This window comes from Neoarius graeffei, chromosome 1, assembly GCF_027579695.1.
Source record: "Neoarius graeffei isolate fNeoGra1 chromosome 1, fNeoGra1.pri, whole genome shotgun sequence".
Taxonomy (NCBI): domain Eukaryota; kingdom Metazoa; phylum Chordata; class Actinopteri; order Siluriformes; family Ariidae; genus Neoarius; species Neoarius graeffei.
In genome coordinates this window covers 93,726,067-93,793,935 of record NC_083569.1, presented here as the reverse complement: position 1 = coordinate 93,793,935, position 67,869 = coordinate 93,726,067, and the positions used below count along the sequence as shown (strand labels likewise).

Below are 67,869 nucleotides of genomic sequence, written 5' to 3'. Positions count from 1 at the left end.
TACACGATTCGCGTGCACACAGCAACGCCAATACACGGATATGCTAATCACATGACTAATTAGACGGCACGTCACATGATCCCAGTGCATATCGGGCATGTGCAAGTCACTCACCACTTGCAAGTGGAAGGATGGCAAGCGAACACCTTCTCCAGCAGATAAACACACCTGGCTGTGATGTTCATGTTCTCACTGAGTTTAAGCGCCTGAAGGAGGTAAATAAGTTGAAATGTGTAAATAAACCTCAGTGCGGCTCAGCGCTTCCTCCTGCGCTCCAAATCACTCCGCCCTGAACAGCGAGTGCCCTCTGGAGGGTGCGCACTCCGGCCCTGCGCAGCTCGCAGAGCGCACGAGTGAAGTGCACGAGCAGTGATTCGGGACTGAGCCGCTGTGTGTGTGATCCCAACGCCAGCGAATCAGGAAGGTGGATGTCACAGTGATGTTGTCCAATGACGACGTCAGCTAGAGCTCAGCACTGCGTTTCCTCGTTCCTCAATGTTTACACAGCACCGGATCAGATACAAACTGGGCTGAATACGTGGGCCCTGGCGGATTCAAGTTGTTCCGCCTGTGGAGTTGTTTCCCGGCGTTTTAATGTGCACGGACAGTGCATCCGCGACGAAAACGAGACGGATACGGTCTAATGTAAACACCACCCAAGATAAATCCTGTATCGTTTATGCCGGGGTAAGGAAGAATTTCTGGGCTTTTTATAAATGTCTTTGTGGTGGTTGCTAGGACGCTACAAGTTTTAGTATCAAGTGTAAATAAACCACAGCTGCTCAATTCTCAATCGTCCCTGCTCTTCTCTTCCAGCAAACAATTTAAAAAAAATTAAAACAGAGAAAATTCAGTGAAAATGTACATTCCAACATCTATGTAGGTAACACTAGGCCATATAGCTACATTGTCACTCCAACTGTTTCGAGGAATTTTGTACAGATCATAACCACTAATAAACTCTAATTTCTGCGTGAGAGTAATTCCGTGCCAAATCACCAAATTTTAGAGAAAGTTCCCGACTGACCATCTCAGATTTTGTTCATATTTTTTTTTATTTTAATGTCCTTGTTACTAATAACTGCTGTGAAAAATTTTAGGCCAACATCTCCACTAGTTTCAGAGATATTAAGCCTTCAAAAAGGGGGCGTGGCCCCATATTTAGCATAAAAACAAGTGTTACAATCAAACATCCATAGTTTGATGGCTAATAACTTTTGAACTGTTCACACTAAATGGTTCAAATTTGCACACATGATTCTTTGATATAATAAGGCTCTGTACACAGAAGGAGAGCTTTGTATGTGACATATTTGCAGATTTATGGCGTGCCAAATATGGCTTCCTGGAATGCACATTTGTCCATGGTAGCACTTTTGGCTCTCTATATCTCCAGATTTAATGACACCAGATGTCTGATTCTTTTTAATATACGAGACATGTTATAGTATTATCAGGAAAACATGTTATATCTGTGACAAATTATATTTGTCTCATATATAGGCCCCTAAAAATGGAAAAAAGCTTGTCGCGTCTGTATTTTGAATGATTATAGCAAAAATCTGACAAGGTCTACCAGAAAACAAATTGGATCAGTCAAAAGAGCAAGGTCTAATTTATATATGTACCAAATATGAAGTTGGTGCTGTGAAGAAAACTATTTCATTCAAGCTGTCACAGATATAACATCTTTTCCTGATAGTACTATAACATGTCTCATATATTAAAAAGAATCAGACATCTGGTGTCATTAAATCTGGAGATATAGAGAGCCAAAAGTGCTACCATGGACAAATGCGCATTTCAGGAAGCCATATTTGGCACGCCATAAATCTGCAAATATGTCACATACAAAGCTCTCCTTCTGTGTACAGAGCCTTATTATATCAAAGAATCATGTGTACAAATTTGAACCATTGTGTGAACAGTTCAAAAGTTATTAGCCATCAAACTATGGATGTTTGTAACACTTTTTATGCTAAAATGGGGCCACGCCCCCTTTTTGAAGGCTTAATATCTCCAAAACTACTGGAGATACCTAAAATTTTGCACAGTAATTATTAGTTACAAGGGCATCAAAATAAAAATTCTGAAGCAAATCTGACTTGGTAAGTTGGGAGCCTTCTGGTGATTTGGCACAAAATTACCCGTATATCTATCCTTTGCTTCTTTCTGATTTAGATTATCCGAGTAATCTGGGAGTAAAGTTTTTGTAGCTGTAGTTTTCTTCAAACTACAGATGTCTGACATTTTCAATATCACTTATTTTCAGTACGTAAACAAAGTTCGCTTGTCCCCCAGGACAAGGGTAGCAACGGTTGCTAGCGTATGGTAAGTGTGATGTCAGTGCAAGGGGTCTACTGAGAGAGTTCAAAAACACAGCTGTTTGAATGTTGGCAGTAATTTGATTTGTATATATTACCACAGAAATTTGAACAATAACTAGCTCTTCTTTTTCGATTATCAGTTACAACACCATCAATATGAAGCTGCTGGATTACATTAACTTTCCCATGATGCCTTTCTAAATTGCAGAAGTATGCAGAGTGTTGCTCCCCTTCTTCACGCCATCTTTTCCTCGACCTTACAAAGGCTCCTTTTACTTTGTGTATATCTTTTAATTTGGATTGTTCTGAGATTAACTAACCTTTCCTCTTCTAAGTTTGCAGAGATTTTCTGTGACAAGACCATTATTTTAGAAATCACACTCTCTCTTCTTCTAATCTATGATTTTTTGTGAGGACACTGCCATAGTTCCTTAAGTATTGGCCCACTTTAAATTTGAACAGTTCCCAACTGGTGCTATTGAGGTTTTTCACCCACATGACCAAGTCATGTGATGCATCGTTAGCCTGCCATTTTGGACGTCACGGCTCGAATCAGTTTGAATGCGAGGAAGGCGACAAACGAAAAACATAAAAGAAGAAGGAGCGAGATGCAGAAAACACCTTCACTATCCAGCGACGTAGGGCATTTACAGGGTGAGCAGAGGGAGAGGTATTTGCAAAAATTGAGGTTAGCAGGCTTAGAGAACGACATTTACCTGCTTCCACCAGGATTGTTCACTGACGTACGGAAGTACACGAAGCCCTCGTACCTGACTTCGGCCCAAATGATCTGTATACCTATGCCATTAAAAACCCAATCGCCATACACAGGTATTGATCTGAAAGCGTACAAGAGTTTGGATGCCTACAAATATTTTGTGTTAGGATGGGTAACATGCCTACATCAGTGGGTCGTCCCTGGAGCCGGTGGTCGCCCTCTTATTACAGCTAAGGTTTGTTCACATTTTCATTTACTTTCGGTCCTCAGCATAAACAAAATGTTATTAAATGTCATTGAAATAACTTCTTAGTCTGTTGAGACATGGCCCGTTATAAATTTGCTGTTACCAGGCAATGACCAAGAACTGTATTATTAGGGTCGGTGTCTGTGTTGTAGCAGTGTACTAGCAGCTAGCTGTTAGCACTAGCTAATGTCAACAACATAGTAGCTAGCATGTTACTGTAGCAATGTTTACGTTCAGTCATTTGGATGACTTAAAACCTTTCAGTCTCAAGTTTTTCCTTTACTGTATTTACTAGTTCACTGTAATTATGATCCGGCAGCTATTTACACCGGATCCAGTGTAAATAGCTGCCGGAGCACGCTCCGGCTTGCTTCCCCTCAAATTAAGCAGCGCGCTCCGGCTTGCTCCCGGAGCAGTCCGGGAGCAAGCCGGAGGGCGCTCCGGAACCTCGGCCAGAGCACTCTGGGAGCAAGCCAGAGCGTGCTGCTTAATTTGAGGGGGAGCAAGCCGGAGCACGTTCCGGAACCTTGGCCGGAGCACTCCGGGAGCAAGCCGGAGCGCGCTGCTTAATTTGAGGGGGAGCAAGCCGGAGCACGCTCCGGCAGCTATTTACACTGGATCCGGTGTAAATAGCTGCCAGATCATAATTACAGTAAACTAAAATACAGTAAAGGAAAAACTTGAGACTGAAAGGTTTTAACAGTCATCCAAATGACTGAACGTAAACATTGCTACAGTAACATACTAGCTACTATGTTGTTGACATTAGCTAGCTTGGCCTTCAAAATGGCGGACACCGGGGCGTCACGTGACCCTGTGACATCAGGTGAAAAACCTCAATATGCATTCTCAGCTCTTGCTTTGTTCCAGAATCACTTTATTAGTGTTACAATGATTGTTTTTACTGTATTCTGGTGTAACAGTGAATAATTAAGCTTCCAGTAGGCACTCCTGGATACCTGAGGGTTGGTCGAATGGAGAGGGATTGAGATGGAGACTGCATTGTGATCTGTTAATGGTGTTGTAATGATAACAACTGCTGCCCTATTGTGGGTGCAATCAGTTAGTTATTGATATTAAGTGATCACTCATTAAATCAGTCTCATTAAATTTTGAAGGTCAATAATTAAAATTAATCAATCCCATTGAATCGTTTAATTTGACTCGTTTGAATTGAATCATACCATAGAATCACTCATTTGAAGTGAATCAGTGAATCGTTCAATGAATCGTTTAGTGAATCATACCATTAATCCTGGTGCTTAATAATAAATTACCAAACAGCTAAATTATGGTATATTTCCAAATTATTACAATCACTTACCATATTACATAACATATGCACCCTTTTTGAATTCTTTGAGAAGATTGGGGACTTCAGATATTGTTGTTCACACAAATAAACAGTTTGTTTAATAAATGAATTTATTATACAAAGATAAAAAGATAAAATAATAAATCAATATATACAAGCAGTGAGGTGTGTGTGAAGGACTTGACCATGTGTTTAGCCTCGTGTAGCTAACTACACGTGGTGGAGGCCTAGCTTGTTGGTAGCTAAACAAAAGAATGTTATCTAAACAGAACAAAGGATTAGCTCTGTGTTTAGCCTTGTGTTGCTAGTGTGAGTTTGCTAAAGGCCCTATGGCCTAGCTAAAGTGTGTTTGTTAGGCCTTATAAGGCCTACTGAGCATGTGTTGCTAAAGACAAAGGGAATCTATCTAAAGTGTATCAGGCCTGGTGAGCACGTATTCTCTCAGTAACAAAAAAAAAAAAAAAAGATTCCACACTCATAACATTACCAAACTCACTGGAACCTTGATAAGGTCAAAATGTATGATAAAGAAATTAGTGTTAGTCAGAATAAGAGAGAGAGAAGCATGCGCAGCCTATCTATTAAACACTTGAGAGAACATAGAACCAAAATAAAACACGCTGCGTGTCTAATAGTGTAATGAATAAACCTGGGTTTAAATTCACACCATTTCAAATAAAAGCAAATTCCTAAGACTATCTTAATTATGCCCAAATGCCAAAATCTTACTTAATCCTGCCTTTAGCAAGATATGAAGAACTATTCGCCGGTGTAGTTTCAGGCCTCGCCGTGGGAGCACGTGAGCCGCTCGTGATGGAGGCGCAGAGAACTTTCGGGTCCAGCGGAGCACTTGGGTGGTTCCCGTGGAAAGCAGAGGATTCTTGGTCCGAACCTCAGCGTTCGTGAGGAAAAGTCTCTGATCAGAATAAGATGCACAGTGCTTTTGAGTTAAAAAGGATTCAATCGCTTCTTAACTTTTAACTGCCTGGGCTGCAGTCGTGACGTCACTTCTAATGCAAGTAAACCAGTTGTAACTCAGGTTGAGTTTAAAGATCGCGCAACTCTAGAGTTTACCTTTGCCAAGGGTAAGTAAGAAAATCGCGATGAGTGATGGATCTTGCAAGAAAAATGTCTTTTTGATGGAGAGCGCCTCTTTATACGTCCAGACGTGAGAGACAAAGATGGTGGAGCTTCCGCTTGGATTTATGCGTGCATGGCAGACTGACGTAGGTGATCCCGCCCACGCGTGACGTAGGTCACACACGGAAGTTGCCTTGGAATTGTAGTTCTGACACAAGATGGCGGCATGATACCTACACTATCAATATTCATATTGTCTGATACAAGCCAAAAATCAAGTCGTGACGGTCTGGTGGCACTTCTATTACGCTAGATAAAGGCTTATATGTTAGGGTTGTTATTCCTCCATATGTCAATGGAGTTATATCTTTGCATAAAAACCTTTAAGTTTCCATTTACTGAGGTTGGATCTCATGGAGGCCAACAGTCCATATTATGATCCAGAATCATGTTAAAGTCTCCTCCGATTACGATACCAGTGTTTGGAAACTTATTCAGAGTATATTCAGTGTGAGTCTCTTGCACTTCAAGCAACTTATTATTCTCAGATTTTGAGTTTTAGCCAAAATATTCACAATTAAAGTAAACCTTTCAATGCGAATAACCTGGTAAAGAAAATGTCCTGCTGTGTCACAGATAGTCTGTAGAATACTACCAGAGAAAGTATATTTTAGTGTGTCAACCCCAGCAGAGTGTTCAGGTCCATGAGCCAGCCAGAGATCGTTACCCCACTGGGCCCTCCATAATCTTACATCACTGGAAACTGAGTGTGACTTGAATAAAACAAGTCAGTTTTATGCTGTTTCGAGACAAAAAAAAATTGCATTATGCTTTGCAATATTTCTTAACTCCCTGGCATTGAGAGTAATATCGGACAAAAACATATTAACAACAACAATAATAAAATGAGAACAGAATAAGTTCAGAAGAAAACAGAATATGGGAACCCACTGTCAAGGGCCGCACCATTCAAATTTTTATGAAGTGTCTTAGTTAAACATAAATTAACCACAGTTCCTTAAGTTTTCTATTGCAAATCCAACCTGCATCAGATATTAATCACTCAAAACAATTAACCAAAGTCAGTGACATTGAACTAAGGCTTTGTGTAAGAAGAAAATAAAAAAATAAAACCCCCAGCTCTATCAACATAAATTCACCTGAGCAGTTTGTGCTGATCAGATTTACCGGGTGGTGACCCATGCTATGAAAGAAACAAACTCAACAGTATATTAACTATTTCAAGCATCATGGTCAGTGCAACTTATACAGTCATGGTAGATGTTCATCAGGCCTCAGGTAGCTGGAATCAGTTCAGTCCCGTTGACAAAGGCCCAACCACCAATGAAGTATGCCGTTTCCCTTCTTGGTGTCTCTTGGCCACCAAGGGCCAGAGCTGCCATCGTCTCTCTCTCTCTCTCTCTCTGGCAGTCTGGGACAGGTCCTCAGCAAAACACAGTTTGTTGTTTTGGAGGAGAGTTGATTTTTTTCCCCTGTTTTCCAGACTGCATCCCGGTAGCTGTGTGAGGCGAACTGGAGGATAATCGCTCGAGGTTTGGAGTCGTCTTTCCATTGGCTGACCGAGCCGATGCACTGTGTCGATAACCTCAGGAAACTTGGCCTGGTACTCAGGTAAGACTGTCTGGCAGATCTGCATCACCTCTTGAAGTACATTTTGATCCATGTGTTTGGCTACTTCATAGAGTCACAGGCAGGGATGTGATTTTTCCACGAATTCGTGGAATTCCGCTTTTTTCACCTCAAAATTTGAAAAAAAAATTTCCGATTTTTCGCTCAAAAATCCGCATTCATATCCTATTCGTTCCGACTTTCAGTAATTCCGTCATTGAGATGAAACGAGGTACGTGATTGGCCCATCGCTCTGTAACAACCAATGAACGCGCTTGTTAGATAGCTGTACGTAAGCTCGCTTCAAACAAAGAGTTGAAAGATGGCAGCCTCCGTGATCGAGCGTAAAGATGCACCTGATCATCAGTTTGGTGTGTGTGTGTGTGTGTGTTTTTAAAGTAAATAAACATGGGGAAGAAGAAAAAAACAACCCAGCTCATTTCTTTCCCCATAATAAACCTGTGAGTGGTGATGGTGTCACCGCACGTGCGACAGTTGGGTATGTTTTCGCGGGGTGACGAAGGTTGCCGTGGCAACGGGGCCTCGCGCCATCTGTTGCTTCCTGGATGCGCATGCACGCGCTATGAAAGCTGTGGTGAAAAGGTTAGCATCGGAGGCTAAACCTTCTGAGGAGAAAAGAAGGGGCGGTTTTTATTTCAGTTTGTTTTAGTTACGTCTGAAGAAACAGCAGTTTAAAGTGCTGATGACACGTTTTTGACATCTTTGGCGATGTTTTATAACATAAAAAGTAATTCCCGATGATCCATATATTAATTCACGAAGGCGCCTATTTTACAAGTTATGATAAAAAACGCGGCTATTTGGGCAAATTTGACAGGGCTGCAGCACCCAGGAGACGAATGAGGAGGAGGAGTTATATGACGTCAGTGATATATATAAAATGTATAATAATAATACTAATAATGACAAACTGAACACCTGTCACATCAACAATAAACTGGTAACAGTTTATTGTTGATGTGACAGGTGTTCAGTTTGTCATTATTAGTATTATTATTATACATTATATATATATATATTATTATTATTATTATTATTATTATGCCTTCGCGTTGTGTTGCCGGCTTTTGCTCCAAAACCCACAAGGATGGGGTAAGTTTATTCAAGTTTCCCAGAGATCCCGAGCTGCATGCGAAGTGGGTGAAGCAAGTCAGGCGCACTCGTGACAAGTGGGAGCCCTCACCAACATCCGTCCTGTGCTCTGAACACTTCGATTTGGATTGTTTTGACACCCTTCCCAGCTTAAAAGAATCTCTTGGGTGTTCAGTTCAGCACAAACGTGTTTTACTACCATCAGCAGTGCCTACACAGTGTTGCCAGATTGGGATTTTTCCCGCCCAGTTGGGCGGTTTCAAGTGCAGTTTGGTGGGTTCTGAACATATTTTGGGCTGGAAAACGTCAGCAGTATCTGGCAACCCACCAAAATGCACTTGAAACCGCTCAACTAGGCGGGAAAAATCCCAATCTGGCAACACTGCCAGTATTCCGGAGGGGGTCTACTCGTAGCTATGCCGGATCCAAAGACAGTCATCTTGTCAGAACATGTGTTGTGAAACGACATAAGATAAAGGTACGTAGAGCTATAGATTCTACATGATAATCATAAATGTAATCATAAAGTCGGCGTGATATCAGTCATGTATTTGCTTGTGAAAGCTTGCGGCTTTCATGTAACTGCCGCCTAGCAACGAGAGGCAAAGGGTAAAGAGGGTAGGCCATCATAGACTCTATTCGGAAGAGATCAACACAATTCTAGACTCCCAGAAGAGGAAGAGCTAGCACTAGAGAGTTCACCGGCGTTTTCATGCGCCATTTCCATTGAGTAGAACCAGAGTAGAACCATAGGATGTCTATGAGTAGAACAGCCAGTTTTTTTTTTTTTGGATAGGACAGTGTAGAGAGACAGGAAATGAGCGGGAGAGAGAGACGGGGAGAGAGTAGAACAGCCAGTGAACCGCAGCGTGTTCTCCCGCTGACGTCACAACATGGCCGCGAGCCACGGACCCAGTTTTCTTGCGCTGTGCAATTAAAAGTTGGATATTTGCGTAACAACAGCTTCTTTTCACGTAATTATAACAGAAATCTAACATGTTTGCCATGTTGTATAGTTTATTTAAGAAATTGCATAGAGTCATGTTCGTGTCATCAGCACTTTAAGTCACGGCTCTAGTTTACAAATCAAAATGGTTACTCAGTGAAAACAAAACAAAAGCTAGAGAGAGGGGGAGTGGTGTAGAGAGCGGGGGAGCGGTGGGAGTTTAACCCGGGAAGGTGAGTCTGTGAGGCGGCAGTGATGCTTGACCCCTCCCGCCTCCTCTCACTTTACCTCAGAGTCTCTGCCAACTTCAGCACAGATTATTTCACCTCTTTCACTCGAAGTTAGTTTTAATTTTCGCTCAAAACTTTTCCCACAGCGTGGATGTAAGGTAATTATACACAATTTTGATTTGTTTATTCAATATTAAAATGTTAGTGCAAATAATGCATACTTGCCAACTTTTCAAAATTCTCATGAGGGAGAAAAGTGCATAAAAGACATTTTCAATTGGCCGAGGGTCTGATGCGCGGTTGAAATGATAAAAACAGTGGATCCCAATTAATTGCAAACACATTTTTTGTGAATGTTGTTTAGTGAAAAAGTGATTTTAATTCTTGCATATGAAAATCCTCAAGTGAGTGAACACTGTACAGTTCTGTATATGAGTCAATTTCACAGAAAACGTTTTTTTTTTTTTGTCCGGACGTGTTTTGTTTACATTTTGAGATTTCTAAAACCTTTTTATGGTCTCATATGATAAAACATTATCAGTTCTACCTTGCATTTCAAAATTTGACTACTTTGGTTCATAAATGTGTATTTTGTAGCAAATTTTAGGGTCGAAAATGAGCAAAAATGGCTGTCCCACTGAAAAGAGACTTTTTTTCAGACATGATTCTTAATGTTAGACAAAGGTGGAATTGAAACTTTTTCATGTTCAACGACAAGACTGTGGAAACCAGCTGGGTTCAAAAGATCGATCCACGATCCGATATTGATTCACGTTCAAAAAATATGAGATCGATTCAAAAATGTGTGGATCGATCTCTTCCAGGTGGCTATAGGCACTATTTTCTCGACCGCGCAAGGACCGCTATAAAAAGCGGGTGCCGGCAAACGAAACTTAAGAACGCGAGATGGCTGAAGCTGCACAGCTAAAATCAGGGCCGTTGACAGCTTTGGCTGGGCCTGGGACAAAATAATCTGAGTGCCCCCCCCCCCCCCCCCCCCCCCCCCCCAATAATCTGAGTGCCCCCCCCCCCCCACACACACACACACATGCGCGCGCATGCACATCGCCACACAGCAACCACCCACACCCAACCCCTCTTTTCACAGTCTCCATTCACTCCAACCCTTAAATAACAGGTATTCCAAGCCCATTATAACAGTCAACCATTTTATTTCAACATTTAAACATATTTACAGTTTGAACATTTTCCTTAGTCTGCAAATATTCAGGTGCGAAATGCAATGTGCCGGACTTTTGCTGTGGCAAAGTCGTCAATAAGGTCATTGAAGTCCAGCTTCTTTGCAAGTTCGCGCTCTATAGAGAGCATAGCCAGCCCATTGAGCCTCTCCTGTGACATGTTTGAGCGCAGGTAGTTGATAAACCAAAATGATTGTTTACGGGATGGAACTGGGCCTCAATGAGAACGGAGTTATGGCTTTCCCAAAATCTGAACATAGAAGCATCACCACTAGTGATGTGTACAGTGAGTTTTTCAGTGTATTTTTTTTTGTCTTGTTTTTCATAAACGTCCTTTCCGTACTCGATTTAGAATGTTACAAAAAAAAATTGACACCCTCCCAACCACGTAACATTAGCCTATCTGACCTGGGGGCTGACACGTTTATTACGGATAAACCAAAAGGATTACAACGTTCCCTGGATATAGAACTGGACCGAGAAGATTTCAAAATCTTAACGTGTAAGCAACAACAATAAAACAGAGGTTGTTTTATTCATTTAGGGCTTATTAGGCTACTTTCATTAATTGCGCTTTTCATACAGGCCTATCATTTTTCATTTGAGCAAGGGAATTGTTTGAAGAGTATCCAGTCTAAGTGAAAGTTTAATGTTTTGCAACAGACTAACCTCAAAACACCCCATTTATAGCCCATTCGTTACATTAAACTCTATCTAGCTGTCAATTTCACATGCCGTCGTATCTACACGGGATGATTTCTAACAAAATAAGGTTTAATTAACAAGAGGCAGCGTTCCACGGGCTTTCAGCTAACCGGAGTCCAGCTCAGCGCAGCTCAGCAAGCGTGCCTAAAACATTTGGATATGATTGCGGGCCAATGTGCTATTCTTTGCTTCATTGAGATATATGCAACACAGTGTTATTAAACCGATATGTTTATGAAATAATTCAATGCCCTGTGCATTTCAGTGTTCACTCAGTGTACCCTGCTATCCCCTACTTTATAATTATGAATGGCGTGTCGCGCGTGCTGGGGTTACATTATGGGGCTGGAAAAAAGTTATCTGTGTCTTACCTGGCTCAGCTGCCCCACTGCCTTCACCACCTGCTGCATCATCTGAATCTTTTCTAAAATATCTATGCAGTGAGCCCCTGAGGCTCTTGGCTTCTTCATCTCTTTTTCTCTTTTCTTTTCTTTGCTCCTGACTTGTGCATGTTGGCAAACGGGCTCGCATGCTTATTGTCGAAGCGTTATGATGGAATAGTGCCGTGTTATTTGGCGCCTTAATCAAAGACCAAACCATTTCTGCATTAGGGGTGGTAGGTGGGTTCTTGAATCTATTTTCGAAGACAATAAAGGCAAAAGAACCAGAAATCATTCATTGAATGCAAATATAGCACATTTTTCTCCCCCAAATCAACACATTTTGAAATGAAACAGAATGATTAATGGCATCTTCATGAGGGACCAGTTCTGGGCCCCCCCTCATGCCTGGGCCCGGGACAAAATACCCGGTTTTCCCCCCCGTCGACGGACCTGGCTAAAATCACCGCCTGGCCTGAAAGCTGATGTATGGCATTACTTTGGATTCAAACGTTACGAGGACAGAGACGAAGTCGACAGAACAAAAGCAGTGTGCAAACTGTGCCACATAGAGGTAAAATATAGTGGCAATACAACCAATCTCCGCAACCACTTATCCAGGCACCACGCCGACACAGTTTCAGCTAAACCTGCGGCGAATCAAACTGCACTGGAGAAGACATTTGGTGTTAAATTACATGCACAAACACATATGGGGCTGTTCCTGTCAATAGGGACAGTTTTTACTTTAAAGTGACAATCCAGCAATATCTAAGTAAATCGATATCGAATCGGATCGTGACCTTATGAATCGGAATCGAATCGATCCAGGAAATCGATCTGGATCAATTCCCAGCCCTAGACATATGATGTCACAAATTGAAAATGCCATTAAGAAAAGAGATTTTTTCGATGTTTTGTTAATTTTTGTACCTGTCCCAGAGGTTTGTGTCAGTTCTGTTACCGTGATTAATCACATAACAAAAATAAATGCTCCCAAAAGCTATTATTGAAATTATTTGTTGCCAAGGATCTACATATTCTTACCTTTTATATGGATGGCAGAATGAACTGAATCTGAGAATATTTACTTAGAAATTTCAGTTTTGGTAAGTAGTCTATGCATGACTAATTTTTTTGTGTCAATCCTGTTACCCTGTCTAAACGGGGTGTGCAGTAACTTAATCAAATATTAGAAGCTGCCATACATAAGAAGCAAACCGGGAGGCTACCAGGAGCAATAGAGTTTAATAAATAATGGTGGATGAATTCTTATGTTGCATCATGTTTGTTTGAAAAGGCACATTTAGGTATGTTCAACTTCTACAGTAATTGAAAGTATAAATTTTGTTTTTCCTTATACAATTTTCTATTTATTCTGATGCAGATGATTTAATTTAGAATTACATTTTTAGGTTTCATGTTTTGGCTTTTTGTCAGTTAAGAATCATTGAATTTACTATAGGGGCTCAGAGTTGCATGTTGACCATTAAATTGGCTTGAATTTGTTAATCATGACAAGTTTTTTCTTGTGTGTTTGCTTGCCATTTTAGTACAATTTTTAAGTCAGAAAACCCCAGAACCCAGGAGCTTCGGGGGGCTTTGCCCCCCTTGTCCCCCCACCAGGGCGCTGCCCTGGACCAGCTGGGGGCCTATGGCCCCCAGACCCCCAGCTAAAATTTTCAGATAATTTCACCAGCCCCAAATCACATCCCTGCACAGGTTCCCACGCTGTGAGTAACTCTCCAGCTCAGCTATCCATTGCTCCATCAGGTGTAGTTTCTTCTCTACTATGCGGGTTCATTCTTCAACACGTGTCACTTTCCCTTTCACATCACGGATCTCAGCACAAGCAAAGTCAACTGTTTTCTTTCGTCCTTCAATCTTCATTCTCTTGTCTTTTATCAGCTCCTCTGTTCTTCTCAAGTGTATCAATTCTACAATTAAACACCAGTGAGAGCTTCTGCACAATGTCTGTGCTGTCCATATCAAAGAGTGTTGTGACTGACTTTTCTTTGATACCAGAGTTTTGCTCAGTGTCACAGGTGAGGGAGGAAGCTCTGAACCCACAACCACCAGCACAAATTGGTCTACCAAACAGTAGTCATGTAAGTTGTTCATAAGCGGGTTCTTTCGTGCCTCTATGCTGCGTAGCTAACAGTGCTAATGCTATTAGCACAGCCAGTCCACTCAGGTAGATGCAGGTGTATAAAGGTAATGCTGCCACTGAAGTGAGGTTATTGCTTCAGAATGTTCAAAGCACTGTCTTACTAATTGTACGATGTTAAAGTAGTGTTTCACTTGTTCTCTAACGTCTCAGGTGCGCGGCTCCAGATAAAGCGTGCCCTCACATTGTTATCTTGGTCAAGTCAAGTTTATTTGTATGGCGCTTTTAACAATAAACATTGTCGCAAAGCAGCTTTACAGAATTTGAACGACTTAAAACATGAGCTAATTTTGTCCCTAATCTATCCCCAATGAGCAAGCCTGTGGCGACGGTGGCAAGGAAAAACTCCTTCAGACGACATGAGGAAGAGACCTTGAGAGGAACCAGACCCAAAAGGGAACCCATCCTCATTTGGGCAACAACAGACAGCATGACTATAACATTAACAGTTTTAACATGAAGTCAGTTTCATTGTTATAAACTCTTCATTGATGGAAACTTGAGTGCAAAACTGTTCATGACAACTGCAGTCTTAAAGTTAGCAAGTCAACTGTAGTCCTCAGCCATAAAAGCATTACTGTAAGATCAGTAATGCTTTTATGGTCAGCATCCACCACCAATTCACTCTCTTGTATTTTTATTTTTTTACACGGCATGAATGTGAATTGAGCCTATGATCTTCGGTTTGCAAAACCGACACCATCCCACTTGGCCACCATGCCTGAGTACAGATAGTGATGGACCGTCGGAAGCCGACACTTTAAAGCGCGTATTGAGTATAAGGGTTGATGAAGCCCCACTTTGAGGCATGTATCATTTAGGAAAAAAACAATGTGGCCGATGACAGGCGAGGCCTCGGTTTGTTTGGTTCGCATCGGCATTTCATCCTGAGTGTTCATTCCCAGATAAAAGCAAGCAAAACAGCTGACACTTTGTGGGTTGTTTGGTTGGAGAGAATCTCTCTCTCTCTCTCTCTCTCTCTCTCTCTCTCAACTTTTTTGATCAAAATTTATATATCATTCCAACATTTGGAATCTGTATTATTAAGTACTAGTGATTGTGTTGTCAAATAATATTCATCTCCTGATTGTAATAGTGGTAATATCCCCCCCACACACTTTTTCCCTCCTTTTCTTGTCTTTATTCAAAAAAATGGACCTTACACACAAGAGGAAATATTCACCCATGTGGAACATTTTTGAAATGGTTCCTCCCAATGAGGTTTGTCACTGTAAATTATTATTATTGTGATTATATCACCATCATGCACAATTATATTCAGATTGCATATTCATGGTTTAAGGTGAAGTGCTTGCTGTGCCAGAAGGAGCGAGTGTAGAACAAGAATATATCATCAGTGCTGAGGCATTATAGAGCTTTTCATGAGAATCAGCAGCCTGCCAACAGACCAGACACAAGCGACAGTAAGAATCTTTTTCTGTTTCAGTTGTGTCATCAAAATCAAACTATGTTTAACTTAAATATATCATCTTTGTGTCATAGATTCCAGAAAAACAAATGATGGATGAGGCCTTGGTTAATATGATAATTCCAGACACCCAGCCATTGTCAGTGGTGGAAGATGTGGGTTTGATGGAGCTCATGCACATACTGGAACCCACTGATCATCTCCCTACTAGGAAGATGTGTATTTGCTTAAGTAGTTAATTAATTAGTAAAAAAAAAAGTAATGAATATCAATATTTAACAATTCATTTTCACATCATTAGGCATTAAAGGCTATAAATGATGAGAAATGTAAAGAAGCCAAGGAAAAAGCCCGAGCAACACTGCAGAATGTAGTGACAGTCAGCCTCACCTCTGATATCTGGACATCCATGAATATGGAGACTTACCTTCCAGTAATCTGCCACTTCATTGATGACAATGACAGACTTGGAACAATTTTGTTTGGAGCAGAACATTTTCTAAGTCGTCACACAGCAGAAAATATGGCTCTGGCAAAAGCAAAATTGATGGAGTGGGACATAAAAGAAAAGGTGAAGTGTCTCATCACTGACGCTGCACCAAATATGATAAGCTTGTGCCAAGGCATTGCCTGTGAGACATGCTGTTTGCATCACACACACTTAATTTAATAGTGCAAAAGTCATTTGACCACGTCCCAGCCCTTGATGACATGCATCCCAAAGCCAGAAAAATCTTCTCTGTTTTTCTGGACAAGTGCTACAGCAAAAGAGAGACTGTGCCAGGTACAGAAGCAAATGGGGAGGCGGACTCTGAATAGAGGTAGATACACGCTGGAACAGCACTTTCCACATGCTGGAACTCCTTTATAATGAGACAGAACCAGTGGGAGCAGCCCTGGCATCTTTAAAGACCAACATCTCCCCAGTTAATGCTCATGAACATGAGGCTGTTGGAGATACTTTACATATTCTGGCTCCAATCCATCAGGCTACTGTAGAACTATCTGAGGAGAAAAGGGTATCTGCTTCAAATACCTGTCTACAATGGAGTCACTTAGTGTGATGACAACGACAACCATGCTCGACCCGAGGTTTAAAGCCACTGGGTTCCTATGCCAAAATAAGATGCACGAAGCAGTAAAGCAACTGAAAGTAGAGTGGGCCAATAGAATTACAATTGCTGAATCTGCTAGATCGAGTGAGCCCTTAATCCAGCAGCCAGCCTCCTCTGAAACAGCTGGGATGCAAACAGCTGTGGTAAGTATAAAATGGTTCTGTTCATTTGTGTTATTATTCTGCTAAAGATATTTTAAAATGTAATGTGAAGTATTTTAACCACTCAAGTGTTTATATCAGGGATCCCAGACGTCCGCTATTTAGCGGAATTCCGCTATTTTTCTAGCCAAAGTGGTGTTTTTTGTTTTTTTTTTAAATCTCTTGTATATCCGTTAAAAATATGTTTAAGTAAAATGACCAGCAGAATACGTTCTGATTTGGTTTGCTTGTTTAGTGATGTTTTTGTCAGCTTCGTTTGTTCTCGTTGACATTCGGGAACACTCGGAAGTTAAATTGATGTAAATACCGTGAGACTGTACGCGATAGAACGAGAAAACAATATGGCTGCGCCCGTTTGCTAGAAAATGTGTTTTAACTCCGTTCGTGCTTTTGTTTCTAATGCGTTGAACTTAATTCAATATGTCGTGGAAAAAAGATATCGTCCATAAAAGAGATAGCGGAACAGTGTCCAGGTTAGAAGTATATTCTTCAAAGCTACATTTTCATCTAATTTTTATAAATAATTTTTTTTTGCCACTTATGTCATTGATTACAAAATATGGCATCAAATAGATACACATTATTGTTAAATTCTGTTGCTTTTCTATGTTAAATCTATGTAAAAAAATGTGTTCTATAGCATCTTTAAAGATCTGATGACACGAACATGACTCTGTGCAATTTCTTAAATAAACTATACAACATGGCAAACATGTTAGATTTCTGTTATAATTACGTGAAAAGAAGCTGTTATGCAAATATCCAACTTTTAATTGCACAGCGCAAGAAAACTGGGTCCGTGGCTCGCGGCCATGCTGTGACGTCAGCGGAAGAACACGCTGCGGTTCACTGTCTGTTCTACTCTGGTTCTACTCAATGGAAATGGCGCATGAAAACGCCGGTGAACTCTCTAGTGCTAGCTCTTCCTCTTCTGGGAGTCTAGAATTGTGTTGATCTCTTCCGAATAGAATCTATGATGGCCTACCCTCTTTACCCTTTGCCTCTCGTTGCTAGGCGGCAGTTACATGAAAGCCGCAAGCTTTCACAAGCAAATACATGACTGATATCACGCCGACTTTATGATTACATTTATGATTATCATGTAGAATCTATAGCTCTACGTACCTTTATCTTATGTCGTTTCACAACACATGTTCTGACAGGAGGACTGTCTTTGGAGGAGTCGCCTTGTCCCAGGCGACTGCTGGATCCGGCATAGCTACTAGTAGACCCCCTCCGGAATACTGTGGGCAGTGTTGCCAGATACTGCTGACATTTTCCAGCCCAAAATATGTTCAAAACCCACCAAAATGCACTTGAAACCGCCCAACTGGGCGGGAAACCGCCCAATCTGGCAACACTGACTGTAGGCACTGCTGATGGTGGTAACACACGTTTGTGCTGAACTGAACACCCAAGAGATTCTTTTAAGCTGGGAAGGGTGTCAAAACAATCCAAATCAAAGTGTTCAGAGCACATGACGGATGTTGGTGAGGGCTCCCACTTGTCACGAGTGCGCCTGACTTGCTTCACCCACTTCGCATGCACCTCGGGATCTCTGGGAAACTTGAATAAACTTACCCCATCCTTGTGGGTTTTGGAGCAAAAGCCGGCAACACAACACGAAGGCATAATAACTATATTATTATTTTTATATATATATATATATATATATATATATATATATATATATATATATATATATAAAAGGGCGGGACGGTGGTGTAGTGGTTAGCGCTGTCGCCTCACAGCAAGAAGGTCCTGGGTTCGAGCCCCGGGGCCGGCGAGGGCCTTTCTGTGTGGAGTTTGCATGTTCTCCCCGTGTCCGTGTGGGTCCCCTCCGGGTGCTCCGGTTTCCCCCACAGTCCAAAGACATGCAGGTTAGGTTAACTGGTGACTCTAAATTGACCGTAGGTGTGAATGTGAGTGTGAATGGTTGTCTGTGTCTATTGCCGCTTTTCCACTACAAACGCGGCTGAGCCGTGCCGTGCCGAGTCGAGCTGAGTGGGGCTGTTGGAGTTGCATTTCGACTACAACCGCGCTGAACCGTGCTGGCTGGAAGTGGGTGGACACATTGGGTGGAGTTAGCGAAAGTGGGTGGATGTCATGTGATGTCGTTAAGCAGCGCAAACAGTGACATCAGTGACAGTGGCGGAACAAGTCAGAGCCGGGCCGGGGGCGGGGCAAATGACCGGGCCCTTTATTAAAGCTTATCATAACATCATTTTAGGCTACAAAATGTCCGCAACTGCGGTGTTTACCAATTTCAACACTACCGGGTGCAACTATATGTTATTTAGTACATCAAGTCCTTCAAACGAACATGTAACTCAGAAACAAAAAACATTAGGATACTGTACATGGCTCATAATAAAACATCAATAGCCTATACTGCGCACATTATTTGAAGGGCATACGAATGAGCGCTCAGAGGTTGCAACGGTGACAGGAAGAGTCAGAAATAAAAGGAGGGCGGTGCAAACCTCACTGAATGCACTGTGTTTACCAATTTCAACACTACGGGGTGCAACTATGTTATTTTGTACATTAAGTCCTTCAAACGAACATGTAACTCAGAAACAAAAAAACATTAGGTGACATACTGTACATGGGTCATAATCAGTGATGGGAATAACGGCGTTAGAATAAACGGCGTTACTAACGGCGTTACTTTTTTTAGTAACGAGTAATCTAACTAATTACTTTTTACATCGTTATAACGCCGTTCCCGTTACTTACAATAAAATACTATGCGTTACTTTATTAAAGCTGTTCTCATCTGGCACGCTGCTCGTTCAGCCTTTCTTTCCTCTGCTTTAGTGTGGGGCGGGGAGACACGAGACAACGGCACAGTAAGCCAATCAGAGTAGATTTGGACAACATATGTAGGTAGGCCACGCCTACTGCACTACTGCGCACGCTTTCAATCGGAAGACCCAGCGATGGCGAGCGGTCAGCCCAGCACTGCGCTTTCACACTGGAAATACAGCCATTACTTTTCATTACTTGAAATAAAAGGCAAGAGTGTTTACGTGCAATGCACATTATGTCGAGGAACAAAGCGTTTGTCCTCGTCAGTGGCCAGTAATTAGTAACGTAATTTTAATAACTGCAAAAATATATTACATTTGATAGATGTCTTATCTCACATTGTCCCACAAAAATATTAATATAGTGTAGATAATGTTACTAACTGGTTCTGTTAAGTGTCCATTTCAGTCATTAAACACATTTAACATTCACTTTTATTATGATTACACTAATTGAATTTGATTTTTTTTTTTTGGGGGGGGAACAAAATGTAACGGAATAATTACTTTCCCTGGCAATTAGTTACTTTTATGACAAAGTAACTCCGTTACTAACTCAGTTACTTTTTGGGAAAAGTAACTAGTAACTATAACTAATTACTTTTTGAAAGTAACGTGCCCAACACTGGTCATAATAAAACATCAATAGCCTACTGCGCGCATTATTTGAAGGGCATACGACGAGCCTTGCGCTCCGCGAACTCGTCCACGATGCTCTGTATGTCACTGATTCAGTGATCTTTTAAGCGGTAGTCTCACGACCCGAATAGTAAACAATGAAGATGGAGGACATGGAGTCGTTAGTGTTGCTGGTCTTGGTGCTGTGGCTTGTTGTCATCGACAACGCCAACAGATACTGGCAAGAGCGTATAGATGAGGCGAGGCGCATAAGGCTTCAGAAATTCTCGTAATTCGTAATTCTTCTCCTTCGGGTTTGCGGTGTTTACAGATCCCAGCGCGCTCGCGGGGCGTGTGTGGGTATGTGAGGACACTCCTCCTCACCAATCAGTGCACAGGGGAGTGTCCGCTCACGCCCCCAACCTCACTCGGCACGGCTTGGCTCGCTTCAGCCCCACTCCAAAACGGTGCGAGTTTTAGGGGCTAAGCAGGGCTGAAGCGAGCTGAGTCGTGCTGGTTTTTGGTAGTCGAAACGCGAGCCGTGTCGGGCTGAAGTGAGCTGAAGCGAGGTGAAGAGAGCTGAAAAAGGGTAGTGGAAAAGGGCCATATGTGTCAGCCCTGTGATGACCTGGCGACTTGTCCAGGGTGTACCCCGCCTTTCGCCCGTAGTCAGCTGGGATAGGCTCCAGCTTGCCTGCGACCCTGTAGAAGGATAAAGCGGCTAGAGATAATGAGATGAGATATATATATATATATATAATGTGTGTGTGTGTGTGTGTGTATGTATGTATATGTATATATGTATGCATAGGTGGAAAGTAACGAATTACATTACTCGCGTTACTGTACTTGAGTAGCTTTTTTGTGTATTTATACTTTTTCAAGTAATTTTTAAAGAGTGTACTTTTACTTTTACTTAAGTATGTTTTCTTTTAAGTAGTGTACTTCGGTACATTTTACATCACAACCGTTACTGAGTAAAATAAATAAATAAAAAATATAAAAAAGGCTAAAACGGAGAAGGGGAAATGCGTTCTGGAAATGAATCACGGGAAGGACAGTTGTCGCGCGCGCGAGTCTCACACAGACGATGGCGGACATGCACCGGCGCTTTAAGGGGGGGGCATAGTTCGAATTACATGGGAGCCAATGGGAGCTGAGCTCCCATTCCCTCAGGCTCCCATGAAAGAAGCAAACTTAATTTTCTGTGGAAGTCTCTCAAATACGTCATATATCACCATAATAAGCTTGAATAGCCTATATCACCATATAAATATAAATAAAACTCATTTCATTTCCGATCACCATGCAGCCATAACTTTGTATTGAACGTATTATTAAACTGCAACATGTACGGCTGTACTTCACCACCACACCACTATGCGCGCAAACTGAAATTTGCAGCCTGCGAAATCGAATGTGAAGTTAAGTCCGAAGAAGACTTGTCCTCTATCTCACAACGATCTTCCTTTGTTTAACAATATATATATATATGCAACACCGTGGGCGTGCATGCATGCGCGCGCCTGTGTGTGAAAGCTGTGCACTGCAGTGCGCAAAAGTGCGCTGGTCCAGGAGGGCGAGTATGCATTGTTGTTTTTTTTTTTTTTAATAGAGACCCCCATAGGGTCAAATTTATAATTCGAACCCGGGGGGGGCTCAAGCCCCTGAGCCACAGCCAATCAGGGGCCTTGTAATATTAATAAAATAATAAACTGTCGGAATCGTGGGCCTACATTAATGTATGGATAGAAATAAGGTTAGAAATAAATGAGCGCACAGTAGCCTGCTGTAAGAGACATGGTGGATGTGGTTCGCGAAACGAACACCCACAACTGTACCAGAATAAAATGTAACAAAATGTAACGTCACGCACGAAAGCACGCCAAAGACTGCAGACGATTGAGACACAAATTTAGAGGCTTTGAAAGATGAAGCGTTCACATGTTAGCGGGGCGCATAAAAGGAAAAAAGAGAGAGATGCAGGTAATGATAGAATCGTTGCCTAAAGTCACAGACTTTTTAAGGTAAGGATCACCAGTCTGTTCAGAATATCAGCTACTTATCAGTTATCAGCCTACCAGCAGCTAGGCTATGTGCAGCTAGGCTAGATATGCTATGATCTGTCCAACAGTAAAATAAATCAGTTGTGATTTGAATACGTGTCGTGTGATTTGAGTTATAATCCTGTTAGTATAATAGCATATTTCGATGGGGATAATAAAATGTCTAAAACGGCATCTACTGAAGAAACTGATGAAAAGATTGTAGCAGCCTATAATGTTCACAGTTCGGGCAGCAGACAGAGTAAGCATACTGAGGGGAACAGCAATACAAAGCTAGCGCATATCCACATTTCTCGCTAGCTGTGTTGGGTGTGTTGTTAACCCGTGTGGATTTAAGTGAAGTACTTGAGAAGTTCTGTGGTCAAGACAACGTTTTAAGGTAAGGACACTTGATTATTAATGTTTGCCCGCCGTGGCTTGTTGTTGACGAAAGGCCCACATGATTTTGCCTTATGCAGCTACTGCTAGCGTCATGCTTTGAACTAGGTTAAGCTCATTTGCGCTAAAGGATGGGTTTATTGAAGGACTTTGATGTAGCTAGTTTCTTTTTAAAAAATCGTATGCTCAAAACAGTATGCCTGTGTTCATCATGTTTAACTTTTTTCTTGATGGAGTGCGTGAAATATTGTTGCAAGTGGTATTTCGATGCAGTCATGTCAAAAAGGCAGTTGAATGCACAGTCTTATTCAAGGAGAAGGAAGACTTGCATGATGCTTGAACATAGATCGGTAAAATAGACCCTAGTAGGACTTGGTTTCGTGTATCTCGGTCTGTAGAGTTATGAGTTTGGCCGCTGTCCATGGTGTTTACGTTTCATGTGGCCGCCGAGCCAAGTACCTTCATCATCATCATCATGTTCCCCTGTCAAAAGTTAAACTCTCTAGGGGTGCTTCTGCTGTAGCAGTTGCTCAAAGTTTGATTTGTCCATCATCATACGTCTTATCTGTTGGGTGTCTATGCCCAGCAGATTTTCCCATTTCGTCCATTTGTAACCATTTTTGTCAAACAGGAGCTGCTTTTGCACTTGGTTATTGCCCATCCGGCAAACGTGAGCAATATATTTTAGTTGTTGTACGTAGCAGGATAGTTTTATATCCTGGGTTCCTGTCAGTTTCCGGAGGTCAGCATTGGACATCTTGTAGCTCCAGTCTATATCTTCATTTGTAGTGTTCTTTTGGTCAGGGGCATTCTTTCATTTATATCCACCTTTAATCATTTTCCTTAGGAAGCCGTGCCACACTGCCTCAATTTTGTGAATTTCACTGGATGATAGTTGCCATGCCTGTGTGCTGTACAGGAGGCGAGATCGAACGCATGCCACTAGGAACTTTATACGGGTTTTTAGTAGTATTCGGTGGTCAGTTAGAACGTGTTTCAGTTCATTCCATTTCATGAATGCAGCACTTATCCTAGCATGCAAGAAGTGTGAGGATTCATCACAGCTGCTGACATTATAACCAAGATATTTAAAGGTGCGAACGTTTTTAATATTAGTGCCGCCAAGGGAAATGATACTTGGTTTACATTTGATATCCTCATTGACGTTAAAAGCCATTGTTTCTGTTTTGACATATTTGTAAACCAAAGCGGGTGTAGGTCTTATCATACAACTGAAGAATATTCTGAAGCTCCTTGATGGATCCAGCGAGTATGGCCTGATCATCTGCGTATAGAATCTCTGTTATGCAACCCTCTCCTGATGCTCGTGCTTTCGTACGCATTTCTCTTGTGGATACCTCATTTGGAATGCAATATCTGAACTAGAAGCCTGTATCTGGGTACAGTTTTGATATCTCATGCTGTGCAATCCTGACAACAAAGTCCATATAGATATTAAAAACTGTTGGCGATTCTAGGGCACCTTGTCTTGCAGTGAATGTTTGTTTTCATGCCGCCGAGCTATTTTTATGTATTTTATTTTTTAAAAGGACTTGTCTGTAAGTGTGTGTGTTTTATGTTTACAACACATAGGTCTACATTAGCGTACGCGCGCTTGTGTGGTTATCTCTGGCCATGCCCCTGCGTGAAAGTTACGCAGTATCACTGTCCTGTCCATGGTAATAATCAGAACCGGCTCTGTAATGATGATGCGCGCGTTCTTCTCTCCCTCTGTGGTTGGATGTGTTGAGCGATGTGAGCGTGGGCCTTGCACAGCTACACTGAGCCAAACGTAACCTATCGTAGGCTTCTAGGCTAATTACGCGCTTACACTGTAAATGCTTGACACGTATTGCAAATAAAATAAGAGTGTTTTCCTGGCCAACGGTAAGGGTAGGGTTGACAGGTGGCCTATGAGGGGCCTAGCCCCTGGGCTACGGGTGTTGATAAAGCGCCCCTGCGGACATGGAGGAGACCGAGGAACCTGTGGTGGACGACCCTGCAGAAAACGCAATTTCTTCCAGTAATGAAGTGCACCCCTGGCCCTACATATGTGATCACTTCAGCTTCGTAGAGAAAAGGGGTGACAGTTTCATTATGCAATGCAGATTATGTGTGCCCAAGAAGACAACCATTGCGGCATACAAAAATTCGACGCCTAATCTGCGCAAGCATGTTGAGGTAAGTATTGTCATTGGCATCATAGTCACGGGCGCAGATAGAGGTTGGGACGGGTGGGATTCGTCCCACCCAGATTTAAATTCACCTCGTTCGGTCCCCCCCACTTATAGGGAGGAAAAAACGTCTATGCTGTCTTTCTTTGCATAAGGCAAACCTCACGGAAAAATCAAAAGACTAATTACCATTCGGTTTATTGAGGTGCACAGCAGTGTATACATAGTTGCAACAACTCACATAAAACAAAACAAAGACTGATATTTGGTTGGTTGAGCTGCGCAGACTGCACAGGTTGCGAGCTCGAGCTTGGTTGCTATGGTTACCCACAACAAGTTTGACAGGCATATCGGGGTTGGTTTGCTGGCAGCTTTGTCCCCCCCAGTTTTTTGTCCCCCCCAGTTTAAAAAACGTATCTGTGCCCCTGATCATAATGTTTCCTTTCCATAGTAAAACCGACAATAGGCTGGTTATATTCCAAAAATAGTGGATGGCATGGCTAATGTTGAAGTAGCAACCTGTTGGTACTGTAACATAATGGTAACTAGTCTGTTATTCGGTTGGCTAATCATGCAAGCAAATTAGCTCGCCAACCTGACGTGATCAGTCCTCCTACCATTCTACATCCAACAGGCCAGAAAGGAATACTATGCAAAACAAATAATGTTTGAATTGAATTGTTCAATAACACACAGGCAAGCTACGAGATTTCGGTGCAACATTTCACTTTCATATTTCGTGTACAATGCTTTGTCCCAGATAGCAGAGGGTCGTTGATTCGACGTGGAATCATCGGCATGTTCTTCGACCTATACGCCGTCGAATCACCGTCGATCACCGACGTTGATTCAACACCGCTTTGCTTATACGAGTTTCCGTTGAAACGACGTTGAAAAGTGGCTGGTGGTCGACAGAGAATAGACCCCCTTTCACCCTTTATTCAACTACGTATTTCGGTCGATTTATAGTTGAATTTTTGGCGATGATTCATCCAACTTTACTTCCTGTTTTATGTACAACAGGAAGGCTACAAATTAAGCAAAACAGGCTAAATTAAACTAGCTAACAATAAAGCATCGGGGCTCTTGCCTAGGATGAACACACACATGCATACTTCAACCATGAAAGTGAAACTTAATTTATATCAATGTGCGTAGGCTACGTCCTGTTTTATGTACAACAGGATATAAAAATGCATGCAACAATGCACCTCTCCTAATGTTTGTCAAGCTATCTAATGAGGCATAACTTAACATTTATAAGGAACAGAACACACTTGAACAAGTTCTTAGAAACATTTTATGATTTATTTATAATTGTGGCCTATTCCTCCTGCGGCGCAGACCTGTACATGGAAACAGAAAAACATAACCAAAATTAATTTGATGCAGCATTGATAAAGAAAGTCAGCAGCAGGCTATGGGTTTCTAAATGCCACCCTACCTCATTATTTGGACATGGGGAAAAACTATATTTAAAATCCAAAGAGGGATGGAGGGAGGAAAATTAAAACAAAAGAAAGAAATGAAATATAGAGTAGAGTATATTTGATAAAATTAAGGATGTTTTTATTCAGTAAACATTTAAAAAAATGTTCTACAACACTCTAGCCTAGTGACTTACCAGTAACAAAATAGACTTGAAGTATTCAGATCCGCTCTGCATAAAGCAGCTAAATCCTCTCTCTGTCTCCTGGCAGAAAGCTCCTTGGTTTGCTTGTGTCTCAATCACAGCTGGTATTCTGTAGAAAGACTTCTTTTCACCTTTCCCATCAGCTTTGTTAGAACCCTAACACAGCACAAAAGTTTACCATTGTAGGTTTATGATGAACCAAGTGCCTCGTGGGTTCACATACCGCGCGCTGCCTTTATTTCCCCCAAATCACGAGTTTATGGTCTTCCAATGTGGCGCAGGGTTTGTTTACTTCCGGTTTCGGGTGACGTCAGTGAAAGGGGTCTAATGGGGGTATTACCGCCACCCACTGGATTGGGGTGTAAAGCAGTCTGAACAAAACGTGTAAACATAAACATAGGAGAAATGAACCCGTTTTTCTAACTCGTCCTCACTTAGTCTACTTTTCTTTTTTGATTAGTCTGGATTTGATATTGTAAATTTAAATGTGAATCAATGTATATTCATCGGACATGAACAAATGAATAAATCTTGAGTAATCTTGAGGGGCGTGTGTGTCCGGGGCGCGGTGTCGCGCGGGGGGGATCGAACGAACCCTCCGATCCCCCCTGGCTACGGGCCAATTAGATCATCCTACCAATGTTGAAAACTGGCCGGAAAAAGTGACGATGGTTCAACGTCGTATATTCAACCTTCTCTGACGGTCGACAGATCAACCTTTACCCACGTTGATTCAACGGTGATAAATCGACCCTCTCAGACGGCGGAGAAATCGACGTTTCACGGCGCCGTTTCAACGTTGATTTTCTGACGTACGACGGAAACCGACCATTCTGACCAAAACTCTACGTCGTTTCAACGACCCTCTGCTATCGGGGGTGTGTGGTCAGGGCGATGTAAACGACATGACTGTGTGTATTGACCTTTTTTGTTTGTCTCAGTTTTAATGCAGCATTATCCTAAGCATTCAATTTGATACACTTCCTTTAAATAAAACATCTGGGTTGAGATGTACATATATCCTTGTTTCCTCTTCTTTTTAATTTTTGCACAACACAATGGAAGCAGAAAACACCCATTGTTAAAAGTAACGTTTTACTTTTACTCAAAGTACATTTTAAATGATCTACTTTTTACTTTTACTTGAGTAGATTTTTTTTGTCTGGTAACTTTACTTGTACTTAAGTAAAATTTAATCAGAGTAACAGTGCTTGTACTTGAGTATAATATTTTCGTACTCTTTCCACCTCTGTATGTGTGTGTGTGTGTGTGTATATATATATATATATATATATATATATATATATATATTGTGTGTGTGTGTGTGTGTGTGTGTGTGTGTGTGTATGTATAATAATAATAATAATAATGACAAACTGAACACCTCTCGCATCAACAATAAACTGGTAAGTGAGGAGGAAGATTCTTTCGATGACGTCATATAGCCCCTCCTCCTCATTCGTCTCCTTGGTGCTGCAGCCCCGTCAAATTTGCCCATATAGCCGCGTTTTTTATCATAACTTGTAAAATAGGCACTTTCGTGAATTAATATATGGATCATCGGGAATTACTTTTTATGTTATAAAACATCGCCAAAGATGTCAAAAACGTGTCCTCAGATCTTTAAATGTTAAAATCTCAACAGCTTCAGGGGGCTTGCAGCCCCCTTGACCCCTGCTGATAGTTTCTTACATTCCTCTATTTTTTTTTCAATTACTGCTGGGATCCCTGTTATATAAAATTTTCCTTAGTTGTCTTGTGGCATCTGCTGGACCCCACAGTGAATCAGAGCAGAAGAAGCTCAAATGCCACTGCTGATGCAACAATAGAAGGGGAACGTTACTTGGGCGAGGCCAACCTTCCAAAAATTGTAGATCCACTTGTATATTGGAGTCCACAAAAACATGTTTACCCCCACCACTACCAACTGGCACTTCAGTTTTTATGTTCACCAGCATCCTCAGTACCATGTGAAAGGGTGTTCTCCGAGGCTGGGGAGGGAATTTCTAAGAAATGAACCGCCTCAATCCAAATACAGTAAAACAATTTATTTATTTATTTATTTATTTATTTATTTTTTAAAGAACATAGTCATATTTAGGGGAACCTTTATTGATTATGTATCCTGCATGGAGCACTCACAGTCCATCACACACACAATAAACACAAACATTACCCTCTTTATGTTTATGGACACCTTTTTATTGTGCAGATACAATTATACTGAGCATAAATTCATACAAAAAGTGTGTGTGAGAGAGAGAGAGAGAGAGAATGAGAATAAAAAGCATAGAGACCAAATAAAAGGCACATAAAACACTTACTACATAAGTTATTTTCAAACAGAACATTGTGTAAAGTCCATGTAAATAATAATGTGACATGTCAGAACACTGCTGTGATGTAGATATTGAAACATGCTGTACACGTCTCTGAGCAGTAGGTATCGCTAGTGAACTCGAGTGAGATTTCAAGTCATGAATCTTCATCTGCCACGCCCCTTTATACTCCATACACACTTCAGAGCCTCAGTTAGCCATCACTGATCACTATACTGCAAATCATAAACATTTATTACAGAGAAAATGGCAAATAAACTACTGAATATTAAAGATTTATTATGGACTTAAATTTGTTAGAAATGACCACTAAGTTGTGTGTGGAATTTTTGTTTTGACATTGTGTTTTGTTGTCTCAGGAGCCTAAATATGATTTATGTCTAATCTTGGCTAAGGAGCTGACTATCATACCAGTGGTGTTGGGTTGCTCACTAAGAATTTAACAGGTTTAGTTTGTTCGTGACATACATGTCAACCTTTGGTCAATCAAACCTGTATAACCAACCTCCAAAATCCATATTTCCCTTATAAAATCCGTATAAGATGCAAATTAAAATAATTTACCTAAAATTTGAATAATTAACAATGATATATCCCAGTTACTTTTTATTCAATATTAATAACAATAAACCTTCAGAATGAATACAAAGCTCCAATGTTTGACAAAAACAAAGTGTTATCAGCGTAGTTACGAAGGAAATACTTCGTTGTTTGGAGACAGGTTTCACATAGCGGCTATTATGCACGAGACTTCATATTAGCCACAAAGTCAGGAAAATCTGTTCGTAAAATTACGTTATAATGACCAAATACAATGAAAAGTATTTTTCCAGTCTCACCTGTGAAAGGTAATCCCATGTGATCTCGTTTGGACGGTAAACCTGTTGGTACAGTTAAACGCAGCACATGAATGAGGCATCTTTATTCTCGGCTACTGTCTGGACGCTATACCAGAGACGGTTGAAGAATCTCCACTTTGCCACATCCAATATGGCGGCGCGGATGACGTATGATTCTACGCAGAAGGCGGCGTCTATGTTTATATGTCTATGACTTCACGGTTGGCGGGATTCTCGCAATGCGGTGTGCGCATGATCAAAAGTGGAATGAAGTCTCGCTACCACAAGATAACGCGCGATTTCATAAGATTCTTTCCTGGCTGTCTGTGGTGTACAGTACGTTTGTAAATGTTATGCGTTCTTTTATCATCGTGGGAATTGATTATAGCTCTAAATAAATATTGAAGTTTTTTTTAAAGAATCCGTATAACTTTATTTATACGCCCGTATACTATGTTTATTGAATCAAATCCGTATAAAATACGGACATTACGTATAGGTTGACATGTACAGTATGTAGTGAAAGGACACACACCCTCTTTCAATTATTTAACAATTACTCACCGAAGGGGAGGTGAATAATAACAAGATGAAGTCGAGGTTATCATTTAAATAGTACTGGCTGGCTTTTTCTTGGTATATCAGATATATTCCATTCAGCTAGCATGATATTGAACGAGTTGAAGATGAGTAGCTGAATGGAATATATCTGACATACCACGAAAAAAGCCAGCCAATATTATTATTATTATTATTATACTACATACACATTTGATGGAACAATTATAGATTTTACAAAAAGTTAAGAACTGGTGGGGAACTTACCAATATTGAGTGCTGAGTCTGATCGAATGTAATTCAATATTCTTTCAATCCAATGTATTGTAAAGTCAAAGTTCTACTGTAACAATAAAAATGGTGCAAGTCCAAAAAGCCTAAACAACAACCCAACTTATATATAAGCAATATACAGCTTGACGGTTCAAGTTCAGTTACTTTTGGTCATAGTTAATTGTTACATTGCAGTTGTTCAAAACAAAAGGGCTTTACTGAGTGAAGTCCTCTTGCAAAAGTCTCCGTCACTTTTCCTCACCTCCAAGTAGGACTTTGACAATATTTCCGCTATTGCTCTCTCTCCCAGTTTTTTTATGTCCGTTGGTCTGTTTTTCTCTTGTAAATATGCATTAAAAATATATAATGAAGTTTTGGTTGCCTCTCAGGTGTTCAGCATGTCTTTAGTTTCAGTTTATTTATTTAGTGCTTAATCCGAGCACTGAATTAACCCCGTCTTCTCTCTTTCACGGGTGACAAAGAAATGATTGTGCGCATGCGCAGCAGGAAAGTTTTGTAATTGGATCTTCACATGAGCTCTGATGTGTGACATCATGTTGTCTTGACAGCGTGCAATATTATAACAATATTACACGCTCATTCTCCATTGGGTAGAGTGGCGTAATACATGGAGGATAAGCGTTATGATAATATTGCATGCCATCAATAAACCCACTAGACGGGAATAGAATATATGTTTTTATTCTGTGGAAAAAGTGGCCCATATGTATAATAATCACGATATCCACTGAACCTGAGACAGATAATTGTTTTAGTATCAATACACAGGTGATTATTCTAAAAAATAAATCATATTAAAAATTATTTCTTTCAATCTTCAAAAGTGTTATGCAAATGTAATAAAGTCACAGCGCAGACTTGTGTCACTTATCTACGCCGACTCACATAAAATACTTTGTTTTGAAATCGATAAATCACAACTCCACCTTACCTTTGAATAGTTTTAGATCAAATTCGGAGCATCTTTAGTGCTTTTAGGAACAGCATTTTCTTTCATTATTTGTAATTCTTCCCCACTTACAGTGATGAAGTGATTGGCCGCCATTTTGCCGAGTCGCTCGAGGTGATTATCAAGAAATAGTCAGAATTTGTCGATAATCAGTGCATGTGATTTTCTATAATCACCTGCGTGTTTATACTAATTTATAGACCGGTTTTAATGTTAATAAATATAGGAGAGTTTGGCGTGACATCAAATGGTCACGTGACATTTCGGTTGGCAAGAAGCTATTTATAAATGGCCGATCTGAGTTATTGGGTCATTAATTAATTATGGTAGTGTCGTGTTATTGGCTGTATATACAGATTTGATAAGAATGATCCCAAGAACTTTTACCGCATACCAAAGAAACCTGAAGCTCGCCGAAAGCTTTGGATCGCAGCAATTAAGCGTGACAAGTGGGAACCTACTGACAACGATCATGTTTGCTTTCGACACTTTATACCTGGTAAGACACATGATTTTTTATTATTTTGTTTTGCAGTTTAATATTATATTAGATAAAAATTTCCTCATCAGAAATAATTTGTGTGGGTGGCACGGTGGTGTAGTGGTTAGCGCTGTCGCCTCACAGCAAGAAGGTCCTGGGTTCGAGCCCCGGGGCCGGCGAGGGCCTTTCTGTGTGGAGTTTGCATGTTCTCCCCGTGTCCGCGTGGGTTTCCTCCGGGTGCTCCGGTTTCCCCCACAGTCCAAAGACATGCAGGTTAGGTTAACTGGTGACACTAAATTGACCGTAGGTGTGAGTGTGAATGGTTGTCTGTGTCAGCCCTGTGATGACCTGGCGACTTGTCCAGGGTGTACCCCGCCTTTCGCCCGTAGTCAGCTGGGATAGGCTCCAGCTTGCCTGCGACCCTGTAGAAGGATAAAGCGGCTAGAGATAATGAGATGAGATGAGAAATAATTTGTTGTGCTATGATATTGCTTAGATATCAACCAAAAGCTGATTTGTATGCAGCACACGAGTACCATTTACGCAAACGCACTCGCGGCAAATGTATGTACTTTTTGCAGTATAAATATTTGACATTAGAAGATTGGTCGAACTTTTCATGATATGTATTTGAAGATAAATAGCATAGCCTGGATTTAAAACACTGCTTGTGCATTCTAAATGTAGAACTTGCTGAAGTTTAGTACTGTATTGTATATCTTTGGTGTGCGCGTGTGAAGCAACAACATTAACTAATGTTTCAAAGATTATATTGTGCCTATTTAATCTTTGTCTTTTTATTATTAGGCACAAAAAGCAAATATAAATGAGTATTTCAATAAAACAACTGAATAATTAACACTTGTATGCATCACGAGACTTTCAGGCTTTCATTGATTCTTTTGTGTATATTGAAGGCGTGTCAATCACATACAGTAGATATCGCCGAAGGTCAGGCCAGGTGCTTGGATTTGGGTCCCATTTGTCTGTAACTGCGTAAGGATCAGGCAAAACTTTGGTGCCACTGTTGTACAGAAGCTTTGCTGCATATCTCTGCTTAGCATCAGTTGGCAATGAACTTGCATACTGCGATAAACCACTACGAAAACTAGGTGATGATGCAACTTTGTCGGCCATTGTGAATGGTTCTTGCGAACCAATTTTATGCACATGCGCAATATTACGTCACGCTCTAGTTTGGCGAACTCTCCCATTGAAAACTGTGGGAGGTAAAAGAGAGCAACTGGACTTGCTTGAAGATTCTTGAAGACATTTCACCTCTCAATCGAAAGGCTTCAGTTCTGTCTGACTGGTAGGGAGCATCAGGTATTTATCCTCTCATGGATGAAAAGCTCATCTAAGGTGTCATTGAGTCATCCTGTTGGTGTGGGTCACAGGGTTTTGCGGTTGTGAACGGCCTCGAGTCTCGTTATGGTGATCAATGGAATGCTGATTCTCTCTGTCCTCCTGTGAGTCACTGAAAACAGCTGGGTTTTGGTGTGCATTCAGTTGTCTGGGAAGTGTGCCAAGGACTGCATTGTAGGTGGCTGATAAATGATGTCTTAGACCCCCACCTCTGTTCGGTGATGGCCGTTCCAGGTTGACAAAAATGGCTTCTTTAACTCCTCGCTCATACTAACGATCCTCTATGGCTAAAATGCGTGCGTTGCAATCCTGAAATGAGTGTCCTTTGTTGTTAAGATGAAGGTAGACAGCAGAGTCCTGGCCTGAGGAACTGGCTCTCCTGTGTTGAGCCAAGCGCCTGTATAGTGGTTGTTTTGTTTCCCCAATATACGAGTCCGTGCATTCCTCACTGCACTGAATGGCGTACACTACGCTGTCCTGTTTGTGTCTGGCTATTCTGTCCTTAGGGTGGACCAGTTTCTGCTTCAGGGTGTTACTGGGTCTGAAATGTACCGGAATGCTGTGTTTGTAGAAGATCCTCCTGAGTTTCTCAGATAGACCAGAAATGTAGGGAATGACAGTGTTCTTGCGTTTGCTCCTGTTATCCTCCTTGTCCGTTCTGTTCCTTTTTCTGCTCTTGAGGAAAGACCAGTTGCCTCCCATTGCCTTAATCACGCAGTTGCGCGCGCAGCATGGAGGCAAAAGAAGCTTCCGGTTTTGACATGTTTACTTGTGCACTTACCGGACATTGCATTGATTTTCCACGCAAGAGTAAATAAAATGAATCGTACCTTAAATAGTTTAAAGTCCTTAAACAGGCTTTCACCTGAGGACACTGCGGCTTATTTAAAGACATTAAGTTGAGGTGAGCAGCTTCAGATCCGCACACAGCTGCTAATGCCAAGTGTTCTAGTGATATTAGCAAGTGGCCAAATATACACACAGCTCACTGACAAACCCAGCGCTTTTACTAAAGAAAGCTTCAGTCTTTGGACGCATATAATTATGTCCTTTATGGACATGTTCAGTCTGTGAAGTGTTCCAGCAGGAGTCAAGGGAATTTAGCATTTTAACAGCCAGGGTCCTGTAATATTCCTCTAATATCACCTACACAGGTTTAGGTCTGTATTAATGCTGTAATAACAGATGGGGTTCGGCGGAATTTCTCTCTCTTACTGAAAGCTGAGGCATCGCTACATTCACAACAACTTCACTGTTACTTATTAGATCTGTATTAAACTACACTGAAAACTTCACCGGATATAAAATACTGCAAACACGGGCATTTTTAATTTGTGTCTCGGTCCAGTTTTCCCGGTTTATTGCACGGAGCCAAAGTCGGTACCGGTTAGGGCTGGGCGATAAAATGATAACGATACGTATCGCGATAGACACATACTTGATATCAATAGAAAATGCGTTCGATAGAATGTTGTTGTTGTTGTTTTCAAGAAACAAGCGTTAGCCAGAGCTCTCTCTGGTTTAGGTCCGCTTTCAATCAACTGTTGTTGCGAAGCAAGCTTGGTTGCATGAGCAAAGGCACTCGTCCTCTGGTGCCTAGTAACGCATAGGGAGTGACACGCTGATAGCCAATCATGTAACAGTATCGGGTTTGGTTGCGCCATCTCGTTGTCTCGTGGTCGTGTTTATTTTTTTTTCCAGAAACAGCGTGGCCAAGAAAAGAAAGATGAGTGCCGGAACGAGCGAGGAAATTGTGGATAAAGTCAGTAAGGTCAGATGTTACAGATGTAAAGTCTTAAGTCTACCTCAGTTTTACTTTAATTTCTTCTATGTTTACAAAACACTATTTTTATTTTATTAAACCTTCAATGAAAATATACTTGAATAGTTTAAGAATAGTCTAAGTCTACCTCAGTTTCACTCAATTTCTTTTATGTTTATAAAGCACTGCATATTTTTATTTATGTTTTTAAATGTTATTCACCAGAGGGTGAACTTTTTTTGCACTAAACTTGCAGTAAAAATTTAAAAATATGACCGTCCTTCTCACATAGCAGGTTTTGCTATGTTTACATTTAACACTTTGCTCATGTTTTTATAACACTTGAGTTTTTTAAGCACTTTATTATTGATAATTGCTCAGTTTTTGTTGTGATCGTAACATTGAACATGCGTGTTGACATTCCTTGCTTATTGGCTGTCAGAGGAAGTTTAAGTTTAAAATAAATGTTTGAATTTAGTATTGTTCCCTCCTGGTCCTTATTTTAAATAGGTCATAAAATGTTTCAATAATTATCGATATCGACCAATATGAAACACTTATATCGTGATACAGATTTCAGCCATATCGCCCAGCCCTCGTACCGGTTTTGCTGAAAAGGATGCGATCCTGCAGGGATTTGATAGATTACTCAGACTGCTCTAGTTTTACTTCTCGTCTGGTAAAATAAATGACAAACACCAACAGAACAATAACTTCAACAACCCGGATGTAAACAACACTGAATTTGTTTTTTTTTTTCACGCGCCTCTTTTAGTGTGCATACGGCACATGAAACCCATCTATATTGTTCCCTGAGATGCTTTTGGAAAGTTGAGGTTTTTTTTTTTTAATTGGGGTAGGAGAAGAGTTGTGGTTCTTTTTTTCTTTATGCTCCCTAGATAAGTGCACTCCAAAGATCAGGTTTGTATGCCCTATGTAGTGCACTTTGTGCTCAGCACATAGCGGTTTGGAATTCAGCCACTTACTCGCGTCCTTGACCTGAGAACTGCACAGATTTGATTGGCTGAATCGCATCACGTGAGATGATTTATCAACATATGTAATTGGTTTATGAGTTTCCTGGGCAACTAAACCAGTGCTGTAAAGGCGAGAAAAGCTGCACCAGTTAAAATAAAAACTCTCCGTCAAAATGTAATAATTCTCAATAGCTAATTGATCGGTTATCGATCCGCGGTCCGCCTGTGAGTGACCTTGGCCCGAAAACTATTCACTCATTTTACTCTCATGTTATTTAGGAGTGTTGATAAGAAAGTTCATCTTACAGTGTCGTGGAGAGTCTCAAAACTTAAGATTTATCCATCCCTCGGTGGGGAAACTGACATGTTCCAGCAGCTCACAGATAGAAAAGAGTCAGGAACAGACAGTAACAAAAAGAGTGCAGTCTTCTTCTTTTGGCTGCTCCCGATTAGGGGTCGCCACAGCGGATCTTTCGTCTCCATTGCTCCCTGTCTTCCTCATCCTTCTCTACCACACCTGCCACTTTCATGTCCTCTCTCACCACATCCATGTATCTCCTCTTTGGCCTTCCTCGTTTTCATTTGCCTGGCAGCTCCATCCTCAACATTCTCCTTCCAACATGCTCTGCATCTCTTCTCAGGATGTGCCCATACCATCTCATTCTCATCTCTCTTAGCTTAATTCCCAAGCTCTCCACATGTGCTGTCCCTCTGATGTTCTCGTTCCTTATCCTGGCCAACCTTGTCACTCCCATCACAAACCTTAACATCCTCAACTCCGCCACTTCCAACTTTGCCTCCTGTCTCTTCGTTAAGGGTACGGTCTCCAATCTATACATCACAGCTGGTCTCATTACTGTCTCATACATCTTACTTTTTACTTTTGCTGGGACTTTCCTATCACAAATGACTCCCGAAATCCTTCTCCAACTGCTCCACCCTGCCTGGACTCTCTTTCTCACCTCACTATCACAGCCCCCATTTTCCTGCACAGTTGACCCCAGGTACTTGAATTCACCAACTTTCTTTACATCTACTCCTTGCATCTTCACTACACTCTCATCCCCATTCTCATTGATGCACATGCATTCTGTTTTGCTACTGCTCACCTTCATTCCTCTTCGTTCCAATGCATCCCTCCATCTCTCCAAACCCAACTCAACCTCCTTTCTACTTTCACCACATCTCACAATATCATCTGCAAACATCATATTCCATGGTGACTCTTGCCTCATTTCGTCCGTCAAGCTATCCATCACTATGTCAAACAAAAAAGGGCTCAAAGCAGATCCTTGATGGCGTCCCACCTTCACCTTGAACCATTCAGTTGTTCCAACTGCACACCTCACTGCTGTATCACTGTTCTCATACAACCCCGATTCCAAAAAAGTTGGGACAAAGTACAAATTGTAAATAAAAACGGAATGTAATGATGTGGAAGTTTCAAAATTCCATATTTTATTCAGAATAGAACATAGATGACATATCAAATGTTTAAACTGAGAAAATGTATCATTTAAAGAGAAAAATTAGGTGATTTTAAATTTCATGACAACACATCTCAGGGGGCGGCACGGTGGTGTAGTGGTAAGCGCTGTCGCCTCACAGCAAGAAGGTCCGGGTTCGAGCCCCATAGCCGGCGAGGGCCTTTCTGTGCGGAGTTTGCATGTTCTCCCCATGTCCGCGTGGGTTTCCTCCAGCAGTAGGCAGACACAGGATGGAAACCAGTGGCATATGCTTCGAGAGCCCTCAGCAGCACCGAACAGCAATACGCCCAGATCGAGAAGGAGGTACTCACCTCAACATGGGCTTGTGAGAGGTTTGGTGAGTTCCTTATAAGGAAAAGCTTCCATATTGAGACTGACCACAAACCTCTAGTTCCCCTGCTGGACTCCAAGAGCTTAGATGAACTCCCATCACGCATACAGCATCTGCGCATGAGACTAATGAGGTTCTCCTATACCATCTCACATGTGGCTGGCAAAAACATCGCAACTGCAGATGTGCTATCCAGAGCTCCTGTCAGCAACATGGCAGACGGTCTGCAAGAGGAAGAACTCAACCTGTATGTTGATTCTGTCATTGCAAGCCTGCCAGCGACAGAAGAGAGACTCAGAGACACATCAGGACAATGACACCATTCTCCAGCAGCTAAAGAAGTTCTGTGTGGAGGGATGGCCAGATAAGTTCTCTGTTAAATGAGTGTTCCAGCTCTATCTGCCATTCTCAGGTGAGCTCACAGCCCATAACGGTCTGCTACTCTATGACAGCAGGATAGTAATCCCAGCATGACTCAGAGCAGACGTGCTGTCCAAGCTGCACGAGGGTCACCTGGGAATAACCAAATGCAGGGAGAGAACTAAGCACTTGGTGTGGTGACTGGGCCTCAGCAGAGAGCTGACAAAAATGATCAAGAATTGTGACATGTGCCTGCGAGAGAACAAATCTCAGAGAAACGATGCTACCTATAGAGTTCCCAACGAGGCTGTGGTCCACTGTAGGAGCAGATCTGTTTCAGACAGGAAACAAGCATCATTGTAGACTATTTCTCAAGATACTTTGAAGTGGCCAGACTAACATCCATGACGTCAGAAGCAGTGATCAAGTGCTTCAAGTCTATCTTTGCACATCACGGGATACCAGAAGTGTGCTCGGACAACGGGCCACAGTTTGCTTCTGAGCCCTTCAGAAAGTTTGCTCAGGATTGGAGCTTCAGACATATGACATCCAGTCCCCATTTCCCATAGAGCAATGGGGAGGCTGAGCACGCTTTTAAGGACAATTAAAAGTCTTCTCAAGAAATCCAGCGATCCTTACCTCGGCCTTATGGCCTACCGTGCTGCACCTCTGGCGAATGGATATAGTCCCACAGAACTCCTCATGGGGAGGAGAATAAGAACAACTATTCCTGTCATTCCATCCTAGCTCAACCCAAGATGTGCAGACATGGAAAACTGAAAACAACAGAACAGAGATACAGACAAAAACAGCAACAAAACTGAGATTGCAGACAGCGAGCACATGACATGCCGCACCTGCGACCTGGAGATCAGGTGTGGGTCAAAGATATGCTCAAAATAGGCAGAGTTTTGTCTACAGCAGGCACGCCAAGGTCCTACTTCACTGAGACACCTAGAGGCACCTTGTGTAGAAACAGATACCACCTCTCGCCAACCCCTGGAGGGCCTGAAACACCGACTAACTTACCTGAGACAACACCTGAAAATACTGCTCCTGATGCAGTGACTACTCATGTCACATCTGAGGTCCAGCAAGATGGCAGTCAGCAGACTCCAGTGTGTGAGCAATGCTTTCCTACCAGAATCAGGGCGTCTCCAGTGTACCTGAAAGACTTTGTTTGTTCATAGATTTAGAATCTGAGTGAGCGATGGGACAGAATAATTCCCACACTCAAATGGAGGGTTTGGGTCATCCACCCCATCCCTCGTAGATAGGAGGAGAAGAACAGTTGATTGCTGAAAAGACTCCTTTTAAAGACTATTTCATTATTTTGGTGTTATAATAAGAACCTCCTATAAAGAAACGCTAGATGTGTTTACTGAAGTATACACTGAAACATGTTTCATTGCTTACCAAGCACTTATGCTGAAAGGAGTTAAAATGTTTACATCAGCACAGGCTGAAAAGTGTTTTGTTGTTGACTTAGCAATAGTGTTTCACAGCTAAACATTATGGTAAAAGGCAGGGTAAGCCATAAGTGTTCTTATTAATATTGATCCGGTTAATACTTGAGTTAAAACACTGTCATATATGTTACATCTGTAAAGTGAATATTTCTCCATTTACAGTTTTCATACTGTTTACTAAGGCCTACTCATGCATCTTCCCAGGGAAGATCCTATATTTAGAAAGGGGGATGTAGTATTCGGTAAAATACCTGGGTAGGAACCTTATGGACTTGTATTGTGTTGCACGGAGGAGCATAATAAAGTATGGAATAAACCGACAAGAGGATGTCAAACGTCCTGTGTCAAGCCTCCAGATATTACTCCAGTGTGAATATAAATAACAGAACAGTGTTTGCTCTCACTTTCACAGCTTTCCATGGAAAAGGGACCTGAATCACCAAAGTCATCACTGCAGTAAAACCTGATGTGGATGAAGGGCTCTGAATTGAGGAGTCTCATCTCATCTCATTATCTCTAGCCGCTTTATCCTTCTACAGGGTCGCAGGCAAGCTAGAGCCTATCCCAGCTGACTACGGGCGAAAGGCGGGGTACACCCTGGACAAGTCGCCAGGTCATCACAGGGCTGACACATAGACACAGACAACCATTCACACTCACATTCACACCTACGGTCAATTTAGAGTCACCAGTTAACCTAACCTGCATGTCTTTGGACTGTGGGGGAAACCGGAGCACCCGGAGGAAACCCACGCGGACACGGGGAGAACATGCAAACTCCACACAGAAAGGCCCTCGCCGGACCCGGGGTTCGAACCCAGGACCTTCTTGCTGTGAGGCGACAGCGCTAACCACTACACCACCGTGCCGCCCCTGAATTGAGGAGTTTCACATAAAATGTCTTTGGAAAAAGTCTGAAAAAGCTTCTTTCCTCTGACAGTTTTTATCACTCATGTTTTTGTTTTCCATGCAGCCCTACTGTGAAGCAGTTGGTCTCCTCAGTTCCCAAATGTTTACAGAGTGTTATTAAAAGTAGAAGTGATGCTGCACAGTGGTAAACATGCCCCTGTCCCAACTCTTTTGAAACATGTTGCTGACATCAAATTCAAAAGGAGCATATAGTTTTCAAAAAACAATAAAATTTCTCAGTTTCAATATTTGATATGTTGTCTTTGTACCATTTTCAATGAAGTATCAGGTTTCCATGATTTGCAAATTATTGCATTCTGTTTTTATTTACAGTTTACACAGTGTCCCAACTTTTTTGGAATTGGGGTTGGAGAAAGAAGTTGAAGTATGACATGGACTGCACAAAGGGAACTAATTGCACCACACAGTAGTTCAAAGTAACAGCCTGTGAAACAGGTTCTGCAGTAATCGTACTTGTTGTGAAAGCTGCTGTCATTGTTTCTTTGGCATCTCTCCATGTCACTCTGAACAGCAGCATTCTTTGTGACTCGTTCTGGGAACTGAGTGTTCAGTGGCTGGGGTGTGATCTGATCATATTTCTGATCCACCATTTCCAGCTCTGCTTGTTCTGGACTAAAAAGTTGTCTTTGTGCAATCCACATAGTCTAAACACATAATTTTTAACCTCTAGTACAGGGGTCACCAAACTTTTTTCTCTGGGGGCCACATTGTTGTTCCTGACTGTGATGGGGGCCGGGGTCGGGTCAGCTATATCACATAGAATTGTATGACCCAGACAAATATGACCACCAGCAGGCCTCATTGTGTAGTAGAGATTACTAGCCTGGCACGGCCATCCCCACTACTATATCCATACTACTATATCAACACTTGATTCCTGGCACATATTTGTTTATCTTTACTAGTGGTTTGCAAAAGTAGTAATCGAGTCTTCACACTTTGTTTTAATTTGAAATACCACTGATATTCCATTTATTTATTTTCTCATAAAAATAATATCAAAGCTGTCAAGGTAAGAAACATCTGCCTATTTGAGGTGATTGACACTGGCAAAGGTGAGTGGAAAATTATAAATTGTAGGTAGGCCTGTTGATATTATTAATAATATAAATAATAATTGTATGCAGCACTTAATAAAGGTCAAATAAATAGGCCTATAAAATAAATACATTTTAAAAAACAGTGAAATTATAATATGAGCAATAGATCAATAGATCACAGCAGTTGTGCTGTGTCCTGCACGTCATTGCTCTCATCCATGGCCAAAGCAAAAAAACTCGAATTCTGACGCTTTCTCATTCAGCTGGTCATACACGTTGTCCCCCAAATCTTCGGTTCGCCTGGTCATAGTAGGTGCGGAGAGACTCACCGCATCGAGCGCATCCTTCTTGTCGGGACACACCTCCTCGGCCACAGCAAGCATGCATACTTTAACAAAGTCCCCATCAGTAAACGGCTTTCCATGGGTAGCTAGTAGGTGAGCTACCTTATAGCTAGCTCGGACAGCAGCCTGGTTGATCTGGGTTTGGGGAAGGAATACATTCTGTTGTGCAGCCAGTCCGCATTTCATCCTCCGAATCCTGTCTTCTCTTGTTTGCCCTCGCAAACTAGCATACTCTTTGTGGCGGGTTTCATAGTGACGACGCAGATTATATTCTTTGAAAACCGGCACACTTTCTTTACATACAAGATAAACTGCACGGTCCTTACACTGAACAAAAAAATAATCGGTGGCCCACTGTTCTTTAAAAACTCTGCACTCTCCGTCAGCTTTTCACTTACCGCTAGCCATTTTGCTGTCCTGAACACTGACAGTTCTCTGCGCGTGCGCTGCCTGTCACTGCTTGATCGCGAGCATATGATGAAAATTCGGAAAATATGAAGAGTTCATTTTATAACTAAATATCAATTTTAATTGATAAAATCAACAAAATACAAGATGCAGACATGTTATTATTTGCCAAAAAGCAATTTAAAAAAATAGGCCATGACCATTTTTGGGGATTGCCTCATAGGGCCGGTTCAAGTGATGGGGGGCAGAGGGGCTGGGGGGCCGGTCAAAAGGGGGTGGCGGGCCGGATCTGCCCGCGGGCCGTAGTTTGGTGACCCCTGCTCTAGTATTTAATTTGTCCAATGAAATCTGTACAAGAACAGAAAGATTATTACAAGAGTTGGCAACAGGTTCAAATCAAACCATAAGTGATATGTTTACACAGATTTACTACTGAACACACATCTGTTTATTGGATAACAAGTTGATTCTTACTATAAATAGGTGGTACAGGCACTTCTCGAACCACTTCCTCTCCAGGTTTAGATTTGGGAAACATCACTCTGAAGTACTTTGTCCCCTGTTTAGATAACTTACAATCCTGGTACACATTTTCAATAAAACGGAGACTTACAAGCACGTGTCTAAAAAGTTGATTATTAAAAGATAATAGAAATGTAATTCTGAGATTTTCATGATCTAAAAGTATAGGTATTGTATGTCGAGATACCAATCTCAGTTCTTAATTCAGTAAATTATATATACTGGACCTGCAAAATGTCCCTTACCATGAAAAGCCAATCATCTTTGGGTGCCAGTGATTAAGGGTGGCATGAAAGCTCTCAATGCAGCTTGTCTGTGCATCAGGTGAAAGTTTCTCAATATCACTGAGGAGAGTTGTTTTTGTTAATTTGCTCTTCAGTTTGCCATAAGCAGGTGTTCCTGAGGGGAAAAAAAGCTCCACAAATGTGCTCGTGAATAAAAAGGGGTTCCTGGTGTGGACTAAAAACAGCGAAGGAACCCTGTAAATTATGGGAAACTGGTTTTACAAGAAGAAACAAGGGTTAAAATAGAATAAAAACAGAGCAGTTTTAATCCATTTCCTTGGTTGAAGCTCCATGATTACAGTTCTTAAACAGGGGATCAGGGTGATTGTTGTGTTTGTTTGCAAGATGTTACATGAAAGTGAGCCACTTTACTTTGATAAGAGCACCAAACCCAGGTGCTGTAGATGTTGCACACCAGTACATGTGCCGGCAAATACCCTTCATCCACTCACTAATGTTTTGGCACCTCTTTTCTTTGCTGGCTTGGAGGAGCTTCTTGGTGACTGATCTCGCCACATGCCAGATATCATAAAAATGATTGGTCTCCTTGCATTCTTCACTTATCCACTTTTCAAGCCCTCGATGCCGGTCTGATATAAATGTCCTCATGGACACCCCATCATTAGTTAGTGATGCAAAAGACCTTTTTGCTCCTTCCAGTTCTGTCTGTTGACTGCCACCAGTTTCATTTGCCTGTAAAATGTTCAAGAAGGGGCGGCATTGTGGTGTAGTGGTTAGCGCTGTCGCCTCACAGCAAGAAGGTCCTGGGTTCGAGCCCCATAGCCGGCGAGGGCCTTTCTGTGCGGAGTTTGCATGTTCTCCCCATGTCCGCGTGGGTTTCCTCCGGGTGCTCCGGTTTCCCCCACAGTCCAAAGACATGCAGGTTAGGTTAACTGGTGACTCTAAATTGACCGTAGGTGTGAATGTGAGTGTGAATGGTTGTCTGTGTCTATGTGTCAGCCCTGTGATGACCTGGTGACTTGTCCAGGGTGTACCCCGCCTTTCGCCCGTAGTCAGGTGGGATCGGCTCCAGCTTGCCTGCGACCCTGTAGAACAGGATAAAGCAGCTAGAGATAATGAGATGAGATGTTCAAGAAGATAAATTATTTGTTGTCGCACATAAATGGGGCATTATAGCACTGATTTGATCAAATGAAAATCATATTATGAAACTGAATATTGCAGTCAGCTGGGATTTGGGTATTTAAAAATGAATTTTTTTTAGATGGGCTTTTATTACAGGGTCTGTGGTTACAAATAAACCAAAAATAGTGTGTTTTGGTATCTACTGGTTGACTTTAACTCCACAAGTAGCAGGAAACTCACCTGAACAAGTTCAAAATGTACAGTTTTATTGATGGATGACAATACCTGGTGTAAACACCATATTTTGCCGAGTGCCCCATGGAAATGAAATGGCCATCTCCAGACCATACCACTCGACTCATCCCCTTCACTTTGTCCACAAGACTTTTTCTGTCTGTCTGCCAGTAGTGAAATACAGATGGGAATAGAAGTTGTTTCTGGTGAGCAAAGAATGGACGAGCAGAATACACAGCAAGACCCCTATGTGGAAATATCAACAAAACTTTGCTGATTGATTCTCCAGCCTTCAGCACAGCAAAACTTAGCATGATGTTACCAGCTGGATGTCGCTCCAAGACAAATGGCTGAGATTACCAGACGAAGCTGACAGTGCCATGTGTACACTATTGTGTAACGATGACCATCATTCCATTCCCTCATCCACATCTTGGGCTTTTCCTCTTTACAATTGAAGCAGAAAAGAGAAAACACCCTAAAAAGCAAACTATGAAGTACATTGAACTTTGGCTCATTGCATTCTGGAATTGTTGGAACAACCCTTAAAAGAAAAAAAAAAGAAAAAACTGGATTATTATTATTATTATTATTATTATTATTATTATTATTATTATTATGCTAAAGAGCATGAGAAAAATAATAATTTCTCCAACAAACAAAATTCAAAATTCTTACCTCACATTGTTGTCTCCAGGTTCAGTTTTCCTTTTCTGTCCCATCAGTTATACTTTATTCATCATCCATGGACTCGGAGTGCGAACACTTGTGCTGGAAAGTGGTGTTTGCCCCAAAGGTGTCAGGGCTTCTCCAAGGGCAGTGGGTGTTGCTTGGGTCTCTGTTGGTGTTGATGTTTAGGGGATATCTCCTGGAAGGGTAGTTGATGGACATGGTTGGTTAGGTGTTGATGTCGTTTCCTTGTCAATGCTACTGCTGGTTTCATCTTCAGGCCATTCTGTCACTGACAATTTAGTAGATTTTTGCTTTTTGTTACCAACCAGACCAGATCCTGTATCTCTCTTGTGCTAAATAAAAGTGCATAGAAATTGTTTTAAAATTATATTTCATTGCAAACAAAGTGCTTTGTTCTCACTTGTCTTTCTGGTGAAATTAAGCTACATTTATTTTAATGTTTATGCCATATTACCACTGGCATAACAGCATGAACTACAACATGAAACCCAGCCCTTCATTTTCATTTTACTTTTAGTGGTACAGATGAGGCTCTTTACGAAACAATACCTAGATTTTTTTTTTGCATAATGAATAATAAATGGGCTAGCCTGAATGTTTATTCATTATTCCAGCACTACAAGAATAGGTCTTAATAGTCTTACCTGTAAGGAAGATCTGTGAAATGAACAGTAAGAACAATAAATCATGCGACGCAGATTGTTCACCCACTATCGACATAAAAGAAAACATTTTGGTGTATAAACTTACTCGTTGTTTTTGGCATTCACTAATGATTTCGCAGAATGGCCTGTAGTTTATTTTCACCAACCATCAAGGCAGAATACCTTCTTTCATATCAGCTCTCTTTGAAATGTGCTGAGTATAGTGAAGTATATTTGCTCAGAGGTTCACGAAAGGCCAGGAGATGCCCCTGCACAGATTTGACCCTTTTTTGTCTCAGAGCCGGATCAGATGGGAACTGATGTATCCTTATACCAGGGTAAAAGCTGTGTTCAAACAACTAACATTATTTGGTGCTCCAGTGACACAGTACCAGTTCACCCAATACGCACGTTGCGTAGGGCCCCGCAAACTCATAGGGGCCCCGTGGGAAAAAAAACAAAAAACTGTGACGACGTGACCATCTGTCGCGCTGCTCGCGCATGTCAGATTCCCAGTGCATGTGCATCAACCTAGCAAGATGAAGCGGAGTTATCCCTCGGGGAGTGAAAAAAGTTAAAAGAAACTGCATGAAAATGAACAGCGGGAACAGCAGTCAGGTAAGTCTCCTCTCCGGGTGGGAGAGTGGGAGGGACGGGGCTAGTCGATGTTTGACCTACATAACAGGGCGGTGAGCCCTGGGTGAAAACCGGACAGTCTCTGTGTGCGTCTTGCTGGCTTCTACAATTTGTGTTATATCAGTCGTTCTGAGTGTAGTTACAACTGCACTTATACAAAATGGAAAGTAATGGATAAATATTTACTAAGATTGAATTTTGTTTGCTTGGATAGCCCACAGGCAAATATAGATGCAGATATATTAGTGAATAAATAAAACTCGTGAAATATTATGACAAATGGTGCTAAATAGGCTAAATAATAATCTAAATCACCTACATTTTAAGTACAGTATCTGAAGGTAAAACAAGTGCAGCCAATTTGATGGAGCTGAATTAATAGTAGCTTTATCTATATTTTACAGGTGCTATGCTTAAGTTTCTAACAAGCAGCACAGAGTCTAGCCAGTCAGCCAGTGGAGGGACAGAACCAGATAGGACAGGCACAGATGAGTCATATGCAGCTGCCTCAGCCAGTACAAGCAGCAGCACAGGTCCAGTACAGCCACCGTTGTCAAGTACAGATACAGGGGAAGAACAGGCAGCCTCAGCCACTATTCACACAACCACGTGTGCACAGCAAGCATCAGAAGCTAGCTCAGACCCTAAAGCAACAGTCTCTGCTCCACCAAATGATCCAGCAGACTGGCCCCCAGTCTTAACGGACTGTATGCGGACTGAGTTAGTGCGCAGAGGTCCATTCAAGCCAGGAGTAGATTTTTCTTACCCTAAAGACAAGTCCAGAAGAGGGTTCCATCCAGGATTATTACAGGGGCGGCTGTCAAATGGTGAAAAGATTACCAGGAGCTGGCTTTCATACTCAGTGAAAAACAACGATGTGTATTGTTTTTGCTGTAAGCTCTTTTCCACAAAAAACCCCACAAAATAATAGGAGAAGGTGTTAATGACTGGTCAAATACCAACGCCATTCTGAAGCAACATGAGGGTAGTCCTGAACACACAAGCAATATGATTAAGTGGAGAGAACTTGATCTGTGCTTAAGTCGTGGAAAAACACTTGACCACATAGAAATGACAGCTTTGGAGGCTGAAAGAAAGAGATGGCGAGATGTCCTTACACACCTCATAAGTATCACACAGTCTCTAGCTGAAAGAAACCTAGCATTCAGAGGTTCATCAGATAAGCTCTTCCAACCAGATAATGGAAACTTTCTAAAATAGGTTGAATTATTAGCTAAATTTGACCCTGTTTTGGAAAATAATGTCACCAGAATTAAAGACGGAGAGACACATGCTCATTACCTTACTAAGGACATACAGAATGAGCTGCTACAGCTTGTGAGTGACAGGATTCTCACAACTATTGTGACTCAAGTGAGAGATTCAAAATACTTCTCCATTATCTTAGACTGTACACCTGACATTAGTCACCAGGAGCAGATGTCCATTATCCTCAGAAGTGTGGCTTTAAAGGGACAGCCAGAGATAAAGGAGCACTTCCTCGGCTTTGTGAATGTTGAGGCTACAACTGGCTTAAGTCTGTCTACAGTCATCTTGGACAAGCTGACTGATCTGAAAATTCCATTTGACAATTGCAGAGGGCAAGCCTATGACAATGGGGCCAATATGAAAGGTAAACACCAAGGAGTACAAGCCAGACTGTTGAGAATGAATCCCAGAGCTGTGTTTGTTCCATGTGGTGCACACACATTAAACCTCGTCATTGCAGATGCTGCCAAATCCTCCAAAGATGCTGTTGGTTTTTTTGGCTATGTACAAAAGCTGTTCACCTTTTTTTCTGCTGGCACACAAAGGTGGAATATCTTGAAACAACATGTGAACATAACAGTGAAGTCATGGACTGACACAAGATGGGAGAGCAGGCTTCAAAGTGTCCATGCAGTCAGGTATCAGGCCTCTGAGATTCGAGAAGCCTTACTGGAAGCCAGACAGAAGATTAATGATCCTGTGGCGAAAGTGGAGGCACAGTCACTTGCAGAGGAAGTTGGTTCTTACCGCTTCTTGATTTGCTGTATAGTGTGGTGTGAGAAGCATTTGTGAGGAAATGAATGTAGAAGCTGTTTTGAAGGACAAGAGGCTGAGAACCAGCAAAAAGCATTTTAGCTCCGAAGCACCTGATGAGCCAGTGGCTGATGCACTGCGGAATCTTGAGGTCAACTTCTTCAACATTGTGGTTGACTCCACAATAGCATCCATTGATGAACAATTTGAAACTCTGAACCAGGTGAAGACTAAATATGGAGTAGTGCTGAACTTCAGCACTGCATGTCAGATGTCCAGTGACTCCTTAAAGGCTCAGTGTATGGAACTTGAGAAAACTTTGGCCTTCAACCAAGACTGTGACATCAGTGGAGTTGATCTGGCAAATGAAATCAAGAATTTACCTGACGGCACGGTGGTGTAGTGGTTAGCGCTGTCGCCTCACAGCAAGAAGGTCCTGGGTTCGAGCCCCGGGGCCGGCGAGGGCCTTTCTGTGTGGAGTTTGCATGTTCTCCCCGTGTCCGCGTGGGTTTCCTCCGGGTGCTCCGGTTTTCCCCACAGTCCAAAGACATGCAGGTTAGGTTAACTGGTGACTCTAAATTGACCGTGAGTGTGAATGGTTGTCTGTGTCTATGTGTCAGCCCTGTGATGACCTGGCGACTTATCCAGGGTGTACCCCGCCTTTCGCCTGTAGTCAGCTGGGATAGGCTCCAGCTTGCCTGTGACCCTGTAGAAGGATAAAGCGGCTAGAGATAATGAGATGAGAATTTACCTGACCTACCATCAGCTAATATGACTGCCTTTGAGCTGCTTTCTTTCCTTTGTGAGAAAAATCTGGAGGAACTCTATCCTAACCTTTGGAGAGCCCTGAGAATTGCTGTCACTCTGCCTGTGACAGTTGCCTCAGCTGAGAGGAGCTTCAGCAAGTTAAAAATGATCAAAAACTATCTGAGATCTTCCATGTCCCAGGAACGTCTGAGTGGTTTGGCCATCATGAGCATCAACCATGATGTGGGGAAGCAAATATCATATGATGACATTATTGATGATTTTGCATCCAGAAAGTGCAGAAAGGGACATTTTTAATGGTGAGTAATTTGTTACACATTTAGTTCGATTTGATTTGGTCTGATTTGGTCTGTATTTATTTGGAGTTAGACCAATAGGTGGTGACACTAGTGGAATATGTTTAAAGGGGGGGGATGAGTGGAAGCACTGGGTGTCAGGTGCGACTGTTGAACATTTTGGGGTTCAGTTAAGTGGGCCCCTTAGCAGAATTTTGCCTAGGGCCCCATGGAGGTCTGAACCGGCTCTGCAGTGACACAATATCGACCTCCTCCTTTCTGGCGTTTACTGTCCACCATAGTGAAATGCAATATGTGATGGTAAATTCACAACCAACATGACATTATGGCGGTGTTGTAAAATATGTTTGGCCGCGATACACGAACAGAAAATTTTTTAGGAAACCCATGAAACTTCTTTGCCTCATATAAACGTCAGTTTTTATTGTTGTCGTCTCAAACATTGCAATTTTACTATTCAATACTATCTTTACTGAAATATGTCAAACATTTTGCTTCATTTGCAGTTTAAGGGTGCGTTTTCCCTATATAATAATAATAATAATAATAAGAAGAAGAAGAAGAAGAAGAAGAAAATGATGAAGAAAAGTTTCATGATTATTTTTAAATATTCCAAAAATCTAATTGATGTGTATAACTACATTCAGTCAAGTCAAGTTTATTTGTCTAGTGCTTTTAACAACAGAGATTGTCGCAAAGCATCTTTACAGAAAATTAAAGACTTTAAATATGAGCTAATTTTATCCCTAATTTATCCCCTAATTTATTATTTATTAATAATAAGGGTTTGGTGACACGCCTAGTTTTCTGTGACCCAATCCACATCTCAGGTGACCACAAGGTTGAGAACCTGTGATTGAAAATGAAGTACAAAAAAGTGTGCAAAGAGCCAAAACAATGGTGATCAGTCATTGGTCAGTGGGCTCAATGGTGGCCAGTGATTGGTTGTTGAGCAGTGGGAGCTCAGTGGTTAAGACATTTGGACTGCTAATCCAAATGTGAATGATTAGACTACAGTATACTGAAATTTTATATTAATAAATGGTTGCAAACTAAAAAAAATAAACAACAACAAAACACTTTAACAAGTTTATTTTGGATTTTTAAAATTATTATTTTTAACTTCTGCCATTACTATTTTTTGCCTTGCGCACCCCCTCGAGGCAGTCTGTGCTCCCCCTGGTGTACCTGTACCACACTTTGGGAAACCTGGAAGTAGGAAGAACTTTCTCACTACTTGCCATGGTGACTCATAGTATCCAAGCACCATTGATGATGGCTTTTTATATTCATCATGCATGCACTTGAACATACTCAAGAGTTGACTGAACGAACTCAGATCAGCTGTTCTGGAACCAAAAACATGGAGTTTCCCATCTCAGGGTTCATCAACTCAGAGTTCAGGGTTCGGCTCAGAGTTTGTTAAATATGCTTTCTGAAATAGCCCCAGTTGTATAAATGAGAGGAAAGTTCCTCTGGATAAGGGCGGTGTTGGGAACAGTGGTGCTCAGTGATTGATTGTTGGGGAAAATGGTGCTCAGTGATTGATTGTTCAATACACAACTTGTATAAACAGCAGCTATGATGTGAGCTGTTCACTCAAAGTCAGGAGGCTCTCAGCACCACTGAACACCACTGAACCAATGAACTACACTTCCCAGAATGCTCTGCAACTGAACAACTATAAACCACAACACATGGCTCACTCATGACCACTTTTCACTTTCACAGTGTCCAGACCAGTGAGTGTATATTTGAGTGAACGTCCCAACAGGGGGTCAAAAGTGAAGCCCAAATGTGTCTGAGGTCTGTTCGCTGGTTACAGTACAGTTTTTAACCCCGCCCATTCCCATGTTAGTGAAAGGAGACTGAGCCAAACCTCCATTTTTAGTTCCATCTCCACAAATTATTCTCAGGAATAGTGTCCTGTAGTTTTTCAGTTGACCTTAATATCTTCCCCAACATGATGATAAATGAGTTCTATAGGAATTGTTTTGTGATAAATTAAAGGCTGTGGTTGACTGACGACTTCAGCTTTTGACTTCACCAACGCGCTGTTTTAAGCTGCACTTTAAATCATTCATCATGGACGTGCACGTGGTGTCAGGGTGGATGAAAGGTGGACCAACTGGGTGCTCCTTGAGTTTCAACACATTTTTCCTTTATGTACAAACTGAAATGGGGTCGAAGTGAATGGGTTTTGGGAAGCATCGATAAAATGACTGACATGAGACACAATCACTCTGGACAGTAACACAGCTTTTTCAACAGGTTTTCTCAGCCACAGTAAAACCTTGTTTGACATTTTTTGTACTTATTTGTACAAGTAAGAAATGAAAAATATTTAAATTTGGACCATTACAATTTTCAACAAAGTTAGTGACCTCAGAGATACAACCTGAATTCTTAGCGTGCTTCTGTAGAAAAAGGGTGTGTTTAATAAAACAGGTTACAGAAATGAAAGCACACCAAACTGAAGTGTGCACAGAGACAAAGAGGCTTTATCTTTTAGCGTCTTATTATAAACCTTAAAAATGAGTGAGTATTTTGAGTTTTTGACAGAACTGATGTGTAAAATTGTTCACTGAGTGAAAGTTGTTCCTTGTAAATGTAAATGTTATTGATGGCTTGTGAAACAGACTGAAGTAATAATGATAAACTGTCTTTCATTCTGTTTTTATGTGACTCTCCTGATTCTCTACAGCTTTATGGAATCTCAATCAGATACCTGTGTGTGTGTGTGTGTGTGTGTGTGTGTGTGTGTGTGTGTGTGTGTGTGTGTGTGTGTGTGTGTGTGTGTGTGTGTTAGCTATATACAGTGAATTCTAAGCTCATTTTACTACTTCAGGGTTTATTTCCCTCAGAGTTGTGTACATTTGAGTTATAAAAGCTGTTTTTGAGAAAACTGGTTTCCGGAATTGTAAAGGGCATATAAACTTATGAAAACTCGTAACTGTTTTTATGTAAATGTGAGCAACCTCAAATCAATGGCTTCACTTAACCTTCTTCTTCTTCTTTTGGCTGCTCCCGATTAGGGGTCGCCACAGCGGATCTTTCGTCTCCATTGCTCCCTGTCTTCCACATCCTTCTCTACCACACCTGCCACTTCCATGTCCTCTCTCACCACATCCATGTATCTCCTCTTTGGCCTTCCTCGTTTTTGTTTGCCTGGCAGCTCCATCCTCAACATTCTCCTTCCCACATGCTCTGCATCTCTTCTCAGGATGTGCCCATACCATCTCAGTCTCATCTCTCTTAGCTTAATTCCAAGCTCTGCACATGTGCTGTCCCTCTGACGTGCTCGTTCCTTATCCTGTCCAACCTTGTCACTCCCATCGCAAACCTTAACATCCTCAACTCCGCCACCTCCAACTTTGCCTCCTGTCTTTTCCTTAAGGGTATGGTCTCCAATCCATACATCATAGCTGGTCTCACTACTGTCTTATACATCTTACCTTTCACTTTTGCTGGGACTTTCCTATCACAAATGACTCCTGAAACCCTTCTCCAACTGCAACACCCTGCCTGCACTCTCTTTCTCACCTCACTATCGCAGCCCCCATTTTCCTGCACAGTTGACCTCAGGTACTTGAATTCACCAACTTTCTTTACATCTACTCCTTGCATCTTCACTACACTCTCATCCCCATTCTCATTGATGCACATGTATTCTGTTTTGCTACTGCTCACCTTCATTCCTCTTCGTTCCAATGCATCCCTCCATCTCTCCAAACCCAACTCAACCTCCTTTCTACTTTCACCACATATCACAATATCATCCGCAAACATCACGTTCCATGGTGACTCTTGCCTCACTTCGTCCGTCAAGCTATCCATCACTATGGCAAACAAGAAAGGACTCAAAGCAGATCCTTGATGGAGTCCCACCTTCACCTTGAACCATTCAGTTGTTCCAACTGCACACCTCACTGCTGTTTCACTGTTCTCATACATGTCTTGTACCACTCTAATATACTTCTCATTCACTCCACTCTTTCTCATACAATACCATAACTCATCTCTCGGCACTCTATCATATGCCTTCTCCAGGTCTACAAACACACAATGTAGCTTTCTATGGCCTTCTCTGTACTTCTCCATTAACATTCTTAAAGCAAAAATTGCATCCGACGTGCTCTTCCTTGGCATAAACCCGTACTGCTGTTCACAGATTGCTACCTCTCTTCTCAATCTCGCCTCCAATACCTTTTCCCATAGCTTCATGGTGTGGCTCATCAATTTTATTCCTCTGTAATTACTGCAGCTCTGTACATCTCCCTTATTCTTGTATATTGGGACTAGCACACTCTTTCTCCATTCATTTGGCATTTTCTCATTCTTGAGGATCTTATTGAACAATCTTGTTCGGAACTCCACAGCCATCTCACCCAAACATCTCCAAGCCTCAATCGGGAGACCATCTGGTCCGACTGCTTTCCCAGTCTTCATTCTTTTCATGACTGCCCTCACTTCATCCTTACTAACCAACTCTGCTTCCTGATTTGCTGTGGAGGAAACCCACGCGGACACAGGGAGAACATGCAAACTCCACACAGAAAGGCCCTCGCCGGCCCCAGGGCTCGAACCCAGGACCTTCTTGCTGTGAGGCGACAGCGCTAACCACTACACCACCGTGCCGCCCCCTCGCCAACATGTCCATTGAAATCTGCTCCTATCAGCACGCGCTCCGCCCTTGGTATACTTTCTACAACTTCATCCATCTTTTCCCAGAAAGACTCTTTCTCTTCATTCTCACATCCAACCTGTGGGGCGTACGTACACACAACATTGACTAACACTCCTTGAATCTTCAATTTCATGCCTATCACTCTGACACCCTCTTCACATCAATCACACTGTTGACCAACTCTCCCCTCAAAACAATACCAACACCATTTCTCTTTCCATCAACTCCATAGTAAAACAACTTGCATCCATCTCCAATGTTCTTGGCCTTGCTTCCTTTCCACCTCGTCTCCTGCACACACAAAATGTCCAACTTCCTTCTTTCCAACATACCTACTAACACACCTCCCCCCTCTCTTTCTCCTTCTCCGTTTTGGTGCAACAGTAGCATACTTTCCACTGGTACCCTGTTGACCAACAATACCTGAGGCCGTCGTTGTTAACCCAGGCTCTGACCGATCCGGTATGGCATTTCTCTTTTCATTCCGCATGTTAGATTTGGCACAGTTTTACGCCGGATGCCCTTCCTGACGCAACCCTCTCCAATTTATCCGGGTTTGGGACCGGCACCAAGAGTACGCTTATGCACCCCCAGTGGCTGGATTAATGGCTTCACTTAACTCGATTTAAAACTTAACTCTCAGTGGAGTCTCTCACACCACAAATGTGAAATAATTAATCACATATAATTATTTTAAATCAGGTTAATGGCTTCATTTAAAATATAAAATATAAAATTATATGTGATTAATTATTTCAGCTTTGTGGTGTGAGAGACTCCACTGAGATCAGCACAAAAAAAGTCATGTCTCATGCCGACCTGCATGGCTCAAAATCTCCTACTGGAACTGCAGGATTTCCTGCACTGTGTTAAAACAAAGCATTAATTCCTGTGGTTTTTTTTATGCAGTGGATGAAAAAACATAATCTGTAAATATCTTTAAATATTATAAACATGCATTACCCCACTGTATATGATTAGCTGACATAAAGTGTGTTAATGCGTGAGATTTTCAGTTCTTTGATCTGTGGCAGTTTTAAAACTTTTCCCTGATACCAGAACACTCGCTGTTACAGTCGTCTACAGACTGAAATATTGCCCTTGTGCTGTTTAGATTATCAGCATAAACATTTTAATTTGTAGTGTTTCCAGATATCGTAATTCCTAATAAATGTCCTAATTTAATTTTAAATCGCTGCTCTGTACTCTGTCAGTGTCTGGGGTAAAGTGCACTTGGTGAACATGTGAGTGTGTTGAATGTGGTGTTACAGCAGTCTGGTGTAAAATGGGATTAAGAGGAACTCAGTTTGAGCTTCATGAACACAGGAGGAGGTGAGAGAGCTGGACAAACTAAAGGACTAAAGCTCTGCTGCATCAGTATTTACACAGAGATTAAGTGAGAGTTACAGTCTTTCTGACATCACTTAACCAGGCAGTTGAATGGCATTGTGGGTAATGCAGGATTCGATTAATAAAATTTCAAATCACCAACATGTACACTCACCGGCCACTTTAATAGGAACTTGTTCTTGATTCTAAGATTCCTGTTCTTGGCTGCAGGACTGGAAACCAGTGTGGTCTTCACTGTTGCATGCTGAGATGCTTTTCTGCTCACCATGATTGTAAAGAGTTGCTATGAGTTACTATATTCTTTCTGGCAGCTCGCACCAATCTGTCCATTTTCCTCTGATCTCTCTTATCAACAAGACATTTCCACCCACAGAACTGTCACTTACTTAATGGTTTTTTTTCTCACACCATTCTGTGTAAACTCCAGAGACTGTTGTGTGTGAAAACCCCAGGAGATCAGCAGTTTCTGAAACACTCAAACCAGTCCATCTGGCACCAACACCCATGTCACAGTGAAAGTCACAGAGATCACAATTTTTCCCATTTCTGATGTTTGAAGTGAACATAAACTGAAGCTCTTGATTTGTATCTGCATGATTTTATGCATTGTGTTGCTGTCGAGGGATTGGCTGATTCGAGAAGTGTGTAAAACAGTATGGGTGTTCCTAATAAAGTGGCTGGGGAGTGCAGATGAAAAGATCAACTTTGCATTTCATTCCAAAATAAATCTTGAACTCCACTGAAGCTCAGCTGATAATTATAAAGATTAACATGCAAATCATTCAGGGTGGATTTTTCCTTTAAAAACCGAGTGAGTATTTTAGTATGAATACATTAATAGAGAGATTTGTGCTTGTAGCTTGTTTTGGTGAGTTTCATTTCAATCCTTGAAACTGATCTTTGCTCGCACATCTGCTCTCTGTTTGTCATAAAGCGATCCTGCTCAGTAATTTTCCATCACCCACTGAAGCTCCCCATCACACTCAGACAACTCTGCTTCCTGAGATTACATTTTCCAATCATATCACTCCACCACACTCCTGAATGTGGATATATCCTCATGTTTATCCTTCAATAAACTGAGAAACATCTCTGAACAGCTGAGTCTGTGTCAGTGACTGTTGCTCCCGGATATCCGTGAGACAGAATCTCCTCGGTGGCAGAGGACTTATATTTCTAGATCACTCACACTTTATCATACATACAGCCTCATACTATAATTTTATATCACACAACTTCGGCCTGGTGCAAGTTGAACCTAAACTAGTTGCTTCAAAGACACCACCTGACCTCTTCTCATGTTTCTTCAGAAAAAAGGTGTCTCTCAAAAGAACAAAAACAAAAGTACACCAACTGAAAGCATGAACTTTGGAACAAAGCGCGTTTACTTTTAGTGTCTTGTGAAAATATTCATCTTCAAATGAGTATTTTGGAGTATTTAGATTTTTTTTGAGAGAAATGATGTGTTAAATTGCACAAAAACAAGTGTAATGTGTAAAGTGTTATTTATCTTGTGAAACAGACTGAAGCAATAATGAGAACCTTTCTTTCAGGGGTTATTTGTGTGACTCTCCTGATTCTCTCCAGCTTTGTGGAATCTCAATCAGGTATGAAAAAACTCTCTCTCTCTCTCTCTCTCTGTGCATTAGTGAACTCTAAGGTTGTGGAATTCAGTAAGTTTAGTGGAGTTTATTGGCGTATAAATGTTGTTTGAGAGAACTGATTTCAGCTCCTCTTGGTGTGTGACTCTCTTTAACTGAACCCTGGGCTGCATCCCAATACTCCGTCCTCTGTCCTTTCCTCACCACTTTTCGTTAACCTTGATGGAAAACATCATGAGCTGAAGGAAAGACGTGAAGGACGGAGGAAAAGACACCCATTATGTTGGTGTATTAACTGAAGAGACTGACAGTTTTAATGAAGAACTTTTACTGAGCACACGAGAATTGCATCAGGTGCTTTCGAAAAAAGGGGACGATGCTGTCTCAGGAGGATGTTTAACAAGACAGCGAGGCATCAAGGATCATTAGACACTGATCGAACTTTCTTTTCCTGTCAACCATCATCTGCGTTCGAAACAGAAGGTTGCTGCCTTGTTGCCTCATGGCGGTAATAGACAGGTGTCTCATAAGGCAGGACTTTCAACTAAAGGCATCTCAGGACTTTTGTTTGGAACGACATTTTAGGACAGAATTTACGGTAACGTGTGACATCAGCACGGCATGTAACTAAACCAAATTAGTTAGTTGGCTAACAGATGCCTCACAAATCATCTCATCTCATCTCATTATCTCTAGCCGCTTTATCCTTCTACAGGGTCGCAGGCAAGCTGGAGCCTATCCCAGCTGACTACGGGCGAAAGGCGGGGTACACCCTGGACAAGTCGCCAGGTCATCACAGGGCTGACACATGGACACAGACAACAATTCACACTCACATTCACACCTACGGTCAATTTAGAGTCACCAGTTAACCTAACCTGCATGTCTTTGGACTGTGGGGGAAACCGGAGCACCCGGAGGAAACCCACGCGGACACGGGGAGAACATGCAAACTCCACACGGAAAGGCCCTCACCGGCCCCGGGGCTCGAACCCAGGACCTTCTTGCACCTCACAAATCATATTAAACTCATTTACTTTTCAAAAATCTAAGTGAAAAAAAGCCCCAAAACTTTTGTATGCAAAATCACTTTTCTGTTAAGTTTGGTCTGCCATCTTTTTTAATTTTTCCACTCCTTGAGAGAGCTGCTGCACAGATTTATAGGTGATGGGGAGCATTGAGGATACATCAATGGAACTATGTATGTAAATATTTTTCCCCAGATAAATTCCGTAGCCTCCCTGTTTTCAAATCATCCCTGTTAGAGCTGTACTTTGAATTACTGACCGCCACCTATAATACAGACTTTTCATGTACTTGGTCTGTGTACCGTGACTGTGGTTGCCACAGATCAATTTAGTCTAATTTTAATTGTATGATTTTTCTCTTTTATACCTTCGGGGAAACGCCTTGCATGGGTCGCCCGTTCGCGTTCTCCCCTTTGGGCTGACTTACTTTATTATGTTTATTTCTTTTTTATGTTTATTTTGTAACAGTCCAATAAAGTTGGTAAAATAAAATTAAACGTTGCCTTCAACCAGGAGCAGTTTGAAGGCATCTTAGAAGACCGAAAACGAGAGTTCTCGAGATCAGTCTTGAACTGTCCTTGATGCCTCGCTGTCTGAGGAGGGTCTGGCTGCAGACTGGAGCTCCACTCTAGACAGGAAACACATGACCTTCACATGACCTCCTCACCTTAACCCTAAGTCACATGTCTCATGTCAACAGAACTCCAGCCTGCAGTCAGTGTCTCTTGTTGTTGTCGTGTTCGACATCCCTCTGATTGGCTAACAGAACCTGTGTGTGGATGACAATTAAAAGATGTTAGCCAATCAGATAAAAGCTATTTACATATTTAAATCTAAAGGCACAGCCGCAAAATCAGCCCGTCATCATGATTGGGGTTTCATACCATGCTAAAACAGCATGAGAAAAAGATCAAAGGCATTTTTTCCCAATAAAAACAACTCACAAATTTTACAAAAGAATTTCAGGGAATAATATAAAATAATTGAAAGGTGTATGCATGTCCCTTTTAAGATAACTTTATAATTCCAGCTACTTTACTGAAAGTTTAGTGCAAATGCATCACAAAAGAAAAAAGTCTTTAATCTGGGAGTCTCCTCTCAACGTTCACCAAAAAGATCACACTCGACCACACTGATACAGGATTGTTTTGCTCCGGTCTTCATGTTGCTGTTTTCATGATGACATTCAGATGCTTGTGTACATCTGAAACAAATATCCCCAAACTATATACATGTAGTATTTATTTAGCTTGTGTGCCCGATCACATCCATAAAGTTGGGTAAGATACCTGACCAAGCTAACTGACCTAACAACAGCTAACTGTCTGAAGCGAGGGAGTTTATTATTTCCCCAATATTATGGTTAATTCAGATAATGTAGCCGAGAAAATTATGATTGTCAAACAATGTGTTTTATCTAAATTTAGCATCATTTTCATTCCAAAAGGAGAAATCGATTACAATATCCAATACTGAATTTAACATTTTATTTAATTTTTTTATTTTGAATGGTTTATTTACTGTTTGCGGACTCGCAGTCAACTCCAACAGCTCTGTCTTTCAATATAAGCTGTATAACAAAGCCCATCTGATCCGACCCCAAGTTGCTAAAATTGTCTTCAGTGAAATGCACTGAGCACAACACGAATATGTGGCTGAAATTTTCAGGTACTAACCCCAAAAATAAAATGCATCCACATTTTTTGTATATTAAATTCCTTTGGAAAGCTATTGAGACTCCAGTTTTATTTTGTGCATCCTGGAATGGTACTTGCACTTTCTTCCCACATCTCATCTTCTTTCCAGTGAACCATTCAGTGAAGAACTAGACAGCTCCTCCCCATCTTCTTGGTTCATCTCATCTCATTATCTCTAGCCGCTTTATCCTTCTACAGGGTCGCAGGCAAGCTGGAGCCTATCCCAGCTGACTACGGGCGAAAGGCGGGGTACACCCTGGACAAGTCGCCAGGTCATCACAGGGCTGACACATAGACACAGACAACCATTCACACTCACATTCACACCTACGGTCAATTTAGTGTCACCAGTTAACCTAACCTGCATGTCTTTGGACTGTGGGGGAAACCGGAGCACCCGGAGGAAACCCACGCGGACACGGGGAGAACATGCAAACTCCACACAGAAAGGCCCTCGCCGGCCCCGGGGCTCGAACCCAGGACCTTCTTGCTGTGAGGCGACAGCGCTAACCACTACACCACCGTGCCGCCCTTCTTGGTTCATATATAGTGTAAAGTTTTTAAAATTAAAAATTTTAAATTAATTCAGACAGTTTTATTCTTAATGTCTTGACCCTGTACTATTGCATCTATTCATTAAAACCCCATTATGCTCTTGGGCGCCCCCTACAGTTCCATGGTGTAATTCACTTTTATGCCGCTGATGTTTTGAGCTGGGCAGCACGGTGGTGTAGTGGTTAGCGCTGTCGCCTCACAGCAAGAAGGTCTTGGGTTTGAGCCCCGTGGCCGGCGAGGGCCTTTCTGTGTGGAGTTTGCATGTTCTCCCCGTGTCTGCATGGGTTTCCTCCGGGTGCTCTGGTTTCCCCCACAGTCCAAAGACATGCAGGTTAGGTTAACTGGTGACTCTAAATTGACCGTAGGTGTGAATGTGAGTGTGAATGGTTATCTGTGTCTACCTGGCGACTTGTCCAGGGTGTACCCCGCTTTTCGCCCATAGTCAGCTGGGATAGGCTCCAGCTCGCCTGCGACCCTGTAGAACAGGATAAAGCGGCTAGAGATAATGAGATGAGATGTTTTGAGCTCCCCTCATGGACAGCTGTGCTCATGCATCTGTTTACAAACTAAAGGATATGAAACCAGCAGAAGCCAAAGAAACACATCGACTGCCAAGATGGAGTAACATTACAGAATTTTACACAAATATTACTGCATAGTTTTATTTATTGTGACATCAGATATGAATAATAATGTAACAAAAAGAATAACAAAGTTCTAGTTTTGCTGAAATACTCTGTATTTTCAGGCCATATACATTGTTTGCTAACCAGGTGAATGTGGAGTTTGTGTGTAATCGACATGACATAGACACATATTGTACATAATCTACGCTGGGCACTGTAATTTATTACAAGCTGAGACAGGCTTTCAAAATTGCAAACACTCAAGGCGTGAGATTGACAAAGACTGACCCAATGTTCTGGAGTGAGATGGATTTATTTATTTCTATACTGGCCTGAGACAGGACTGAGGTTAGATGACTTTTGTCATTGAAAAACTACAAATCAGAGTGAGACGGGGTAACACTGATAAGGTTACAGCCTACATCACCATCTTTCATAAATATTATTAACAGGGATGGAGACTCTGCTGTTGATTGTCAGTATTTTCCCCGTTAGCCGTGAGACATCATTACTTATGTCTTGAAGTAAACATACATGATCAGACCTTTTTTTTTTGCTGAAATACATGTATTGCACACAACTCAGAACAGCAGTATGCTAAGCTATCATAACCAGAATTAGTGAAGACCAAATGAGGCTTGATGAAGCAATGAGACTTTCCAGCCCACTGATTCACCAAAAGATTCATAACTCAAGACTTCATTCAACCCAGTGCTCATTGGTGACACCTACTGCTAAACTTTATGAATAGCAGCCAAATCAAGTGACGGCCATGAGCCCTTGGTTAGAAGAAGAACAACTTTATTCATCACATGCTTGTGAAATTCCTCTCCACATTTAACCCATCTGAAGCAGTGAACACACACATATACCCAGAGCAGTGGGCAGCCATGCTAATAGTGCCCACGGAGCAGTTGGGAGTTAGGTACCTCACCCCAAGGCCGTCCCATATGTCTTTGAGGGAAACTGGAGCACCTGGAGGAAACCCACACAGACACAGGGAAAACATGCAAACTCCACACAGAAAGGCCCCCGCCGGCCACTGGGCTTGAACCCAGAAGCTTCTTGCTGTGAGGTGACTGTGCTAACCACTACACCACCGTGCCACCCATATACTCTGGTGCAAAAATTAATGACCAGAGCTGTTCCTTGACTGTTTACATCTGGTTACATTGTTTGCACTTTCGCACATTACTGCCCTTCTGCTGCTATGTCTGATGATTGCCTTATTTTTGTATTACACTACCTATTTTGCATTATGGCGGCACGGTGGTGTCGTGGTTAGAGCTGTCGCCTCACAGCAAGAAGGTCCAGGTTCGAGCCCCGTGGCTGGTGAGGGCCTTTCTGTGCGGAGTTTGCATGTTCTCCCCGTGTCCACGTGGGTTTCCTCCGGGTGCTCCGGTTTCCCCCACAGTCCAAAGACATGCAGGTTAGGTTAACTGGTGACTCTAAATTGACCGTAGGTGTGAATGTGAGTGTGAATGGTTGTCTGTGTCTATGTGTCAGCCCTGTGATGACCTGGCGACTTGTCCAGGGTGTACCCCGCCTTTCACCCGTAGTCAGCTGGGATAGGCTCCAGCTCGCCTGTGACCCTGTAGAACAGGATAAAGCGGCTTGAGATAATGAGATGAGATGAGATGAGATTTTGCACTACACTTACCTTTATTTTGTACTATACTGGGTGTTTTTTTGTTGTTGTTGCTTTTGCTTTCTTTGCTTTTATTTTTGCACTATATTGCCTTTACTTTGTATTACTTCTTTTGCCTATTTATTTATTTGTAATTGGCATTCATGGTGGACAGCAAACTAAGAATTTCATTGTGCAAGAGGACGTCCTTACTGTGCAGATGACAATAAACACTTTGAACTTGAACACACACACACACACACACACACACACACACACACACACACAAAGAGGAAGGAGGGAAATTTTTATTGACTTTTTTTGAAGAAGATGATTTTGATAATACTACAGTATTACTAGTTTATTACGGTGGCTTATGTCTTGACTTCTGGAAAGCCTTGCCTTCTCATGAACAGCTCAGTGATGCTGAAGCATTGATGAAGTATTATTGCTGTACACAAGCTCTTTCTGGAACAGCAAACACTTCACCTGAACGACATGAAAATTCCATAAAAGTGCATGATGTGTTATGATGATTATTTTAAACAGACAAAATGACAAACATAAAATACCACTGAACACATTACAAACCTGACTGGTTATAACAATTTGAAAATATTCCCATATCAGGGAAGATTTCCTGTTCCTTTCAGACTCAATTTCAGAAAGAAATTGAAGAAGAAGTAGAAGAAGAAAGGAAAATAAAAGGATAAAAGAAAAGAAAGGATACATGAGAGATAAATAATAAATCTACTACTAGAATAACTACCACTACTAACTATTATTTTATGCTTCTACTATATTATCTTACCATCAAATATATAGTTTTATTCAAAAGTTTCACAACCACAAGGCATCAATACTCCGCTCTGCTACACTGACTTCATCACAAACTAAACCACCATCTAACAAACCACAAAGTACCAGCTGTTTCAAGCGCTGTTATCCCAGAACCGACACTCAAAGTGACACGCTGACGTGTACCACACAAACCGAGGCTTCATTTGTCATCGGTCACATGGTTTTCTGTAAAACAATACAAGCCTTGAAACGAGGTTTCATGTGACACGCCCCTTCCTGCTCAACACATGCCATGAAAGCTTGGTGTGAAATTTCCCGACACTAACCAGAACCATGCTAACACACACACACACACACACACACACACACACACACACACACACACACACACACACACACACAGAGAGAGAGAGAGATATCTAATGCTGTAGGATGCTCCCAGACAAAGAACAGTTAGTCAACTAAATTAACCTGATAAATCTTGGATGCCCTGACACAAAATAATGCAAACTTGGGTCACCAACAAAGCTAGACCGCAACCAACACAAGAGCACTTATTAACTGTACCGATGGCTGAGTGCTATCTCACAAGTTTGCTCACATCACCTCAAGATGTAGCTAGCTGCGAAACCTCTGTGGAAAGGGACTGACTTGGCTCATGATCAAAAGCTAGTGAGTCGACAACTTTGACTTGACAACAGAAAGAAACCCAGCTTGGTGTCTGTCTTGAAGCCTTTTATCTCTCTTTGTTCTCAGCAACGAGGAAACTCCATTCAAAGATTTACTCCTGTCTGGCTCGGTCACTCTCTCTTTTTCTGGTTTCCTCCAACAGCATCATCTTTGGTCTTTTCACCTCGACTGCCATGATGTCTGTACTGAGAATATTGTTAAAGCTTATTCTTGCAAGAATCTGTTCAGCCATTTTATTTTGAGTTACCTAGCGCTATAATAGGCGAACCAGGCGTGGACTCAGAATGGAAGAGAAGCCATTCTCCATATTACATGTCAATGTTCCATCAAAAATGATTTTGAAAGATATTTTGAGGTATTATTCCTACCTAATGTTGGATTAAGACAAAAAACAAAAAAATGACCTTGCTTCCACAAAGTACAATTAAAGAAGCTCTGTCTTGTTACACACAGAACAATATACACTAGTGCATCTCAAAACATTTGAATCTTGTGAAAAAGTTTTTTTTGTAATTTAATACAAAAAGGTAAACTTTCATATCTTCTATATTTATTACATGTAAACTGAACTATTTCAAGCCTATTTTTTGTTTTAATTTTGATGATTATGGCTTATAGCTCATGAAAATTAGAAATCCAGTATCTCAAATTATTAGAATATTTCCTAAGATCAATCAAAAAAGGATTTATAATACAGAAATGTCCAACTTCTGAAAAGTTTGATCATTTATTCACTCAATACTTGGTTGTGGCTCCTTTACCACAAATTACTGCATCAGTGTGGCATGGCATGGAGGCGATCAGTCTGTGGCACTGCTGAGGTGTTACTGAAGCCCAGGTTGCTTTGATAGCAGCCTTCAGCTCATCTGTATTTTTGGGTCGGGTGTTTCTCATCTTCCTCTTGACAATACCCCATAGATTCTCTATCAGGTTCAGGTCAGGCAAGTTGGCTGGCCAATCAAGCACAGTAATGTCATGGTCAGCAAACCACTGGGTAGTAGTTTTGGCACTGTGGGCAGGTGCTAAGTCCTGCTGGAAAAGGAAACCTGCATCTCCATAAAGCTTGTCAGCAGATGGAAGCATGAAGTGCTCTAAAATCTCCTGGTAGATGGCTGTGTTGATTTTGGACTTGATAAAACACAGTGGACCAACACTAGCAGATGGCATGGCACCCCAAATCATCACAGACTGTGGAAACTTCACACTGGACTTCAAACACCTTGGATTCTGTGCCTCTCCACTCTTCCTCCAGACTCTAGGACCTTGATTTCCAAATGAAATGCAAAATTTACCTTCATCTGAAAAGTGGACTTTGGACCACTGAGCAACAGTCCAGTTCTTTCTCTCATTAGCCCAGGTAAGACGCTTCTGACATTGTCTCTGGCTCAGGAGTGGCTCGATATCAGGAATGTTACAGTTGTAGCCCCTTTCTTGAAGACATCTATGTGTGGTGACTCTTGATGCACTGACACCAGTCTCAGTCCACGCCTTGTGAAGCTCTCCCAAGTTCCTGAATCGACTTTTCTTGACAATCCTCTCAAGGCTGCGGTCATCCCTGTTGCTTGTGCACCTTTTCCAGCCAGCCTTTTCAGCAATGATCTTCTGTGGCTCACCCTCCTTGTGGAGGGTGCCAATGATCATTTTCTGGACAACTGTCAAGTCAGCAGTCTTCCCCATGATTGTGGTTGTGAACTAGACCAAGAGATGCATGGTACTGTTTTACTGAAACTTGAAATGAAGTATTCGAATAATTTGAGATACTGGATTTCTGATTTTCATGAGCTTTGAGCCATAATCATCAAAATTAAAACAAAAAAGGCTTGAAATATTCCACTTTACATGTAATGAATATAGAATATTCATTACATAATTTAATTCAAAATGTTTACCTTTTTTAATTAAATTATGAATTTAAAAAATTAACTTTTTCCACAATGTTCCAATTTTTTGAGATGCCCTAGTGTGTGGATGCATATGCCTCATGGTTAGAGAAGCAGCATTGAGACCAAAAGTTTGCCAGTTCAATTTCCTGGATCAGCAGGAATGGCTGAAGTGCCCTTGAGCAAGGCCCCTAACCCACAACTGCTCCTGAGGCTGCTCTGGGTATGTTGTACATCGCTCTGGATAAGAGTGTCTGCTCAATGCCATTTTTTTTTTGTTGTTTTTTTTTTTATGTATGTATGTATGTATGTGTGTGTGTGAGTGAGAGAGAGAGAGAGAGAGAGAGAGAGAGAGAGGGGCGGCATGGTGGTGCAGTGGAAGGTTGTGGGTTTGAGCCCAGTGGCCGATGGGGTCCTTTTTGTGTGGAGTTTGCATGTTCTCCCCATGTCTGTGTGGGTTTGCTCCAGGTGCTCTGGTTTCCTCCCACAGTCCAAAGACATGCAGTTAGGTTAACTGGCTCAAAATTGCCTGTGTGTGTGAATGGTTGTTCCCCAAGTCCAGAAATTGGAGGGTTGTGTTAGGAAGGACATCTGGTGTAAAACTGTGCTCCAATTAATCTGACATGTGGATCAATAGGGTCCACATGGACCCCGACTTGGCAATTGTGCTGGACAAGGAGGAAGAAGAAGATATGAGAGAGAGTGAAGATATGAAGTTTATCTTCGAGTGCTGAATATATTTCACAAGTAAGCACAGCAAACAAATGAAATATTTTTCAACACAAGAAGATAAACTTCATATCATCACATCACCATGTAATATTCTTTTTATTATATACAGTTAGGTCCAGGCGGCACAGTGGTGTAGTGGTTAGCGCTGTCGCCTCACAGCAAGAAGGTCCGGGGTCGAGCCCTGTGGCCGGCGAGGGCCTTTCTGTGTGGAGTTTGCATGTTCTCCCCGTGTCCGCGTGGGTTTCCTCCGGGTGCTCCGGTTTCCCCCACAGTCCAAAGACATGCAGGTTAGGTTAACTGGTGACTCTAAATTGACCGTAGGTGTGAATGTGAGTGTGAATGGTTGTCTGTGTCTATGTGTTAGCTCTGTGATGACCTGGCGACTTGTCCAGGGTGTACCCCGCCTCTTGCCCATAGTCAGCTGGGATAGGCTCCAGCTTGCCTGCGACCCTGTAGAAGGATAAAGCGGCTTGAGATAATGAGATGAGATGAGATGAGATGAGATGAGATGAGACATTACCACAATGAATTGTGAACAAAATAATTCAGATGCAGTTGAAGTTCAGACTTTCAGCTTTAATTCAGTGGGTTGAACAAAATGATTGCATAAAAATGTGAGGAACCAAAGCATTTTTTTAAACACAATCCCTTCATTTCAGGGGCTCAAAAGTAATTGGACAAATTAAATAATTGTAAATAAAATGTTCATTTCTAATACTTGGTTGAAAACCCTTTGTTGGCAATGACTGCCTGAAGTCTTGAACTCATGGACATCACCAGACGCTGCGTTTCCTCCTTTTTAATGCTCTGCTAGGCCTTTACTGCAGTGGTTTTCAGTTGCTGTTTGTTTGTGGGCCTTTCTGTCTGAAGTTTAGTCTTTAACAAGTGAAATGCATGCTCAATTGGGTTGAGATCAGGTGACTGACTTGGCCATTCAAGAATATTCCACTTCTTTGCTTTAATAAACTCCTGGGTTGCTTTGGCTTTATGTTTTGGGTCATTGTCCATCTGTATTATGAAACACCGACCAATCAGTT

At 41.7% G+C, this 67,869-nt stretch overlaps 1 protein-coding gene and 1 long non-coding RNA gene across 5 annotated transcripts in view; both read left to right on the top strand.

The window, feature by feature from the left end:
• The first annotated feature begins 7,291 nt into the window (after positions 1-7,291).
• LOC132889263 (uncharacterized) lies at positions 7,292-15,694 on the top strand. The gene is made up of 3 exons (XR_009655040.1): positions 7,292-7,319; positions 15,360-15,480; positions 15,560-15,694. It is a non-coding gene; the product is annotated as an uncharacterized LOC132889263 (long non-coding RNA).
• A 36,316-nt stretch (positions 15,695-52,010) lies between these two features.
• Positions 52,011-67,869, top strand: part of LOC132869846 (butyrophilin subfamily 1 member A1-like) — a 124,314-nt gene continuing 108,455 nt past the window's right edge. For all 4 annotated transcript variants that reach the window (XM_060903554.1, XM_060903515.1, XM_060903449.1 and 1 more), the window contains exons 1-2: positions 52,011-52,096; positions 57,149-57,202. In XM_060903554.1, the coding sequence (XP_060759537.1) occupies positions 52,093-52,096; positions 57,149-57,202 (58 nt within the window). In that variant the 5' untranslated portion in view covers positions 52,011-52,092. The remainder of the gene's footprint in view (positions 52,097-57,148; positions 57,203-67,869) is intronic.